This window comes from Cryptomeria japonica, chromosome 6 (genome assembly GCF_030272615.1).
Source record: "Cryptomeria japonica chromosome 6, Sugi_1.0, whole genome shotgun sequence".
Classification (NCBI taxonomy): Eukaryota; Viridiplantae; Streptophyta; class Pinopsida; order Cupressales; family Cupressaceae; genus Cryptomeria; species Cryptomeria japonica.
This window is the reverse complement of record NC_081410.1, coordinates 569025676-569097764: the sequence shown is the minus strand read 5'-3', so window position 1 is coordinate 569097764 and position 72089 is coordinate 569025676. Positions and strand designations below refer to the sequence as shown.

Sequence of the window (72089 nt, the reverse complement as noted above, 5' to 3'; positions counted from 1 at the left end):
TAGAGGATTTACATATAAGACTGTTAAGTCCACTCGGTTAAGAGATTTTCTGCTACTTCTCAAAATAACAATAATAAAAATATGTCTGCAACTTCACATCTAAAAATGCTAAAGCAGATTCTTATTTGTTCAATACCATCAATTCATAGGACTTATCTTGTCCCTCTGTTGGGCTCTATACTCTATTATCAAAACAGGTCTTCAATCTTTTGTGCTTGGTAATCACTATGTAGCATCCCTGTGCATACACTTTCCCGCATGCATTGTTTATCAACAATTTCCTATTTATAAACAATCTTCTAACCACTTAATCTCATTGATCACATTTCCCATGATCAATCATAGCCATCAGATCTTCAATCTTGTCCAAGTTCAATGTATCCTTCGATCTGAAAATGTTTTACCCTGCCTTGGAACTTGCATATTTACCTTGGAACTTGTGTTAGGGTATTGCGGTTCAATCTGAACTGTAGATCTTCCTGCCGATCTTTCTTTACCATAGATTCTTTAACAATCTTCATGCATGGCTTACCAATCATTTAATTCACTCCAGCTCATCAGCTTCCTTCATTAAATATCACATGCAAACATTTAATGCATTCTGTTATAGCTTGGTTGTAACTCAGTAAATACTAAACTTCACTCGGTAGACATTTTGCCTTCATTAACTGATAGCGATAACCTTAGGGTTTACTGACTAGGTTCCTTAGGGTTTACCGACTAGGTTCTTTGCTCGGTAACATAGTATAGTATTAACCTTTCAAACAATAGCATATGTAGGATATCAAAACAATCTAAACATCATGATCTCATCATTGTCTGACTTGGTAATAGTTGCCCATTGAATAAATTATCCCCTTATTCATCATATTCTTTTTGTTTCTTTTACCGACATCTTTAAATCGTACTTCTTAAGATATGGCAACATCATACTGAATTAGAAAATCAATTTCTTGACATCAATGACAAAATAATAATATTAAGACAGTAAGACATCTTTAATCAGTTATGTCCATGGTCATCAACAACCTTCTCAATATCCTTATTGAAATGCCAACAATCTTTCATTGTTTGTTATAATGTAATATTGCCAACACATAAACTACATCTTCACTCGATCTCTTCTTCCTCGAACCTCTATCCCATAAAAAATTTCTCAAAACTTCCCTTTATACCAACCACAAGAAATAACAACTCGATCAAGTCGGCCAAAGGCCAACTGGTTCACGATGTAATGTGTACAAACAATAACATGTCAGCCCAAATCATGAAGAACACCTTCAAAATGCATAAAACTTCACTCAGACCTCTAAAAACATTGACCAAGGCCCAAAAGAACATCGCTCAATGATGTGTAAGTTACTGAAACCACCTGCAACTTGATTCATCTTTTCTTTACTCATTGCAAGACCAACCAGTAAGAAAATAACAACACTGGGCCAATACAAGAATCAATATCTCACTGGAATCAAACCCAAATGCCATGAATCTCGAATATGATAAAGAAAATGATCTCAAGGTGATAAATCCAAATCTATAATGCTAAACTCTCAAACATGAAAAAATGCAATGATCTCCAAGCAACTCCAATGTAAACCGCTCCAGCCGGTTTGAACCAATCCGGTGCTCCTACTCCAACCAGATGAACTACTCTGGTGCTCCTGCATCACATTAACAAACATATCTTAAATAAATTCAAATTGATAAGAGAGGGAATATCATCTAACTATCTAGCCTCTACTAAACTTAGGAGGGTACTTCTTAGGCATGCGCATGGAAATGGATGAACAAAAGAGTGTAAAAAGTGACCATATTTTTTTAGAATCAATATAAAATATTTTTGTATGATAAATTGAAGATAACCATATTAAAATTTTGAATATGTAATGAGAACAATAGTAACTATTGTAGCATCCTAAATTGTACATGCCTACAATTTTGTCCTTACTTGGACTTCACATTGACACTTCAACTTCTGAGGCTTGACTAAAGTGTTGATTCTACTCACATAACCTATTAGACATGGTTTTTCACTATCTCCATAATCCCCCCAAAACTTAAAGCCCTAATTTCCAAGACCATGGCTTTAGGCACCTTGATCCTAAATCAAACCATGGTGCCCAACACCATGTCATCTCAAAAAGGGCCCAATTTGGGACCTCATAACGGTCACATAATGTAGATAGTGACCTAGATCTTGTGTTGGCTTGTGTTGGAAACTATAAAAAAAAATTGACAAGCAAGTATTAAAGGGGGTCTACCCATCTCATTTTAAAACCTAACCTGTTCAACATCTCAATTACACTCTAGCAAATTCAAGTGATAAAGCGACCAGTCTTTCATCAAGCATTGGAGAAAAAGTGAAATCAAGTGTCAGATATTGAAGATGACATCCATGATGAATATTTTATGAAGATAACATACATGAAACACCACTTCCTTTGTGAAGGTTACACAAAAATTCATTGAGGTATATCATTAGTGTTTCAATCATTTTTAGCCTCTCCCTTGATAGGAAAGTATTTTACTGGAATCTTTCATTACATTTGTTAATTCAATTTCATGGTTAATTCCAAAATCGGGGTTTGACATGTAAGGCAAACCCTATTGCCAACAATTTTCCATTTCTCTCTATGTGCAGGAATAGGTACAAAGCTATACTCAGGATGATCGATAGAGTTCATAGTGATGAATAGTTTCAACTTTCGAGGAAAAAAAATTTGAGGGCCATGGCGAATTGATACTACTTGGTCCTAGAAAATTAGGCCTAACTTCTAAGAGAAGATTCAAAACATCTTATTTTTCCTAGACATAAATCAGTGGCTATGTGGGACATCTGTAGGTTACTGTCTCTATCAGAATACTTCGATTATCACCTATTTTTCCCTTATCATCAAAAACTAAAACTATTTAATTTCAAGAAGGAGATAGGCCTTATCCAAAGAGCCTAGAATTGGATCAGAGTCTCATTCTTTTTAGGCTAGATCTATTATATTTCTTCTCCTTCCAAATGTAGTAGTTAATTAGGTCATTTAGTGGTTTTGATATTTTAATTTAACCCTAACCATAATTTCAGACCATTACAACTATGCTTAAAATCTAGTCTTGAAAATATTTTTTATTTTCAAAGGTAGATCGAGACATTTAAATATGGGGCCAAACAAGGTGATCCAATTTTTGTCAAAAAAATATAACATAGTGTCTGATGTGCTCATGTTAAAATGTTTACTTTTTGGATATTTCGGAAAATACTTTAATGAAAAATTATCTTACATCATATAGTTTATGCCTAGTTTTATTTCTATTTTTTTAATGATTACATGATTTTTTACCAAAGTTTGAAGAAGTCACACCATGAAAAATGAAAGGCTGAGCATGCTCACGCTACTATATTTGGAAATCGTTCAAATCTTTTTTTTTTCAATGTGTATAGAATAGTGTGTATAATATAAAAAAAATAATATGTTTTAAATTTAGATGAATGGATATAATAAATTTAAAATCAAAACCCTAACACATTCAAAATATATAAAGAAATTACACAGTCAGAATGGTATGAGAGAGATTGACATTATTGTGGTACTTTTCACATCAATATAGAGAAATGTGTAAAATTGATAGAAAGAACACTTGGCATTTAGTTTTTATCATTCTACAATTTATACAAAACACATTCTTGGACATTGACATGAAATTATAACCATTTAGGTTAGATGCCCAAGGAAAATACAATCCTAAGGGTTGGTATTTTTCAAATTAGGTTAAAACATAATTTTTTTATTATGTTCTCACATTTTATAAACTTTTTCTTTTATACAAGAAAAATATATTGCATTATAAGAAAAAATGACCGAAAAGTAGTTTAGGCCTCGTTATGGTCCCCCATTTTTGTGCACATAGCCTCCTTAAGGTCCTATTAAGAAAATTGAAGGGAAATATAATAAATTATAACTTGGGATTTGATTAACCATGCCCCTATTATAAATCTAAATAGAAAAATTTCACCTCATATTCTCATTAGTTAAATTTTGGAAAGGACCCTAACCTATCATAGTAGAAACAACCTTAAAGAGAAGAAAAGTGAATAGATCGCCAATGTGAGACTAAGAGAAACAGACAAAGACAAAGAATATTTTTATCAAAGCTAAGAATCAACATGAAATAAGCATCCGAAACCTAAATATAAGACATCGCTTTCTTAATATAATAAAGAGTATGGGGAGTAGTAAAAGGGTCTTTCATCTTACAAACAATAGTCCAAGTTGTGCTATCAAGCATGACACCACTACAAGGGGGAAAATGAAGAGACCCCTATAGTGGGACCAACCAGGGAGACAACTTGATTGTAGGGCAAAAGGTAAAAATTAATTGTGATAAAAAAAAGTTAAATAAATTAATATATTATTAAATGAACGGTGGGGAATATAAATAAAGGAGATTAGGTTAATAGTAATTGAATAACAAATGAAACTATATAATAATAATAATAAGTAATGGTTTAATATTATAGTACTATTAGTTATGCTAACAATCCCCCTTATTACATTGTTCCTACAAATAATCATGAAACCTCAGGTTTCACCTAGCTAAGAGACCCCCCTTTAAGTCTTACATTAGAAAATTTGTTGATTAGATATAATAGATATTTTTGAGAAAATGTATTTTTGGTAACACTCCTTTACACAGGTCTTTGCAAGGAAAAGATAGAGGCCCTCTATAGGAAAGTCTTCAAGGCAAGATTTTTGGCGTACTTGAGTAGGGTAATGAGAAATATTGATGAGAATTTGACAATTCCTCTTCCAATGAACTACATGGTAATCATAACAAATGGGAAACCTCCTCATCATTTTCCCATTCTCTATATTGAGTATGAGAAGCCATTCTGGACAAGAAAATTTGGGACTAAGGGAAATTCAAACTTCCTATGGAATCTTGTATGTCATACTAAGATTAATGATAGAGGATGGGTTAAGAAACACCTAGAAGAGGATGGCATTCCTTTAACCATCTCTAAAGAAAATATCAATTCTTGGGTGGCTAAGCTTGAAGATATAGTGGAAGAATTAGGTCCAGAGCCTCTTGAAGTGTCCATCTACGTCTCTTGTGGTCCTCCCATCTAGTTTATGAAAGAGGTTCCCTCCATTTGTAGTTGGGCTCCTTCGGGACAAGGAAAGGAGTCTCCTTCCTTAGGTTCAAGCCATGGAAATTTTAATCCCTCCTCACCTCCTGCTCCATAATCCTAGTGTTTCATGTTCTGTAATATTTATTCTAGCATTTTACGATGGTGGTTAGGGCTTTCAAGATTTTTCTAAAAAGTCAAAAAAGTCTCTCTAAAACTACTCATCTAATTTTTGTTTTCCCCTGGCATGGATTGGCATTCAACTGAGAAGCCCAAAGGATCGACTTGGTTTAGTCTCTAGCTTTAGTTTCAAAATTCGCAGAATTTCTAATGTTTTTAATAATTTTTTTTTTAAATATTAATATAAAATACATCGGCTATGGCCCTTTACAGATCAAATATATATACATAGATTGCTATTAAATTATACATAAAAAAATAATTGGTGTAGTTATCACAATATGATAACAGTATTAACAAAACCATTTTCATTTCCCTATTCACTCTAATTTTATTTCATATTAATTTTTTATTGATACATAATATCCCTTCCAATCCCTTTCACCATGATTTCTTCAATAGCAATATAAATGAAATGCCATAAAATTTCAAAATATTGCTTCTCATAAATCTAAAATACCAAATTAATTTCTAAATGCATCTACTAAGTACCTCATGCATTCCATTATCAGAATTGTCTATAAGGACAATGAGTACTAGTTTTCAAATTTAGGGAGACTTCATCCATAAAATTTATTTTTCTCAAGAAAGACTATGAATATTGTGATTCAAAGTATATAAACTTTGACTCTAAAACTTATACACTCAATTTCTTTATTAGAGCTTCAATAATATAAGGACAATGAGTACTAGTTTGAGAATTCACTAGTGGTCAGCTAGAATGGTATATTGAACATTCAAATACTAGAATGATGGGAGAATGGTACTCACTTGATGGAAAACCAGCTATGAAAAAACTAAAGCATAATTATCACTGTAGATATTCTATGTGTCTTGAGTTGTTGAATTTCTTTAAGACTCAATACTTGAACTCTAAGACTCTACCAAACTCTATCATCCTTCTCATTTTGCATTGATAAGGTTCAAACTCTATCCACTAGTAGTCAGCTAGAATGGTCTATAGTGCTAGTTGTAAATGTTCTAGACCGGTAGCCATAAATCTTCATCCTTTTATTTGAAAATTCCTGTATCAAAACAACAAACCATGTTGTGTTAGAAGCATCAATATATAGAATTAGTAGATTACCCGGAGCTAGAATCTGAAGACTAGGTAGGCTTAGGCATTTGGTCTTGTTTGTTGAACTACTTTTGTAGTTTGCGAATTCACTAGTAGTCAACTAGACTGGTATATTGAATATTTAGATACAAGAATTATAGGAGAATGGTATTCAATTGATGGACAACCAATTGTGAAGAAACTCAAGCATAATTATCACTACAAATATTTTGTGGGTCTTGATTTGTTGAACTTCTTTAAGACTCAATACTTGAACTCTAAGACTCTATCAAACTCTATCATCCATAAAATTTCAAAATACTGTTACTCATAAATCCAAAGTACCAAATTAATTTCTAAATGCATCTATTAAGTACCTCATGCATTCCATTATCAGAATTGTCTATAAGGACAATGAGTACTAGTTTTCAAATCTAGGGAGACTTCATCCATACAATTTATTTTTCTCAAGAAATACTATGAGTATTGTGATTCAAAGTACATACCCTTTGACTCTAAAACTGGTACTCTCAATTTCTTTATTAGAGCTTCATTTCTCTCATATAGAGATTCAAAGTATATAACCTTTGAATTCATCCATGACCCATTCTAATGTTGTAATCATTGTTTCGGTATCTAAAATAAACAGTTCTTAACACCAAAGAGCATTATTAGTGAGTTTTAAAATGGTAGATATTTATAATCCTTTTTTTTTGTTAATCTTTCCATTAATCACAACTATTAATGCTCAAACACCAACGACTATGGTTGAGGACCATCTCTTCTAACAATGGCTCTTTGAAGGATTCTAATGAGATTATAGCTTCTAGTGTGGCCATGTTGGGCTCCCATGAGGTTCCTATAACTATGTAGTCTGCTCCAATGGAGTATGTTTTCTCCTCTCCACTTCTCTATTCTTGTAATATTGATGTTAGCCAAGCTAATGGTATTAGATTTTTGAACTAACACTTATGATTATGGTACACAATTTCAACTATCATTCAGTTATCGTTAACTAAATCTCCTTTATTTATATTCTCCTATGTTTATTAAATAATATATCAAAGTATTTACCTTATTTTTGACATATAGTATCACAGTAGTGTAGGAATTGTTATGTTTAAGGGAATGTAGGGGTGTCTACTATATTTCAAAAATGACATAAATTTGAGACAAAGATTTCTAAAGAGGCCACATAGACCTATGAAAATTGGGAAGTGTTTACAATATTATGGGCATGGGATAAAAGGTTGTGTATACAACTCATCATCCAAACATAGACATATTCATGATGATACGGATGCTAGAGTACTCTTCTATTGGAACTAAGCATCAACTTGGAGTTGATTTTGCATAAATATATCACATTTTCTATCTATATGAGAGAAATGAAGCTCTAATAAAGAAATTGAGTGTACTAGTTATAGAGTCAAAGGTTATATACTTTGATTCACAATATTCATAGTCTTTCTTGAGAAAAATAAATTTTATGGATAAAGTCTCCCTAAATTTGAAGACTAGTAATCATTATCCTTATAGAAAATTCTAATAATGGAATGCATGAGGTACTTAATAAATGCATTTAGAAATTAATTTTCTATTTTGGATTTATGAGAAGTATACTATTTTTGAAATTTTATGGCATGTCATTTATATTGATACTGGAGAAATCATGGTGAAAGGGATTGGAAGGGATATTATATATCAATAGAAAATTAATATGAAATAAAGTTTGAGTGAATAGGGAAATGAAAATCGTTTTTTAATGTTGTTATCGCATGGTGATAACTACACCAATTAAATGTTTGTGTATAATTTAATAGCAAACTATGTATATATATTTGATCTGTAAAGGGCCATAGCTTATATATTTTATATTAATATTTAAAAAAAATTATTAAAAACATTAGAAAAGTTTGAGAATTTTGAAACTAAAGCTAGCAACTAAACCAAGCTGATCCTTTTGGCTTCTTAGTCGAATGGCAATCTATGCCAGAGGAAAAAAAAATTAGATGAGCAGTTTTAGAGACACTTTTTTGAGTTTTTACAAAAATCTTGAAAGCCCTAACCACCATCCTAAAATGCTAGAGAAAATATTCTAAAACTTGAAACACTTGGATTATGGAGCATGAGGTAAGGAGCAATTAAAATGCCCATGGCTTAAACCTGAGGAAGGAGGCTCCTTTCCTTGTCCTGAAGGAGCCCAACTACAAATGGTCGGAACCTCTTTTATTTACTAGATGGGAGGACCATGAGAGAAGCAGATGGAAACTTCAAGAGGCTCTGGACCTGATTCTTCCACTATATCTTCAAGCTTAGCTACCCAAGAACTAATCTTTTCTTCAGAGATAGTTAAAAAAATGCAATAATCTTCCAGGTGTTTCTTAACCCATCCTTTATCATTAATCTTAATAAAACATAAAAGATTCCATAGGAAGTTTGCATTTTTCTTAATCTCAAATTTTCTTGTCCAAAATGGCTTCTCATACTCAATATAGAGAATGGGAAAATGATGAGGAGGTTTCCCAATTTTTATCATTACCATGTATTTCATTTGAATAGGAATTGTCAAATTATCATCAATATGTCGCATTACCCTGCTCAAGTCCCCCAAAAGTCTTGCCTTGAAGACTTTCCTACAGAGGGCCTCTATGTTTTCCTTGGAGAGACCTGTGTGAAGGAGTGTTACCAAAAAGATATTTTCTCTAAAATATCTATTATATGTAATCAACAAATTTTCTAATGTAAGAATTAAAGGGGTGTCTCTTGGCTAGGTGAAACCTAAGGTTTCAATGCTATATTTCTAGGAACAATGTAATAAGGGGGATTGTTAGCATAGCTAATAGTACTATAATATTAATACATTACTTTTTATTATTTCTATATAGTTTCATCTGTTAATCAATTACTATTAATCGAATATTCTTTATTTATATTCCCCTCTGTTCATTTAATAATATATTAAATTATTTACCTTGTTTTTTCATAATTAATTCTTACCTTTTGCCATACAGTCAAGTTGTCTCCCTTGTTGGTCCCACTATAGGGGTCTCTTATTTTTTCCCCTTGTAGTGGTGTCATACTTGATAGCACAACTTGGACTAATGTTCATAAGATAAAATGCCCTTTTTCTATTCTCCATACTCTTTATTATATTAAGAAAGAGATGTCTTAAATTTAGGGTTGGGACCCTTATTTCATGTTGATTATTTGCTTTGATAAAAATATTCCATCTTTGTGTGTTTCTCTTAGTCTTACATTGGCGATCTATTCACTTTTCTTTTCTTTAAGATTGTTTCTAATATGGCGGGTTAGGGTCCTTTCCTAAATTTAACCAATGAAAATATAAGGTGAATTATTTCAATTTATAGTTATAATAGAGAATGGTTAATCAAACCCCAAGTAATAATTTATTATATTTCCCTTCAATTTTCTTAATAGGACCTTAAGGAGGCTATGTACACAAAAATGGGGGACCATAAAGAGGCCTAAACCACTTTTTGATCATATTTTCTTGTATAAAAGAAAAAAAAATTAAAATGGGAGAATATAATAAAAAAAATTATGTCTTAACGTAATTTGGAAAATACCAACCCTTAAGATTGTATTTCCTTGGGAATACATCCTAAATGGTTATACTTTCATGTCAATGTCCCAAACTGTGTTTTCTATAAAGTGTAGAATGATAAATCCTAAATGCCAAGTGTTCTTTCTATCAATTTTACACATTTCTTTATGTTGATGTGAAAAGTACCACAATAATGTCAATCTCTCTCATACCATTTTGACCATGTAATTGCTTTATATATTTAGAATGTGTCAGGGTTTTGATTTTAAATGTATTATATCCATTCATATAAATTTAAAACAGATTAGATTTTTGTATTATACACTCATTCTATACACATTGAAAAAATAAAAAAATTACTCAAAAGATTAACAAAAAAAGGTTATAAATATCTACTATTTTAAATTTCTCTAATTATGCTCTTTGGTGTTAGGAATTGTTTATTTTAAATATTGAAACAATGATTAAAACATTAGAATGGGTCATAGATGAATTCACTTGCAATCCATAGAGATTAAACCATTGCCTTTGAGAACTTGATGAAGTCATCGGCTGGAAAAAAAGTGGAATAATTTGACTTGGATCTTCTTTACCTTATCTCCATGTAGCAGTGAAATAAATATTTTGATAATGCATGTTGGCTCCTATGTTTCTCCCTAACAAAGATTGAAGTCCCTCCATGATTAGAGGATTTCTCATACCCAAGTAAAACTAGATGATGTTGAATGCATGGGCCACTAAGAGGGAGACTTTTAATTTGGTAAAATTCTTTAGAATGTATACCTGATTTTCTTTTAGAGGGCAAGAATAGAAACATAGGATATGGAGGACAAAACTTTGAGCTAATTTCATTTGGAGTAGGTAGAAAGAATTTTTCCAAGGCTTCCACTAGAAAGTTGTAGTCTTCATTTAGTTTTGGATTCTTTATTTGATTAATTTGAGTGGAAAATTCTAGATGGGATGAGTTGTGAGAAGATGGACATGAGTGATGAGTTTGGAATTACTTTAATGAAGGTGGTAGACTTAAAAGAAATCCCCACATCACATATACTAGGATCCAATATATATATATATATATATATATATATATATATATATATATATATATATAACTTCCATCAAAAAATAGACAAGAATGCCTGGCCATGAACCATGGGTTTTAGAAAGGACCTGAAACCATCTGAACTTATGGGCGTCCCAATCCCAAAACTCAAAGGCTATAGAAGACATAAACAGAAAAAAAATAAAAAATAATAATAACCAACCAACCACCAACGAAGCATCAAATGTAAAACAATACAAACCAAGATGGTTGAGCCAAATGGTCTAAGTTAGGAAATAATAGACCTTAGAAGATAGAGAATGAGGGTTTATCAGGCACCCTCAACCAACAAGAAAGGATTTCCTAGGCTCCCATAACCTATAATAAAATCTCCAGGACACAAACAAAGCCTGAACATAACCAAAACCAATAACTGGCCAAACTGAACCCTTGAAAACTGCCAGCATCTAGCCTATCCTTGAGAGAAACAAGAGACATAGGGTTTTTTGAGGCTCCCTCAACTCGAAGATTGGGTTTTTCAAGGCTCCCACAACTTGAAAGAGAGGGTTTTACAAGGCTTCCACAACCAGTCAATGCCCAGACAATAGAAACTGATCCTAAAGGCACCATCTCGGATATAGGGTTTTGAAAAGGCACCCAAAACCTCTTACACAGAAAACCAAGAGGGTTTTGATGAGCTCCCACAATTGTTAGGTCTCGGAGACAACTGAGAGAGGGGGTGAATCAGTTGTCAAATAAATTCAAACCAAAAACCACTTAACCAAACTTAATGCTTAATACAGGTAAACCAAACTTTATGTCGGTAGACAGTTTATCACTTAATTGCAGTACCGGTAAAGATTAATGCATGAAACAGAAAGATAATATCATCCACAATAGATAAAACCAATGTTTGTACATGGAAACCCTGTAAGGGGAAAAACCACGGTGGGAAACCTTACCCACAATTAGATGATAGTACTGCAGATAGCATGTGTATACAAATGGGGTCTGCACATGCAGTAAGGCTAAGTGCCTAGAGCTCACTGTTCAATCACAAATAGGAGTCACACTAACTATAATTGGATGGTTAAATCCAATAATAATGTACTGCTCAAAATAAAATCTTCTTATGCTGGATTCAGTACTGGTGTAGTTCTGATATGTCTTCAAAAAAACCTTGCTTCACCTTCAAATGATGTCTACGTGTATAGCTTTGCTTATTCTCGCATATACCTTCTTTACAATTCCTTTTCCCAATCACATACCAATCTTACAAATAGGATCTTACATATATACCATAACCTAAGACCAATTTTAGTAGGTCGGCTCTAAAAGATACTAAAATAAAATCAATTACAAGTAAATCAATAAATGATGCAATAACTGATTCAACATGTCGGCTTAATGCATTTACAACATTGATAAATCATCTCTAGAGTGTGTCCTGCAGATCTGGAATAGATAAGCTTGTCGGTGCTTATTCTGGACCTATTTGCCGGTAACAGCAAATATGCAAATACAAATATACCAATGAACAAATCTCCAAGACAAAGTGTCCAAACGATGTCTTCAACATAACCAAGTGTTTTTGATGTTAGTCCAAGTGTCGGTGAACATTATATCCTATCGGTGAACCAGATACTAGTGACTGTGCATAAGTCACTTGCTTGCCAGTGAATATTGCTAATCCTCCAAAGTGCCAGAGTTGATAAGTGTTAGTAGGTGTTGACATCAATGACAAAACCATATCCAAAATACCAACAATCTCCCCCTTTGGCATTGATGGCAACACAAGATGGAAAAACCATCCAAGTGCCAAAACAGAAATGCCAAATACCAAAGACCAACAATCTCCCAAAAGAGATCATAACCAGAAATCAAAATTCAGATACAGAGAGTAATCAATCTCTCCCAAAAGTAACAATCACTCCCCAAGTCTTTCCTTGTGTTTTTCCATATCAATCTCTCCCCCTTGGACATCAAATGCCAAAGTTACTACAAAACCAAAAATACAAAATACCAACCAATTCAGTATACCAACTAGTCCCCCTGAGAAGTAGCTCTCATCATCAAAGTTGGAATAAAAGATTTCTCTGCTAATTCTATTGGTTGATGAAAAACATCAACTATCTAAGTCTCTACTGGTGTGGGTATGCCCCCAAGCTGATCTCTGAGATATTCAAAAGTCTCCTTAGACAAAGGCTTAATGAAAATATTTGCAATCCTCTCTTTAGTATGCACATAAACTAGTTTTACATCTTTTGACAAAGGCTTAGTGAAAATATCTGCAATCTTCTCTTTAGTATGCACATAAACTAGTTTTACATCTTTTGCCTCAACATTCTCCTTCAGAAAATTCAGTTTGATAGAAACATGTTTGGTTTTAGAATGTAGTACCGGATTCTTAGATATATCAATTGTTGCAGTGTTATCACAATAGATAGTTATAGGTTTCTTACATTTTACCTTTATGTCCGTCAACATTTGCTTAAGCCATAATACTTGTGTACAGTTATTTGCTGCTGCAACATATTCTGATTCTGCCATTGATAAAGATGTGCAATGTTGTTTCTTACTCAACCAAGAAATTAATCTATTTCCAAGAAAAAATGCTCCGTCGGTGGTGCTTTTTCTATCATCCACATCTCCTGCCCTGTTGTTCACCAAAACTGATAACCCAAGACACCTACAAATCTATCTATGAGATAGCCGATCTCAATCAATGAAACACCTCAAGGCTTGGACAACATAACATAGGATCCTAATGATCCTCCTGCACTTCAGGTTCTGCTAGACCTAGGGGGGGACACCCTTTTGATGCACTAAATACAACAATTACAGACACATAACTGCATCAACACTAAGCAAACAAACCATTCCACAAGCTCACCAAATTAGGTAACATGTACAGATGGGCTGGATCTTTTACAAATAATAGGTGAAATAGAGCTTTGGAAGGATAAAACATTAACCCCTAAACATAAAGGGAAATAGATTTGTCTTTTAAAATGTTGATCTGAAACCATCCCCAAATCTGTCAAAGACCAGTGCCTTGTTCATTGGGCAACAGAGTCACACAAAATAGAACTACAAAATGTTAATCATAGCTGCAAATTGGTTTTCCTTACAACATATCCCTGCATTAATACCTTGTGCTAATGCATTACTCAATCCATTCATAAAATTATCAGTTCTGGGACACATTCCATTGTTTATGACTGATTATAGAATTTAAACTCTTCATTGAAGAATGCCTACAAACAATCATACAATCTCCTTGAGATGACAAATTATAAGCCTCCTTGAGGATTCAATTCATAAAAATTAAATGCATACACAGAGATAATATCATGGGAAATTTACTCATGCCTGACACAAGTAAGACATGCAACTAGAAAACAATCTGTCATCTTGCAATGTAGCCTCTATACCTTGAATAGATCCATAGACCTTTACAAGTTTGGGTCAAGAATTTTAGAAAATGGAAGCCATGAAAATTGGAGCACTTCCTCACAGAATTCTGGAACCCTTACAACTAAGAATAATTGGGAATTAAAAGAGGAGGGAAGAAAATCAAATCTGCAACTGAAATTATCAAATATCTTCTCTCTAACTGAATTTTACTCCTGGCCAAACTGCTTCCACAATATCCCACATTTGTCAAAATTAACCCCATAATCGGATTCCTCACTCCGAGAGCTTTCCGAAAACATATAACACTTTATATTTTGGCCAAAATTTAGACTCTGGGCGAATTAATTCCCCAATGTGCTCAATCATTTAAATTTTTCAAAATTTAATATAGTTTAGACTATATCATTTACTCATTTTAAATTTGATTTTTGCCTCCATTTGGTCCTGATGCTTTGCCACGTGGTGGGATCTGATTGGCTGATGGGGTCCATTGGGTGCCACCTGGGATGACACCTCATCATCGCCACGTCATCTACTTTGTCACTGCCACTTGGCTGCCACGTGTGCACCACCTCAGTGCCACCTCATCGCCACCTCACTGGGACCCGCCTACTGGACATCTGACTGTACCTACCACGTGTCTTCCACCTGGCTTTCGCAACTTCGCAGGGTTTAACTCGCGTGCATCTTCCTTTCACGAAACAGCGTGAGCTGTTGATCTCCTTGGACTTGCTCACTCATTAACCTAGCCTTTCTCTGTAAAATTCTGCCTGTCTGTCTCAGGAAGTGTGCCCGTGTGGGGTCCACCTAGTCACCATCCAGTCAACTCCTCTATTGTCTCGAGATCCGTGCTCGCACATGGGCCCACCTTGGGTGCCCATAGGAACCATCCGTCAAAAGCTTTTATGGCTTAGACATATTATTACTATGTGTATTTGGTTATAAACATTTAAAAAAATCACTTCCTAGCCAAGGTGGGATTAAGCGATTTGCCTGTAGCTGCACTTTTGGAGCTCTTTCCCTGGGTTTTAATGGTGCCAAATGCATATACTGAAACTTAATTTTGTTGCCTCCTTCACTATGCAATCTGCCATTTACATTTGTTAAAATCTCACGTGGAGGGAGGATGTGATTGTTGTTCACATTTGTTTTAAATTACTCCAGGTCCATTCAAAACCACATAGGGGAGGGGGAGACTGCCTTTGCTTTGAGACATGTTCCAATGCCCAACACACAGAGGATCACTGCTACTAATTTTCTATTTAAACAATCACCTTATCCACCATGCACAGGGAAGACTTGGCAATTGGTTTGCTTGAAACATTTTTTAACGCTGCCATTTGTATTTGCTGAGTGTTGTTTGCTTCTCCTTGGAATTTGTTGCTGCTGCTGGAGGGATAAAAAAGGGGGGGGGGCATGATTGATGGAGGAGTTATTAGATCTTCAAACACCACACGCACCCTTTTGAACTGCAGGCTGCCATTAAAATTGCAAAAAGTTCAACACGGTAACCACGCCACATTCCATCTCATGCACCATGTCACTAGCAAAAAAGGGAAATTTACTCTATTTGACATGCAATCCATAGGCCCCTTTATACCACGCTATCTAGCAAATTTGCATTTGCTATGAAAAAACATTATGCTATTGTTTACAACAAAGTCACACCGGTTTGCATTTGCCATTAAAATTGGCTGTATTACTTGTTGTTTACCACGCAAGGGAAAGCAACGTGGGGGAGGAGTTCAGCTTTTACACCTGCCAATGTGCATTTGCCATTTGCTGTTAATAAATCAGCACTTGCCTCCAAAAAGCCACATAGAGGGAGAATTGCCAATAATTTTAATTTGTTGTTGGAGTTCATTGCCTTCTCCATACTCCACCTTTTGTTCCACGTAGGGAGGAGGCAACTTGGTTTGCATTAGCTGAAAGTTTATTTGATTTATTGCCATCTTCCAAAACCACATTGCATTTTCTGTTGGTGGTTTCTTTGCTGCCCCCTTCTTCACCACATGAGCTTGGAGATGTGGAGGTATGTGAGGGAGGAGAGCATGGTAGTTGAAGACTGTTTGGAGCATTTACCTTGCATTTTCCTACAGATTTTCATTAACCACATGAGCATTAGCTTCCATTTGGTTGGTCTTCTACACTCCTTCTCCATCACCATGTGAGAGAGGTCCTTGGCTAGCACTTGTTTTCTTCTAGCAGCCTTCTTCAACTCCTTTTACACAGCCACTTGCATAGAATAGATTAAAATCTATCATATTAGAATTTAACTTGGAAGATTACAATTTAAAGATAATCTGATGACAACCACTCATAAACCAGGAAGGATTCTATCACATAATTATTGAGGCATAATCCTTTCTCTTGCAATACTCCATTTATTATCATACTACTGCAACAATGCCCAATAATATCTTTATTCTGTCACATACTTGCCTGGGAGTATCTACGGTCTCTTTTGTTAACTACCAATTTGCAATTTGGTTTAGTAAATGTGCCTCTTTATTGCGACTGCACGAGAGATGAATTTTATCATCATCACTCTTATAACATGTCTCATAATCAAAATCCACACTTAGATATTCTGAAAAGTCTTTTATTTAACAAAGTCGCCAATAAAATCAATCCGCGGGCATGAGCCAGGTCGGGCCCCAAAGTGGGTTTGACTAAAAAAGATTTCATTTTCAAGCGACTGGCCTTCGAAATGCTTCAGACACCTTAAACACACCTCTGGAAATGATCAGCATCATTTTTGGATCATTAATCCGCATTTTACAACCTTCAGGCGACTACGCCACAATTTTCGCATTTAATCATGAAGATGTAATTTTCAAACCTATCAAAACACCTTTCTGGAGCTCGCCATCTGACAAGAGTGTACTCTGATATACAAGGATGAATTCTACCAAATGGTTTCTCAAGACGAGTCCCGATCGAAGAGATATTAATTTCCAAAAATGCCTAACTGGCTTTGTCGACACTGCGAACTTAATGAAGTCAATGTCCTAGCAACACATAACGCCTTTTTCAAAAATATCAAACGACCTCCCTAGGCCCTCAAATTTGGAACACAGGTACCTTTAAGTACATATTAAATCTTTGAATCCTTAGTTTGATCACCAGACTGACAGGATACAAATGGTGCACTCACAAAAATGGCCACATTAACTGATATATCACTGAAAGTGCGGATAACTGAAAATGATAGCTAAATGAATCCTTTTGAAAACCGATCAAACGGATTGATAAAGGCTTGAAATTTGAAACATAGCTCATCATTTATACCAACATTATCCTGGAACAAACATTATGGCATGACGCTGATTGAGGCAACTTTTACACTTATGCGAAATAGGGTTCCGACTAGCTGTCGAAACAGAGACTAGTCAAACTACACAAACTGCAAACGGATTTGGCTATGAAAACTAAGTAAATGGATTCATCAAGACCTGAAATTTTGCAGACTAACTCACATTTATGCATAGAATTGAATCCACTTTGAATTTATTCATGACGATCAATAGGGCAAAAGATACAAACACTCAAAGTAGGCTACTCCATAAAATCTGCATTTGTGCCTAAAATGCACTTTCAGCTCACCCCTCAAACTAGGTACCTCATAAACTCATCCAAATTGAATTCTGAAAGTTACACATCACTGAATAGGCCAAATGAAAGGTGTAGGACATGAATCCCGAGCCTTACCCTCTGAAAATCAACTGGCTCCATTTTACCCCCTTGCTAACTAAGCCATTCAAACTAACTCATTTAGGTACTTTTTCTGACATGGAGAGAAATTTTTTGAAATGGGCCTATAAACGTTACCCAATTTTAAATAGTCCCAACATGCCCAATTTGTATCTGTGTATGCACATAATTCCAAGTTTTCATCTCAAGGATACCATAAACCAAGATTTGTAGTGCCTTGTAACTACCGGAAAATCCTTTTTACTACTAATTCATGATTTTCTTTAGGATTACTCTGAAATCTTGAAATAATACATACCGCATTCATAATATCAGGTCTTGTTTATGTCAAATACAGTAGGCCTCCTATCATAGATTTGTACCTAGTCAGATTAACAGGTGTAGATTCATCCCTTAGTGATAATTTGTCATTTGTAGTCATAGGTGTGCTTACCGGTTTAGAGTTTTCCATTCCAAATTTCTTTAGTAACTCCTTCAAGTACTTGGATTGACTCAAGAATATAACTTTATCAGTCTGTGAAATCCGCAATCCTAAAAATAATTTTATCTCTCCAATCATAGACATTTCAAATTCTTGCTGTATTTCAATAGAAAAGTCGTTACATAATCCATCTTCTCCTCCAAAGATTATATCACCAATAAAAACTTCTATAACCAAGATGCCATCATTAGTCACTTTATACTATAAGTTGTTGTTAGCATTACCTTTAGAAAATCCAATGTTCAAAAGATATTTATCCAATCTAGCATACCAAGCTCTTGGAGCTTGCTTCAACCCATACAAAGATTTCCTTAACCTATAAACCATATCTTTATTATTTGTCAAAGAAAATCCATCAGGTTGCTCAATTTAAACTTCTTCTTCAAGATCTCCATTCAGAAATGCACATTTAATATCCATTTGATATACTTTGTAGTTCTTGCGTGCTGCAAAACCCAAGAATAATCTGACTGCTTCAATTCTAGGTACTAGGTGCAAAGGTTTTATTATAATCAATTCCTCTTTCTGTGAATATCCCTTACACACTAGTCTTGCTTTATATCTGATTACCTTACCATCTTCATTAAGTTTGTTTCTGAATATCCATTTTGTTCCAATCATATTTTTGTTTTTAGGCCCGGGAAATAATGTCCATGTGTTGTTCTTCTCAATTTGTTCTAGTTCCTCTTCCATAGCTTTAATCCAGTGCTTATCTTCACATGCCTCATTAATTGATGATGGTTCAATTTGAGAAATAAGACATATCTCTTCATTTTCCAGTCTTCCTCTTGTCATAACTCCTTGATGCTTGATACCAATTATCTAATTTTTAGAGTAATTTAGTCTTACATATCGGGGTGTCTTCGTTTGCTATTGTTCCTTAGTTACAGTGAAATTTTCAGATGATACTGGTGTAACTGGATCTTCATTCTGTACCGATGGGTTCAATGTAGGTTCATTTGTTAGTATCTCTGTTGTTAGTTCAGAGTCTATATACCTTGAAGTTCCTCTAAACTGTTCATAAATCTTCACATTTGTACTCTCAACAATTTTTTGCAGTCTCTTGTTAAAACATCTATATGCTTTGCTCTTAGATGAGTAACCAAGAAATATTCCTTCATCACTTCTAGGACCAAATTTTCTAATATACTCATCTCTTCTAATATAGCATTTACTTCCAAATATTCTTAAATATTTAAGAGTAGGAGTAATACCAAACCATAGTTTGTGAGGGGTCTTACCAGTTTCACCTTTGATGTGAACTTTGTTGAATGTATACACCGTTGTACTCACTGCTTCTCTCCAATATACATGTGGTAGATTTGCTTCTGATAGCATACTTCTAGCTGCATCGAAGATAGTTCTGTTTTTCCTTTCTACAACTCCATTCTATTGTGGTGTCTGGGGTGCTAATAATTGTCTTCTGATTCAATTCACTTCACAAAATGTATTAAATTCCTTAAATGTAAACTCACCTCGTTTATCTGATCTCAAACATTTGATTTTCTTACCGGTTTCACTTTCTACCATTACCTTGAATAGTTTGAACTTCCCAAGTGCTTCTAATTTTTCTCTAAGAAAAGTAACCGAACACATTCTAGAATAGTCATCAATTATTAGCATGAAATATCTATCACCTAGTCAGCTTTTAGTTCTAGTTGGACCACATAAATCAGTGTGAATTAAATCAAGAGCATTATTGGATTTTTTTGAAATACTTTTAAAAGATGCTCTAACTTGTTTTCCAAATTGACATTCCTTACATACCGGATTGTGAGGTTTGACAATCTTAGGCAAAACTCTAACTGCCTTAGTAGTACTGATTTTCACCATGCAATCAAAATTTACATGACAGAGTCTCTTATGTCATAGCCAACTTTCATCAATATGTGCAATCAAGCATGTCTTTTCACTGTTATTCAAATGAAAGATATTACCTGTAGTTTGATTACCGGTTGCAATTTCCAAACCAGTTCTGTTCATAATTTTGCCTTTTCCATTCTTGAATTGTAACTAAAATCCTTTTTCAACTAATTGACCAACACTCAAAAGAATATGCTTTAAACCTTCTACATAGTAAACATTTGTTGGTGTAAATAAATATTCACTTTGGATATTATTACATTTACTTAAGTTAACTTAGGATAATGCATCTCTTCATAGTTTGGATTTGAGACACTTAGGGAAGTGTGCACATAGGGATAGAGCTTGTAGGAGAAATTCCACCTTTTGTGGTCTTATTTTGTTGTTACACTCCACATTCAGTGGGTCATCCACCTCTTGTGGAATATTATATTATTTCTCCTACCTACCCCTAGTATTTCTTACCTACCCTTGTTTCTCATTGAGCCACATGTCATATTTGTGTGCTCATACATCCATATGGCCTTGCCTATACAAGCAGGCCTATATTCATTGTATTGGTTAATCCAGTTGATCATTTTGCATATTGATGAGAATACAGTTTGTTCTTGTCATTCTATTGTCTCTTTTATGCTTTTCATTGTGCCCTTGATCTTGGCAAAATCCTACATGGTATCACAGCCATGTCCAAGCTAGGAGCTCCAAGCACACGAGAGATGTGGCTTAAGGAGGGGTGTTGGTGTTAGTGTTGGAAATAAGCCACACCCAGACCGACGATGGACTTGTCCAAGAGGGGCTAGTAGCTCAGTGGTAGAGCACTCCAACAGCGTATGGAAGGTCCTAGGTTCGAGTCCTAGCTGGTCCATGTCTCAACATGGTATCAGAGCTATTGGGGCTTCATTTATTGGTTTTTGGAGACATCGTGGAAGGCTTCTATTTTCGGATTTGGGGATCTTCATTTTTTGGGGATGTCATACAGCGATTTGGACATCACCGTTGAATATGGGAGGCCATTTCCATAAATTTCGACTATAAAGTTGACCTATTTTGGTGAGAAATTTTTTTTCCCCATTTTGGCTATTATCGTACGGATTTCGAAATTTTTTTTTTAAATTTATTTTTCAAAAAAACAAAAAAAATTCAAAAATCTGAAAAATACCAATAAAAGTTTTTTAAAAAAAAGGTTTTTTTGGCGCTGTTTTTGGGGGGTCCGCAGACCCCCCCAGTGCAGTTTGTACCTGCGTGTCGCAGGTGTTGCAAGCCCGTACCTGCCGCTGACGCGTCCTCCCGCCGCCGCTGCAGTGTACCTCTCATGCAGATGTCGCCCACCACCACCTCCACTGGCCGATCACCTCTCCCACTGGTCGCCTCAGCTCCGAGCCCGCAGCTGGTCCCCTTGGCACCGGGCCCGCCGGTCTCTCCCGCCCCCGGCGACACCATCCTCCATCGGTGACCACTAAAATAGGTGGCCCCATGTCTGCCACGTGGCAGGTGGCCACTGGTCCATGGGCAAAACCGTACACTCTGTCTGCCATGTCAGAATCCATACGAACTCCAGTTCGTACGCACAGTCATCTACCCAATCAGCAGTCCGTACAGTACGAACGCCCAGTCAGCAGGGAGGCGAAGTTTTCACGACGGTCATACAGTCGTCAAATTTAACATAGTGAATTGCTGACACCAGCGCCACATCAGCATTTTTTGAAAAAATTTTGACCCCTCTCCATTGAGCTTTTCAGTTTTGCAGTCCAAATTTGAAAGGCCATATGTTGCTCATTTTTGCTCCTTTTTTGGTGCAATTATTTTTGAAATGGACTAAAATTTCGTGATCTTCGTAGTGGTGTGGTTATTTTTTGATTTTGGTGTACATGTTTTTCGGAATTTTTGGATTCTCTCAGCTGTACCTGTCCAATCCTCAATTCTGCAACTTCAAAGGCCTCATTTGAGCTCATACGACCTCCTTTTCAGGTGTTTTTTTTTTTAAGTGCATATTTTTTCGTCTACTTTCATAATCTATGATCAAATTTCAAAGATTTTGAGTGGAAATTGTACTTTCAGATATTAGTCTTATTTGGCCTATTAGGTACTTGTAAATTGCTTGGATCTTAGTTAGATCTCTTGCATTATCAGTTTGAGTCTCTTTTGGCCTTATTGAGGCAGTTGTAAAATTGTAAATCAAAAGTCCACTTTGCCATTTTTTGCAAGTGGCCCATTGTATACGCACTACTTATAAAGTGCCAAATCATAACATTTGGGGGGGGTTCTTTGATTGAGTGAATTTGGGGGGGTGTCTTGTGTGATTGTGCCTCTCTTTGTGCTCTTTCCATTTTTGTTGCAATGAGTCCTAATAAATTTCCACCTTTAACTCCACATAATTATGCATCATGGAAAATTAAAGTATGGAGTAAATTAATGGAAAAGGGTCTCACACACTACATAGATGGAACAATAATAGCACCACCTAATCCTAAGGCTGATCCAAATGCTCAATTAGAATGGCTCACAAAGAATTGCATGGCTCTTGGAACCTTACGCAAGTATGTATCAAATGACCTCATTTTTCACATTGAGAAGTGTAAAACAATCAAAGAGGCTTGGGATATGTTTCAGAAATTGTATGGACAAGTTGATGAAATCAGAGGCTATCAGATTGACAATGAGCTCACCAACTTGGATCCCAAGAGTTTTGATACAATCCAAGATTATGTCACCAAAGAAAATGAGCTAAGAGCAAAGCTTAAGGATTGTGGAATTGACAAAAAGGATGCTCAGTTGATATTAAACTTGTTGGACAAGCTTGCACCAAAATATGCAACATTTATATATAGCTTCCAAACTCATCATTTGATAGTGGGGAGTTCTTATGTTATGCCTTCATTTGATGCTTTCACAGAAATGTTAATATTGGAACAATCTAAGTTGTTGAACATGGGGTTTCTCAAGTCTTCAAAGTCCAAGGCTTTGGTAGCTAATCAAGGGAATCAAGGAAGTCAAGGCAAAGATTCCAACAAGAAGAAGAAGCAATCTAAGTCCAAGCCACACTAGGAAAAAGGACAATCATCCTCTCCATCACAAGGCAATTTTTCATCCTCTTCCAAGAAGGGGACACCACCTAAGAAGGATAAACCAACTTGTGCATATTGCAAGAAGTATGGTCATGATGAGCATCGATGCTACGCAAAGCAAGTTGATGAGTTAACTAATCTTCTTAAGAAAAACAACATCAACTTGCCATCCGCCTACACAAAGAAGGATTCATCTCCTTCCTCTTCCTCACAGTCTAAGGGAAAAGGGCAAGCATTTGTGGCTACAACAGGTTCTTCACAGCAATGGATACTTGACTCGGGTGCCTCATATCACATGGGTTCTACAAGGGAGCAGTTTTCTTCATTGGAGCCATCTAAGGTACCTCACATTTACATAGGTGATGATATAGAAGTAGAGGTTGAAGGGAAAGGTTCAGTTGACATGGATGATGGAACATTTGAGAATGTTCTCTATGTTCCTAACTTGTCTACCAACCTTCTCTCCATCTACCAAATCACTCACTATGGGAATGGGAAAAAGGTTGAGTTTACACCAGATTCAGTTGTGGTAAAGGAACTTGATGATGATGCCTTGGTAGCAGTGGGACAAGTCAATGACAACTCAAGGCTTTATTCATTCTCCCACTTTGTGCCAAGTTCACCTTCTAGGGCCTTGCTTACTCATTTAAATTCAGAAAGTAAGCTATGGCATCAGCAGTTTGGTCACGTCAACTACCGCTATCTTCAGCAGCTAAGTACTAAAGACATGGTCACAGGTCTACCTCGAATCAGTTTTTCAGAGGGTGTATGTTCAGGTTGTTCCATGGGCAAGCATCCCAAAGAGAAGTTTGATAAAGGGAAAGCTTGGAGAGCTTTGGAAGTTCTTCAACTTGTTCACAGCGATGTAGTAGGTCCATTTCCAGCACCTTCATTTAGTAAGGCCCACTATGTTCTTACCTTCATTGATGACTACTCCTGCTTCACTTGGGTCTACTTTCTCATTCATAAGAGTGAAGTATTTGATAGATTTCAGGACTTCAAGACTCGTGTGGAGAAACAATCAGGGAAAGTGGTCAAGATTCTTCACACAGATAATGGAAGGGAATATGTGAACAAAAGACTTGAGGATTTTTGTACATTTGAGGGAATTGATCTTCAGCATTTTGTAGCATACACTCCACAATAGAACGGGGTTGCAGAACGCAAGAATAGAACTCTCAAAGAAATGGCTAGCTGTATGATACATGCACGTTCTCTTGATCCTGCCTTTTGGGCAGAGGCTATCAGTTGTGCCACACACATCTAGAATCGGGTTCCTCACAAAGCTTTGCAAGGTATTACTTCTTTTGAAGCTTGGGCTGGTAGGAAACCGATTGTGAGACATTTCAAAGTCTTTGGGTGTCCAGCATGGGCTCGCATACCTCTGCAAAAACGCAAGGCATTGGAACCTCAGAGTCGGCCTTGCATATTTGTTGGATATCCTGAGGGTGTTAAGGCATACAGATTGATGGATCCAGAGACACATGAGGTGTTCATTGAGAAGAATGTTCACTTTGAGGAAAGCTCTCCTTGCTTAGCCTCTCTACCTCCTCCACCTTCCTCCATTGTGGATAGTGATGTTAGTGATTCAGATGATGAGACTCCTTCAACTCCCACTCGCAGGGTAACACCTCCGTAGGGTCCACTTGTAGTTGAGGAGCCTTGTTCTCCACCTCCACCTAGACCTCGTTGGGCTCGACAAACACTTGAGTCTGCGAGATCTCTAGTTGGGGATCCTTCAAATACACGGAGAACTCAATCACAACATCAGGATCTTCCACATGCATTCATTGCTACCGCTTCCGATCCACAGACATTTAGGGAAGCATTAGGGGTTTCTGAATGGGACCAAGCTATGGAGGACGAGTATAGTTCCTTGATGAGGAAAAACACATGGGATTTAGTCCATCTCCCTAAGGGGAGAAAGATGGTTCGATGTAAGTGGATCTATCAGACCAAGTTTGCAGCAGATGGTAGTGTGGATAAGTATAAGGCTCGGCTTGTTGCAAAAGGTTTTTCTCAGGTTGCAGGTGTTGACTATACTGAGACCTTTGCACCCGTAGCCAAGATGAACTCCATTCGTTTGACACTTACTATTGTTGTAGCTCATGGTTGGGTTGTACATTAGATGGATGTGAAGAGTGCTTTTCTTCCTGGTGATCTTGATGAGGAGATTTATATGGAGCCACCACAGGGTTTCATCCAGGATACTTCCTTGGTTTGTAGACTACGAAAATCTCTCTATGGCCTTAAGAAGGCCCCCAGGGCTTGGTACGCCAAGATGGATTCCTTTCTTGTCTCCGTAGGGTTCACCAGGTGTCATTCTGTTCCGAATGTCTACATTTTGCAACAGGATGACTCTCACTTGATACTTGTGCTCTATGTTGATGACTTGATCATTATAGGGAGTACTTCATCCATCATTAGCAGGGTCAAATCTGCTTTGCATGACAGATTTGCTATGACTGACTTGGGTCTTTTGCACTACTTTCTTGGGATAGAGATTTCACAGTCACCTTCCGGGATTACACTATCCTAGCCCAAGTATGCTCTTGATCTACTTGCACGCTTTCATATGGCTGATTGTAAGCCTACCTCGACTCCCTTTCTTTCAGGAGTCAAGCTTGAGGCTCAGTGTTCTTCTTCACCAGTTGATGCCACTTTGTATCGTCAGCTTGTGGGTAGTCTCATCTACTTGACTCATACACGCCCTGATATTTCATTTGTCATTGGTATGGTTTCCCACTTCATGCAGGAACCACATGAGCTTCATTGGAAAGCCGCCAAACATATCCTTCATTACATCCAGGGTACACATCACTATGGGATTCACTATGCAACAGGCACAAGACTTCGCTTGGTTGGTTACACAGACTCCGATTGGGCTGGCGATCTAGTTGATCGTAAGTCTACTTCTGGTTACAGTTTTCACCTTGGTTTGGGCCCCATTTGTTGGTAGAGCAAGAAGCAACATGCTATTGCTCTCTCTTCGACTGAGGCTGAGTATCGAGGCGCTATTAATGTAGCGACTGAGATCATTGGCTCCAACAGATTCTCACCGAGTTTGGATTCACCACTCCACGATCGACAGTTCTACATTGCAACAATCAGAGTGCTATTGCAATCTCAAAGAACCCGGTCTAGCACCAGTGGACCAAACACATCAAGATTCATATGCACTATATCTGAGAGCTCATCCAGGAGCAGGTCATTGATTATCAGTATTGTCCTACAGCAGAGCAGGTTGCTGACATATTCACCAAACCTTTCACCGAGAGTAAGTTCCAGCAGTTGCGAGCTCTCTTGGGGGTGCAGGATGTGTCATTAGGGGGGGTCAGCTGACCTCTCCTTCCTCTCTTATGGGGGGGACTTTTTCCTCTTTGAGGTTTTGTCCTTCTTCTTTGAGAGTCTTTTGTACATTCATCTCTCTTTTGGGGGGGAGTTTTTTCCCACTGGGTTTTCTCCCTTTCTCCATTTGTGAGAGATTGCATTGCATAGTTTTGCTTGCATTTGCATATTGTACATGGGTACCTATCATGGCCTAGTAGTCGGGACCCATCTTGCATTGTTGACTTGAGTCTTCATTCTCCTAAGTTGCACTTAAGGGGGGGTGTTGGTGTAAATAAATATTCATTTTGGATATTATTACACTTACTTAAGTTAACTTAGGATAATGCATCTCTTCGTAGTTTGAATTTGAGACACTTAGGGAAGTGTGTACATAGGGATAGAGCTTGTAGGAGAAATTCCACCTTTTGTGGTCTTATTTTGCTGTTACACTCCACATTCGGTGGGTCATCCACCTCTTGTGGAATATTATATTATTTCTCCTACCTACCCCTAGTAATTCTTACTTACCCTTGTTTCTCATTGAGCCACATGTCATATTTGTGTGCTCATACATCCATATGGCCTTGCCTATATAAGCAGGCCTATATTCATTGTATTGGTTAATCCAGTTGATCATTTTGCATATTGAGGAGAATACAATTTGTTCTTGTCATTCTATTGTCTCTTTTATGCTTTTCATTGTGCCCTTGATCTTGGCAAAATCCTACAACATTGTCAGTATTATGCTTACCATCAAGAGATATAGTACCTTTTCCTTTGGTCAAACAACCTTTATCATCTCCAAATCTTACTAGACCTCCATTATATTCCTAAAAGGTCAAGAATTTACCTTTATCACTAGTCATATGATGTGAACATCCTGAATCAATGATCCATTCATCCTTAACTTTGACTTTACCTACCAGGGACTATTATACCGGTTGAACAGTAGGTGTTGGTTGATCTTCTGTTATAGCAACAAAAACCCATCCATTGCCTGTTGGATCCTCATCAGTGACTCCTTCATTAACAAGATAGCAAGGTTTGTCTTTATTCTTCTAAAATCTGTATCTTTGATATTCAGGGTTAGGCTTGTATGTTCTTCTAGCTTCTTCTCTTAGTCTAGCATGTCTATCAGGGCATCTTGAAGCCATATGACCAATCTTATTACAGTTAAAATATTTAAAGGGTGCTTTACCTTCATACTTACTTCCAACTGGACCTTTAGGCATTTTTCTTGCAAATAGTGCTTCAAGCTCTTCAAGTTCTTCATTTTCTCTCCTGCTTTCCATAAGTTCTCTTGCATAAAAGGCTTTCCAATCAGATTTGTCAAATTATGATGCAGATGTTGATGCCTTAAAAGCTAAATCTGTCTTTATAGTAGCAACAAGACCAAATTCCACAATTTCAAAAGATGAAATTTTTCCAATCAATGTGTCCCTAGTTACTGATGTATTAGGCATAGTTCTTAACTCATTTATAGCATTAACTTTCAGCTTGTATGCCGGTAGAAATCCTCATAAAATTTTGAAACAATTTCATCTTCATTTAAGGTTCCTCCACAACATTTAATACCCAAAACAATTTCATTAACTCTTTCGATAAAAGAAAAAATCCTTTCATCTTCTTCCATTTTCAGATTTTCATACCTGACCTTGAAGCTTTCAAGTTTTGCAATTTTGACTGTGGAATCTCCTTCATTCAATGTTTCCAAATGATCCCAAATAGATTTAGCAGTAGACCTATCTGATAATCCCATGATTTGTTGATCTGATAATGCACTCAAAAGTGCTTCCATTGCTTTGCAATCATTTTCTTCATCTTTTCCTTAGATAGGTGGATTAGGATGACCGAGAGTAGGAGCAGTATAGCCATTCTTTGTCACTTCCCAGATGTCCTTTCCAATGCAATTTAGATATGTCTCCATTCTGATCTTTCATATGCCATAGTTGGTTCCATCAAGTTTAGGACTGTCCTTCCTGAAATAGTTAGTAGACATTGGATCTCCTCAAGTTGTTAAGCTTTTGCAAAAGAGGACTAGGCTCTGATACCAATTGTTAGGTCCTGGAGACAACTGAGAGGGGGAGGGCTGAATTAGTTGTAAAATAAATTCAAACTGAAAACAAATTAACCAAACTTAATGCTTAATACTGGTAAACCAAACTTTATGCCGGTAGACATTTTATCAGTTAATTGCAGTACTGGTAAAGATTAATGCCTGAAATAGAAAGACAATAACATCCACAACACATAACACCAATGTTTGTACGTGGAAACTCTGTAAGGGGAAAAACCACGATGGTAAACCTTACCCACAATCAAATGATACTACTGCAGATAGTATGTGTATACAAATGGGGTCTACACATGCAAAAAGGCCAAGCGCCTAGAGCTCACAGCTCAATCACAAATAGGAGTCAAACTGACTACAATTGGATGGTTAAATCCAATAATGATGTACTGCTCAAAATAGGATCTTCTTATGCTGGATTCTGTATCACTGTAGTTCTGATATGTCTTCACAAAAACCTTGCTTCACCTTCAAATGATGTCTACGTGTATAGCTTTTCTTATTGTCGCATATACCTTCTTTACAATTCCTTTTCCCAATTGCATACCGATCTTACAAATAAGATCTTACATATATACCATAACCTAAGACCAATTTTAGTAGGTCGGCTCTAAAAGATGTTCAATAAAATTAGTTACAAGTAATTCAATAACCGATGCAATAACTGATTCAACATGTCGGCTTAATGCATTTACAACATTGATAAATCATCTCCAAAGTGTGTCCTACAGATCTGGAATAGATAAGCCTGTAGGTGCTTATTCTCGACCTATTTGTCGGTAACAACAAATATGCAAATAATAATATAACAATGAACAAATCTCCAAGACAAAGTGTCCAAACGATGTCTTCAACATAACCAAGTGTTTTCCATGTTATTCCAAGTGTCAGTGAATATTATATCCTGTCGATGAACCAGATACTAGTGACTGTGCATAAGTCACTTGCTTGCCGGTGAATATTGTCAATCCTCCAAAGTGCCAGAGTTGATAAGTGTTAGTAGGTGTTGACATCAATGACAAAACCATATCAACATATCCAAAATACCCACAATCTCCCCCTTTGGCATTGATGGCAATACAAGATGGAAAAACCATCAAAGTGCCAAAACAGAAATACCAAATACCAAACACCAACAATCTCCCAAAAGAGATCATAACCAGAAATCAAAATTCAGATACAAAGAGTAATCAATCTCTCCCAAAAGTAGCAATCACTCCCCAAGTCTTTCTTTGTGTTTTTCTATATCAATCTCTCCCCCTTTGACATCAAATGCCAAAGTTACTACAAAACCAAAATTACAAAATACCAACCAATTCACTATACCAACTACTCCCCCTGAGAAGTAGCTCTCATCATCAAAGCCGGAATAAAAGATTTCTCTGTTAATTCTGGCGGCTGATGACAAACATCAACTGTCTAAGTCTCTACCGGTGGGGGTATGACCCCAATCTGATGTCTGAGATATTCAAAAGTCTCCTTAGACAGAGGCTTAGTGAAAATATCTGTAATCTTCTCTTTAGTATTCACATAAACTAGTTTTACTTCTTTTGTTTCAACATTCTCCTTTAGAAATTCAATTTGATAGAAACGTGTTTGGTTTTAGAATGTAGTACTGGATTCTTAGATATATCAATTGCTGTAGTGTTATCACAATAGATAGTTATAGGTTCCTTGCATTTTACCTTTATGTCCTTTAACATTTTCGTAAGCCATAATACTTGTGTACAGTTAGTTGCTGCTACAACATATTCTGATTCTGCTTATGATAAAGATGTGCAACTTTGTTTCTTACTCAACCAAGAAATTAATCTATTTCCAAGGAAAAATGCTCCATTGGTGGTGCTTTTTCTGTCATCCACATCTCCTGCCCAATTTACATCTATGTATGAACATAATTCAAAGTTATCTCTAGGATACCATAAACCAAGATTTGTAGTGCCTTGTAAGTACTGAAAAATCCTTTTTACTGCTGATTCATGATTTTCTTTAGGATTACTCTGCAATATTGGAACAATACATACTACATTCATAATATCAAGTCTTATTTGTGTCAAATACAGTAGACCTCCAATCATAGATTTGTACCTATTCGGATTAACATGTGTAGATTCATCCCTTCATGATAATTTGTCATTTGTAGTCATAGGTGTTCTTGTCGGTTTAGAGTTTTCCATTCCAAATTTCTTTAGTACCTCCTTCAAGTACTTGTATTGACTCAAGAATATACCTTTATCAGTCTGTGAAATCTGCAATCCTAAAAATAATTTCATCTCTCCAATCATAGACATTTCAAATTTTTGATGCATTTCAATAGAAAAGTCTTTACATAATCCATCTTCTCCTCCAAAGATTATATCATCAACAAAAACTTCTATAACCAAGATTTCATCATTAGTCACTTTATAGTATACGTTGTTGTTAGCATTACCTTTAGAAAATCCAATCTTTAAAAGATATTTATCCAATCTAGCATACCAAGCTCATGGAGCTTACTTCAACCCATACAAAGGTTTCCTTAACCTGCAAACCATATCTTTTTTATCTGTCAAAGAAAATCCATCAGGTTGCTCAATGTAAACTTCTTCTTCAAGATCTCCATTCAGAAATGCGCATTTAATACCCATTTGATAGACTTTGTAGTTTTTGTGTGTTGCAAAAGCCAAGAATAATCTGACTGTTTCAATTCTAGCGACAGGTGCAAAGGTTTCATTATTATCAATTCCTTTTTTCTTTGAATATCCCTTAACTAGTCTTGCTTTATTTCTGATTACCTTAACATCTTCATTAGGTTTGTTTCTGAATATACCGGGGTGTCTTCATTTGTTGTTGTTCCTCAGTTACAGTGGAATTTTCAGAGTGATTCAATCTTATATACCGGGGTGTCTTCATTTGTTGTTGCTCCTCAGTTATAGTGGAATTTTCAGATGATACCGGTGTAACTGGATCTTCATTCTGTATTGGTGGCTTTAATGTATGTTCATTTGTCAGTGTCTTTGTTTCCAGTTCAGAGTCTATATACCTTGAAGTTCATCTAAACTTTTCATCAATCTTCACATTTGTACTCTCAACAATTTTCTGCAGTCTCTTTTTAAAACCTCTATATGCTTTTCTCTTAGATGAATAACCAAGAAATATTCCTTCATCACTTCTAGGATCAAATTTTCAAATATATTCATCTCTTCTAATATAGTATTTACTTCAAAATATTTTGAAATATTTAAGAGTAGGAGTAATACCAAACCATAGTTCATGAGGGGTCTTACCGGGTTCACCTTTGATGTGAACTTTGTTGAATGTATAGACCATTGTACTCAATGCTTCTCTCCAATATATATGTGGTAGATTTGCTTCTGATAGCATACTTCTAGCTACATCCAAGATAGTTTTGTTTTTCCTTTCTACAACTCCATTCTGTTGTGGTGTCTGGGGTGTTGATAACTGTCTTCTGATTCCATTCACTTCACAGAATGCATTAAATTCCGTAGATGTAACTTCACCTCCTTGATCTGATCTCAGACATTTGATTTTCTTACCGGTTTTATTTTCTAGCATTACCTTGAACAGTTTGAACTTCCCAAGTGCTTCTAATTTTTCTCTAAGAAAAGTAACCAAACACATTCAAGAATAGTCATCAATGATTAGCATGAAATATCTATCACCTTGTAAGCTTTTAGTTCTAGCTTGACCACATAAATCGGTTTGAATTAAGTCAAGATCATTATTCGATTTTTCTAGAATACTTTTAAAAGATGCTCTAACTTGTTTTCCAAATTGACATTCCTTACATACCAGATTGTGAGGTTTGACAATCTTAGGCAAATCTCTAACTGCCTTAGTAGTACTGGTTTTCACCATGCAATTAAAATTTACATGACAAAGTCTCTTATGCCATAGACAACTTTCATCAATATGTGTAATCAGGGATGTCTTTTCACTATTATTAAAATGAAAGATATTACCTCTAGTTTGATTACCGGTTGCAATTTCCAAACCATTTTTTTTCATAATTTTGCATTTTCCATTCTTGAATTGTAACTGAAATCCCTTTTCAACTAATTGACCAACACTCAAAAGATTATGCTTTAAACCTTCTACATAGTAAACATTGTTAGTATTATGCTTACCATCAAGAGATATAGTTCCTATTCCTTTGATCAAACAAGCTTTATCGTCTCCAAATCTTACTAGACCTCCATTATATTCCTAAAAGGTCAAGAATTTACCTTTCTCACCAATCATATGATGTGAACATCCTGGATGAATGATCCATTCATCCTTAACTTCGACTTTAGCTACCAGGGCTTGCTCTACCGGTTGAATAGTAGGTGCTGGTTGATCTTCTGTTATAGAAACAAAAACCCATCCATTGTCTATCAGATCCTTATTAGAATCATCAGTGACTCCTTCATCAGCAAGATAACAAGATTTGTCTTTATTTTTCTTAAATCTATATCTCTGATATTCAAGGTTAGTCTTGTATGTTCTTCTAGTTTCTTCTCTTAGTCTAGCATGTCTATCAGGGCATCTTGAAGCCATATGACCAATCTTATTATAGTTAAAACATTTAAAGGGTGTTTTACCTTCATACTTACTTCCAACTGGACCTTTAGGCATTTTTCTTGCAAATAGTGCTACAAGTTCTTCAAGTTCTTCATTTTCTCTCCTGCTTTCTTCAAGTTCTCTTGCATAAAAGGCTTTCCAACCAGATTTGTCAAATGATGGTGCAGATGTTGATGCCTTAAAAGCTAAATCTGTCTTTATAGTAGCAATAGGACCAAATTCCTCAATTTCAAAAGATGAAAGTTTTTCAATCAATGTGTCCCTAGTTACTAATGTATTACTCATAGTTCTTAACTCATTTATAGGAGTAACTTTCATTTTGTATGCTGGTGGCAATCCTCTTAAAATTTTTGAAACAATTTCATCTTTACTTAAGATTCCCCCACAACATTTAATACCCAAAACAATTTCATTAACTCATTTATAGCATTAACTTTCAGCTTGTATGCCGGTAGCAATCCTCATAAAATTTTGAAACAATTTCATCTTCATTTAAGGTTCCTCCACAACATTTAATACCCAAAACAATTTCATTAACTCTTTCGATAAAAGCAAAAATCCTTTCATCTTCTTCCATTTTCAGATTTTCATACCTGACCCGGAAGCTTTCAAGTTTTGCAATTTTGACTTTGAAATCTCCTTCACTCAATGTTTCCAAATGATCCCAAATAGCTTTAGTAGTAGACCTATCTGATAATCCCATGATTTTCTGATCTGATAATGTGCTCAAAAGTGCTTCCCTTGCTTTGCAATCATTTTCTTCATCTTTTCCTAAGGTAGGTGGATTAGGATGACTGGGAGTAGGAGCAGTATAGCCATTCTTTGTAACTTCCCAGATGTCCTTTCCAATGAAATTTAGATGTGTCTACATCTCGATCTTCCATATGCCATAGTTGGTCTCATCAAGTTTAGGACTGTCCTTCCTAAAATAGTTAGTAGACATTGGATCTCCTCAAGCTGTTAAGCTTCTCCAAAAGAGGACTAGGCTCTGATACCAATTGTTAGGTCCCAGAGACAACTGATAGGGGGGGTGAATTATTTGTCAAATAAATTCAAACCAAAAACAACTTAACCAAACTTAATGCTTAATATCAGTAAACCAAACTTTATGTCGGTAGAGTTTATCAGTTAATTGCAGTACCAGGAAAGATTAATGCATGAAACAGAAAGACAATAACATCCACAACACATAACACCAATGTTTGTATGTGGAAACCCTGTAAGAGGAAAAACCATGGTGGGAAACCTTACCCACAATCTTCTCATCAACACCCACAAAGATAAAACATGATAGAGCCCAAAGTAGATGAAATAAACAAAGCTAGTGCGAAAAAGAATGGGAGGCACAAATGATGAAAATCCACAAACACCCACACAACAAGAGAAATACACACAAGAAATGAAGGAAAAGAAGGTTGCAAAGAAGCCAACACTAGAAATGACACCTAAGAAATCCACAACCAAGCAAAAAATGGCCACCATTGGTTCAAACCGGAAGCCAAAACCCTGAGAGGAAACTGTAAAAAACCCACATAACTTCACAAACCAACCACAAGAATGCCCTTCACAACACACAAAGAGGGTAGCCATAGTCAATAAAAATGGAACGAGCCATGAGAGAGAGAAAAATAGGAAGGAACTGCCACCACAAACACACCCCTGTACAGGGCACACCAAACAAACCAAAAAAAGCCCAACTCGCTAGCCAGGATAGGGACATGGGGCCAATGAAAATCCCCCACCAACCATCCTTGTCACCATCTTGGTTATCTTCGGCTTCATCATCACTCCATCTTACAAAATCCCTAATTGTTGTATATATCTTATTTAGTTAACTTAAAAGGCTAAGAGATTGGTGATGAGATTATTTCATTGCTTGTTTTCTTGTGTATTTAGCTATACGTAATTTCTCAATTATGATGAAACTGAAATAACTTAATTGTATATATTTCTAATATGTTGAATTGACATTTATTAATGATCTCACATACACACATGATATATTGACATGATTCAAATCTAGGATGGCGTAGAATTAGCAAAGTCAATAATTCACAAGTATAATTATTGAAAATTGGATACCAACTAATATGACTTATTATGATGATCCACCTATACTTGTGGTTTTCTAAAATAGGAGAGAGGGTGCACAAATAGAGGGAAGAAGAGAGAATAATACCCAACCAAATATTGCATGAATAAGTTGCAAGAGTAACCTATTTTCCATAGATGGGAATGGAGACATATATTTATCATTTACTAAAAGGTCTTATACTCAGGGTTAAGTTTAAGTGTGTTGAGAGGGAATATAATTTTAATTCATGTGGTGAGAGAGGGGTTAATGTTTGGAAACCATCCGATTAGGTAAAACCTCATAGGGATATTTGTATGGGTCCTCAAAAGGTGTTTCTCGGTAGATTTTATGGATCCTTTGTTCGCTTGCTGATGAATGTAATGTATTCATCACTTGTTGTCATTGATGAAACACTCTCACAGACACATATGATTATACTAACTACCGGTGTAACTTCAATTGTTTACATAGTAAACTAGTATGTTAGAGGTTAATCCCTAACTGGTACTTTGTGTCAACCGGTATGTGCATAAGGAACAACCTATGGTTATACTAAGTTGGCAACAAGATGAAGATAAAGATGGAGATCAAGCGGAGATTCAAGAACAATGGTTCATATGTTTTATTCAAACCGGTATTGATTGTTCCAACCAGTGTTTGATTATTTATGTGATGAGTTACCAACACTGATTACTTGGCGGTCATTTCTGTGATGAGTAATAATCACTTGTCTAGAGACACTGCACCTAGGAAATTGTGTAATGATTTCCTTGGACTGACATAAGATTTGAATGTCTATTTAAAGACATCTTAGTAAATCATTTGAGATATGTTATGTCATATTATGATGGTATGCATGAAGAGAGAAATTTTTTATTGAAGAGCGATAAGTGTTAAGATGAAGAGTGTGTTGAAGAGCAGTGTTGAATTTACTTAGAAGGATCTGATCAAGCAAGTATTGTGCTACTCAGAATAGATCAAAGAATTCTTGTTGTTTTCTAACCATTACAACATAATCAAATCCCTTAATTGGGTAAGCTATAACAAGCTTTAATGTATAAATCCTCTAACAAGGTGATCGATTAGTTTGGATTCTAAAATCATCCACCGAGGTTACTCCTAACAGGGTACTACTCTTAACAGGGTATAGGCTTCTAATCAAGCTTTGTGATCTCTAACAAGATTTTCTCCTAGCAGAGCACTTTATAGACCTTAATTGGTCAGTTATCTATTACTGTAGATAGTTTACTAGTGAGTTCCATCTCGCCATGGTTTTTACCTATTTGGTTTTTCCATGTATAAACACTTATGTTATGGTGGATGCTTTAGTTTTTATGGATTTTGTTATATCATTCTAGATTACATGCATTGTGTGTAAAAGCTTTGTTAAGTTCATCTATTGGTTAGTGTTTAAAGTAGTTTAGTTTTAGGTGTCACTGATTCACACCCCACCGCCCCTCTCAGTGATTTTCAAGTCCATTAATTGGTATCAGAGCCTAACTTATTTAAAGCCTAACCAATTATAAGGGAGCCTTGAAACCACCATGGGGGACAGGAGCTACTTCAAGATGGCTAGAGAGCTAGAAGCTAGCAGAAATAAGCTTGAAAACCTAAGGGTCAAACTGAAAGCTTCTCAAGTCAAAAGGAGAGAGCTAACTAAATAACTATTAGAGATATCTAATAATAGTTCTTCAAATGAAGCCAAAATTGATGCTTTAGCAGAAAAAGTTGAAAAGTTAAATAGTGAGAAACTGAATCTAAGGAGAGAGCTAGAAGGTCTCACTGCATGAGTCAGGAACTAGAAGCTAGAAGAGCTCCTGAAGATCTTATCAAGGAAAGAGATCAAGAGATTACAAAGATCAAATAGGAAAATACCACTATGCATGAGCATTTGGTTGTTGAAAGAGAAGAAAAGGAGAACCTGCAGCTAGGTCTTGAACTTGCATCATCTCTAAAAGAGAACCTATCAAAGCATAATGAAGATGTCACGAAATATCTTACTGAAGCCAATGAGAAATTGGAGAATTTCATCAAGAGTTCTACCATGCTGGAAGAACAAATTCAATCACAAAGAATGAAGGGTGATGTCTCTAGACTTGGTTTTCATACAACTGAAAAAGGTGAATCCTCTGGTACAAAGAGCAACAATCTTAAGAATAAATATGCTCCTAAGATCAATAAACCTACCGGTAAGAAGGTCTTTAAACCTATTTTCTTTTTTTGCCATAAACTTGGTCAAACTGCAAATGTTTGTAGAGACAAACCTAACTGAAATACAAGTTACAATACTAATACTGGGTATGTGTCCAAGAAGTTTGAAGGTCATTGCTTCACATGTGGAATGTATGGACATAGATCTGTTCAGTGCATATATGGAGAAAAGAATCCTATACAACACATGCATCTAAGACCAAATGGTGACCGGATGAGGAACTTTAACAGCCGGGTAAACCTGAACTGGCAAAGATCCTACGGAAACTGGTTTAGTCCATTTGAGATGGAAAAGGTAACAAATGTTATTTGCACCATCTGTAGTAACTTTGGTCATGTGGCTATGAACTATGGAAGAAGAATGAGAAGAGGAAATGCAGGACCTTGGAGATCATCTGTTATGTCCTATTATCACTATAACAAACCGGGGCACTTAGCAAAATTCTGTAGATCCAAAAACAACAAACCGGTCAACTCTTCTAAAGATTAGAAGGGAAAGCCGAAAGTTAATGTTGAAGAAACCAATGAGGAAATGAATCGAATTTGAAAGAATAAAAGTGATGAGTCACCTGAAGAAGAAATTGTTCCTTCACCTAGTGAAGAGAACTCTACATTTGTGACTTAAGCCTTTTTAATATGGCTAAGGGGAGCTTAACGGTAAAACATCTTCGAACCCCTTGTCAAAAAAAAATGAGCAGCAAAAGAATTTTGAAACATGAAATTTTGGTAACTTTTTTGTTAACATGTTATCAACCGATTTTTCCACTTGAGTGGTGAAATTAGGGTTTGTAACTCTAACGGGTGAGCATTTATTGTAGTAGGTAAAAAGGATAAAAGCAAGTTTTACTTTTTCATTTTAACCCTAATGCATTTGAGAAAGAAACTTGGAGGGCTTGCTGAGCTGAGTAAGATTGTCTTGCGATAAATTGCCAAATTCTTTTGTGATTTGTGAAATTAAGTTGAATTGAAGGTTGCAGAAGGTCGAACTGGTGTGCACTTGGGCATTTCAACCAGTAAACGGGGCAACGTGCATGAAACAAGGTATTTCTTTGAACATACAACTTCGAATCTTGTTCATCTAGAATGGCATCTACTTCAAAGTCTGTAGAGAGGTTGATGATCACTTCTGAGCCTATGGAAGCTCAAAAGGCAGATAAGATTGTGTCATATAATGCATTATCGCAAGTTTCGAGCGGAGTTTTGGTCAAAGGTGATTTGTCCAGTTATATTGACTGCAAGTTAGAATACTTAGGGTCTCTATACATCTACACCCAGTTAAAATCACTTTGCGATAAGAATGGCAAGATTAAGACACAATATGCTAGGATTTTTGAAAAGGGTTTTCATAATGGCTCTTATTTTCTTGATGATTTTGAAGAAGCACATATCAGAATAATTTTGAGTAGAGATCATGGAGAAAACATGTACTTAGAAAGGACTCACACAATTAAAAAGAAATCCATTCAGGCTATGACTGGCTATTTCTCAACTGGTGAAGTACTTGAGCTAATGAAAATTCTAAAGGATACTGTCTTCAAATTAACCGGTTCTACATCTGATGAGCGTGATTTTTCTGTCAACAATATTAAGGACCCTGCAATAAAAGTAGCAGCAATGGTGATAGGCTACTGAGTATTTTACTCTAGTAGACTTAACAGTATTCCATCTACAGTAGTTCACATAGCTCACAGAATGATTGTTGATAATGTAGACTATGATCTATGTGAAGCTATCAGGAAACAATTATTTTTGAATTTGCAAACTATCAAGAAGGATAGTAGTCTGAAATTCAAGTATGGCCAACTATTAATCAGTCTATTCTTTTACTTTCAAAACTTTCTACCAGGGATTGGAGACATTGAGTGGTCAAAGGACTCACCGGTCTTGGCTAAAATCAAGAAAAACATCAAGGCTGTAAAGAACACTTTCCATGCTGCCTTGAATAGGTATTTCAATGAGTTCCAAAAGAAGATGAGCATGAGAATGAGGCTACTGGAAGATGTGGTAAAACATTTTGAGGACATAATCTTCACTGTTACCACTGACTTTTGCTTAATGCAAGCAATTGAGCCAAGAGAAGAAGAAATGGAAGACATGAGTTATGAGGTTAACCATGATCCACTGGTTGGTTATGCTAATACCCTATTACCATCACCTGTAGATAAGAAACACCCAAAATTGAACATTGTGGCAGTCCAAGAAGCATCTGAGCAAACTAGTACTGCACCTGTCAAAAGTACAAAAGGAAAGAATAAAAATTTTGATGAAGCATCTACAACAACAAAGAGTACTAGGGTTATAAGGAGTGTCCTAACCAAAAAGGAATCGAAACCCAAAGTATATACTAAAAAGGAGACAAAGAAGAGAGGTAGGAAATTGATTTTGCAACCACAGTCCAAGGGAACATATTCTGATGAAGAACCAAAGAAAGAAAAACCAACTAGTAGAATATCCAAGAAGATAAAGGTAGTGCCAAAGGCAACTACACCTATTGATATAGTTGCTTACAAACTAGATACCCATTTTGAAAGAACAATGAAGACACTAGGGAGGAATAGGTTTGACAATGTCAAAAAATATTTTGACTCCTTCACAGAAGATGAGAAAGAGAAAGTGATTCAACAGGTAATCACTCATTTATGTCATTACAGTAGGTTTCCACATGATCTAGAAAAGGTTATTTCAATCTCTTTGTATAATATTCTTTTAGATAAATGGGAGGATGCTATAAAATTGGGAAAAGAAATTATTGATGAAATATTTGTACAATATTTTCCCAATTTATCTACGGATGGAATTAGTGCTTTAGTTGATTAGTACAAAGCACATTTTTCTTTTAAAGCAAGAAGATTGAAGCTTCTTAATGGTAAAAGGGCAATTGTTGAAACTGAGACACATCAGATAGCCTGTGGAATCAAAAAGATGGAAGAACTCAACCATTATCCTAAGAATAAGGATACAAAAGAGATAGTTGATGATGTTATTAGACCGAAAATGGATGAAGAGGAGATTATTCAACCTGATGAGGTCTAGCCTCTCATGAAGAAGGATGATTTCATTATTCTTGTTGATAATGATGTTGAGAACATAGTGGACCTATCTGGAGACAACATTGCACCAGATATGGAGCCCCCAGCAATCACTAATGTATAGGTTACCTTAGTTGAGCAACCGGCTACTCAACCAAAAGTGAACAATCCATCAGCAACAGAATAACTGGAGAAACTTTAATCTCCACCAGTCATTCAAGAAATTCAGAAGGAACCTACTAAAACTATTGTCACACAATAGGAAATGGAGAAGAATACATAGAAAGCCATCATTAAGGTTATATCCCCTGAACCGGCAAAGCAGAAACAACTTGAAGATGATGATGATGATGATTCTCTAAGCATCTCAGGACCAGTCGATATGAACAATCTAAGCGCATCAGAAATGATGAAGATTGCTAATGTTATGCAATCTAGGGCGCACAAGAAGAGATAGAAAGAGCAAAGGGTTGAAGCAGAGACAGTTCAGACTGCACTAGAAATTTTGTCTAGCTTACTACCAGAAACATCTATAGTACATCTTTCTACACCCATTAGAAACTTGGTCACTTAGTTGCAGATGCATCTAATCAAATTAAATCACTCAAAGATGCTACTCAACTATATGTTGAAAATAACCACAAGAAGAAATATGGAGATAAACTGGCAAAGGATATTGATAGTAGAAAAATGGCTCTATCTCACAATAAAAGTCTGTTGAGTAAAGCTATTGAAATAGGAGGAAAGTATCTTGCTTCTACCTCCAATGTTACTTTCTTTTATTCTGACATTTCAAAAAGTCAAGTTGAAACAAAGCAAGAAATGGAACGGATATGCAAGGCATATGTCCCACTCCAGGATTCCATACATGCCTTTAGCAAGTTTGTAGATGATTTACATAGCAGACTAGATAGTTATGATAATGAGAAGGAAAAGAGACTTTGATCTCTTAAAGACCTCAAAAGTCTTCTCACATCACAAGTAGACATTCTTCAGAGAGCCTGCTCCAATGCAGAAGCTATTCTTGCAACCCCTGAAACCTGCACACTGGACTTAATGGAAGAATTTCATTCCCAGCTCACGTCTACATTTGAGTATATTGCAAACATACTGCAATCATGGGAAAACCCTTTGTCACAGATGAAGAAGAGCTTCAATGATATTTTTATGAGATTAGCTAATGCATGAACTTTTTAAAGTTATTGTTATATATGTTGAACACTTTGATACAAATTTTCTATATATGTATATATTTTATCTTTTCAATTTGGCATTATTTTCAAAGGGGGAGTAGAAATATGTATGTGTGTTTTTTTGAAAATTTTGTATTTATGCATGCATTAAGGGGGAGTATGAGTAAATTTGTTGTGTATGCACACTTAGCGGTATTACTATAAAATTTTATAAGTGTTGTCATCAATGCCAAAGGGGGAGATTGTTGGCTTGATGATGATTGTAATTGTAGACACCTAAAATTAATATTTAATTAATTTAAGCCTATCAACATAATTAATTAACTTTAATTGGGTTATCCTTATTCCTCTCAGAATCAATTAAATCTAATTTAATTAATCCTGTCACTATTGTCCAATAATTAATTTATCAAATAAATTAATTATTCCTCTATTCCTCTAAAGTCCCTTCCAATAATTATTTCCTCTAAACCCACTCAGTTGATTAATTCTAATTAATTAACCTAGTCATGTGATTCCTACAAATCACTTTTCCTAATCTTATTAGATTGATTAATCCTTCTAGAATCTCTCATAATCATGCTTATCATTATCCATCAATTTTTAATTCCCACTCATGTCACATCAACATTGAGTCCCTCAATGCATCCTTATTTTGGAATTTTTAATTCCTCATATTTGAAATTCAAATTTCTCACCCCTTTTTTTCCAAGGAATTTTATTTTCCTATTTATTTTCCCAAGGCACCTTTGATCCATGCCTTCTATCTAAAATCAATCTCAACCCTCCATAATCAAATCAATATTGGCCCTCCATTGGCCTTCTTCAATCTATAAATTGGAGCCTATTCTCCCCACAAATCTTCCACTTCTCATGCATTGTCATGCTGCTCTTTTCTCCTCTTATTTCTCCAATCTTTCAATTCAAATTCATCCAAAATCCATCCAATAATCCTATCAAATCCATTATTCTTGTTGAGAAAAGGAGATCAATCCACATCCAAATCAAGAAAGAAGCGCATCAAGTGGAGCATCAAGGGTGCATCCTCATCATCTACTTCATCAAACTCAATCCAAGGGAGAGGTAAAAATAGCAAGGTATAAGATTTTCTCTTCATGTTTTTATGTTGTTTTATGCATGTTTCATGTTTTAATATCTTTTAGTATTTTTTTTGTGCACTAACCACCTAAATCCACCTTGGTGGCTTTTCCCCTCTTCAGAAATGTATTCATCACTTGTTGTCATTGATGAAACACTCCACACACACACATGATTATATTGACTACCGGTGTAACTTCAATTGTTTACATAGTAAACCAGTATGTTAGAGGTTAATCCCTAACTGGTACTTTGTGTCAACCAATATGTGCATAAGGAACAACCTATGGTTATACTAAGTCGGCATCAAGATGAAGATAAAGATGGAGATCAAGCAGAGATTCAAGGACAACGGTTCATATGTTTTATTCAAACCGGTATTGATTGTTCGAACCGGTATTTGGTTATTTATGTGATGAGTTAGCAACACTGGTTACTTGGCAGTCATTTTTGTGATGAGTTATGATCACTTGTCTAGATACATTGCACCTAGGAAATTGAGTAATGATTTCCTTGGACCGACATAAGATTTGAATTTCTATTTAAAGACATCTTAGTAAATCATTTGAGATATGTTATGTCATATTACGATGGTATGCATGAAGAGAGAAAGTTTTTATTGAAGAGCGATAAGTGTTAAGATGAAAAGTGTGTTGAAGAGCAGTGCTGAATGTACTTAGAAGGATCTGATCAAGGAAGTACTGTGCTAATCATAACAGATCAAAGCATTCTTGTTGTTTTCTAACCATTACAACAGAATCAAATCCCTTAACCAGGTAAGCTCTAACAAGCTTCAATGTATAAATCCTCTAACAAGGTGATCCATTAGTTTGGATTTTAAAATCATCCACTGAGGTTACTCCTAACAGGGTACTACTCTTAACGGGGTATAAGCTTCTAATCAAGCTTTGGGATCTCTAACAAGATTCACTCTTAGCAGAGCACTTTGTAGACCTTAACCAGTCAGTTATCTATTATTGTAGATAGTTAAATTGTGAGTTATATCTCACCATGGTTTTAACCTATTTGGGTTTTCCATGTATAAGCACTTGTGTTATGGTGGATGCTTTACTTGTTGTGGATGTTATATAATTTTTGAGTACATGCATTATGTATAAAAGATTTGTTAAGTTCATCTACCAATTAGTGTTTAAATTAGTTTTTGGTGTCACTGATTCACCCCCCCCCCCCCCCCTCTCAATGCTTTTCAAGTCCATCATCCTTGTGCAAAAATAGGTCCCTAGGGTCAATGTCTTGGGGATGTGGGCCTTTAAAAAATGTGATATTGTCCTTTAGGTGCTATGTGACCCTTCAAAAGCCTATTTTTGGATGTCAGAAGATATAAGCCTTGAAGAAAGTGTTTTAGGGTTGAGATCCCTATATATTGTACAAAGATTGAAGGTAAGCTCATTACCCACTTCTCCTTGTGGAGGTCTTTTACTTTTTTAAGTAAAGGGGATAGTTAGAGAAGAAGAGATGGGGAGATCTTTCTTATGGATATGAAGGTCAAGATAGAGCTTGTCAAGAGATAAGTCATTTCTACCTCCACAAGATTAGTTTTTTTGTGGGTTGCTCATTCATAAATTGATCCTCAATGATGTTTGCAAGTACATAAATGCTACGAATGTTTGTTGTACTAGGAGTAAATGTGATAGGTTATTAAGTTACCATCATAGATTTTCATGGTGATCAATATGTCTTATTTCTTGAGGGTATGGATAGGACTTGTGATGTCTTATGATGTCATTAAGGATGGTAGGAGAGCAATCTTATTTTATATTTTTTTGTCATCTTGTACGATTATTTTTAAAACATGATTAAAGAGATCTTTTAATATATTTTTTAAAGAGTGTTATTGTGTGATAAAATCGAGATATATTTTCTATATTTTTAACTTAGACATTCAATTTCCAAGGGAGTTAAGGGAAAGCCTTACTTTGGTGTTTTCCTAATGTCCTATATGATTGTTTTGATATGATAGTTTAAGGGTTCTTTCTTTGTGTTGGTTAAAAGTGTTGTGAAATAAATGATCAGGTTTTGTTCCATGTTTCTCCATTGTAATTCTCATAATATAGATTAAATAATTGTTAGTAACATGGTAGTTCAATAAACACCTTATTTTGTGGAAATGATTTGTTGTGTATGGAAAGATAAATAAATTGTTGATTATTTCCAATTTTGACATTACTAATAAGGGTTTATAATGGTTTAGACAAGGTAGTTTAGGAAATACTTTATTATGTTTTAGGTTGAACTCTTTTGTAGAGAAAGATCCTTTAGCATTCTATTTCTTGTTATAATGCCAATAAAGATTTCATGATTGTTTGAAGTGACAATTTAAGATATCAATCATTACATTTTATTTTAGGTCCATTATATAATAGGGGAGTAAGAAATGTAAATTTTCATGTTATGTTTAAAAGGTTACACAAAATTTTACATTAGGTGTTAAGAGAGAACCTTCGTTTATTATTTTTACTTCTATTGAAAATCATCTTACCATAGAGACTAACCGAGGAGTAAGGATAGGTTATGTTGATTTGGAGCATCCTCTAGTTGATAGTGAAGTAAGTTGTAATTAATACAAGGCTGCAATAAAAAGGTGAGCCAGACTTAGCATATGAAAGATAATAGCATTGTGTTTGTATAGCAAGAGAATGGTCATTTTGTGAATTTAGTTTTCACCTCTTACATGCACATAAAAGATATCTCCCTTTGTTTTTGTTACTTATTTCATATGAAAATTTTAATTATAATTAAGGCATTCTACTGAGTTTATTGGTTGAAATATGCATAGGAGAAAATATTTAGATTGTGAGTTATATAGTTGCTTAATCTTAAATGCTCCCATACAGTGACATAGGATTAAACTAAGTAGTAAAAATGCCTCTAAGAAGATGCATTGATCAAGAGAGTTTTATATATATATATCAGAGACTTATATTTATTTTTACAAAAATAGCTTCACAAAGATAGATTGAAGTATATCTTGTTGGAAGTGAAGTCCAACGGACTCCTTCTCTTTTGCCCCCAAATCCTTTGGCTCTTCAACTTCTGATGTAAAGCTCTTTAAAGGGCTGGTTGAATATCATTTTCTATGTGTGTTCTGAAGCTGCTTGCAGCTGTGTATGTAAAACCAGAATTGGTCATCAATAAAATTGATTCCCCTGCTTTGAGTGTGGATGTAGGCAATCTGTCGAACCACGATTAAAATGCATGTTTCTTTTTGTCCTTATCCGTGAATTCTCTGTTTAATTTCTGTACTCCATATTCGCATTCAATCCTAACATATCTTTCTTCCGATCTAAGAAAATTGTGTAAATTAAATAAATGATAGTAAATAAAATAGATAATCAAAATGCTCCCTTTTGTTCTTTTATACATAATTCAAAAAATATATAAAACAATTCAAAATATTATATTGCATGAACCTTTTGAAACTGATATAATATAAAAGTAAAACAGAAGAAATTAACATACGTATATTTAAAAATTTAGAAAGCTATTTCCAATTGAGTTTGTTATTTATTATTCAAGTAGAGTAGACGTTCAACTCAACAAAAGCGCACCTGTCCTTACTAAAAGGCAGACATGACAATAATTCAGAGACACTATTCATGTAATTTAGGCAATGAAAGTGATATCTCTTATGTCTTTTTGTACAGATAGATCAAGAATTCAAACTAGTGCACTCCAAAAACGTGTTGTAAAGCTTCAAACTAGTGCACTCCAAAAGCTTGTTGATTCAAACTAGTGCACTCAAAAAGTGTGCAACACTGGTATAAAAGTCTAGACAAACAAAAACGTGCTGCGACCTGCAATCAAGTGCTGGTACGGATTCTGCCTATAAAATATGGATATTCCACTGTTTTCTTGGTATTCTATGCTTCTTACTGCTGCTTTACTGATATTGTTCTTCTTCTTTCTATGGAGAAGAGAGCGGAGTCTTTCTCTGCCCCCTGGGCCTAGTGGTTGGCCTATACTGGGAAATCTGCTTCAGCTGAGGAATAAGCCTCACGAGTCTCTCTATGCCCTCTCTCTGAAATACGGTCCACTGATGACTCTCCGTCTGGGCATGAGAACAGTAGTGGTGGTCTCCTCTCCTGCCATGGCCAAGGAGGTCTTTAAAACGCACGACAACATCTTGGCGGGGCGGATGGTGACAGAGGCACACAAATCTCTTTCACATGACAAGTCCTCCCTAATTTGCGCTGATTACGGTCCTTACTGGCGCCATCTCCGTCCCATTTCAACTGTTGAGCTCTTCAGCCCCAAAAGACTCGAAGCTCTGCAACATCTCAGAAGAGATCAAGTATTTAGCACCATTCGACTCATTTTCGAGGACAAAGGAAAGGTTGTGAATATCGCTCATACGGTGTTCTGCACGTCTCTGAATTTGTTAGGCAACATGATTTTCAGCACAAGTGTCTTTGATCCTCACAATCCAGCTTCTGCGGGGCTCAAAGATACCATCTGTGAATTGATGGTGGTCGCCAGAAAGCCCAATTTGGTGGACTTTTTCCCGTTTCTCCGATTCCTCGACCCCCAGCGAGTGTCCCGTGAGATGGACAGGCTTTTCAAGGAATTGTATGACTTCTCTGATACATTCATATAGAAAAGGCTCAGCCAAAGCGTTCAGCGTAAGGACTCGGACAAGGATTTTCTCGATGTTCTGCTGGATTCCAGAACTGAAGATTTCACTCTTCTTGTGTTCGAGCATTAATAGCTACGAGTACTGAAAAGATTAAAAGCAAATTAATTAGGGTATATAAATATATCTCTGCTATTTTCCAGACCTCTGATTGTGCTCTATGGTTTCAGGAATTGTTTATTGCAGGTACTGAGACGACCACTACAACAATAGAATGGGCCATGGCAGAATTGATTCGCAATCCACAGAAATTAAACCGAGCCCGTCAAGAACTGGATGAAGTAGTTGGTTGCAACCGGAAAGTGGAACTGACTTGGATCGTCTTCCGTATCTCCATGCAGCCGTGAAAGAAGTACTCCGATTGCGCACGACGGGTCCTCTGCTTCTCCCCCACAAAGCCACAAGCAGCTGCGAGATTGGAGGATTTGTTATACCCAAGGACACCCAGGTGATGGTGAACGTGTGGGCTATGGGAAGGGACCCTGCAATTTGGAAGAATCCTTTGGAATTTACGCCCGAAAGGTTTTTAGAGGGTGAGAATAGCAAGATAGATTACAGGGGACAAGACTTCGAGCTGATTCCATTCGGAGCGGGACGAAGAATGTGTCCGGGGCTTCCATTGGCAAGTTGTATTGTTCATTTCGTTTTGGCTTCTTTAATTCACTCATTTGAGTGGAAACTTCCGGATGGGATGAGCTGTGAGCAGATGGACATGAGCGATGATTTTGGAATTACATTAAAGAAGGCTGCAGACTTGAGAGCAATCCCGACGCCACGTCTCCCACATCCCATATACTAAGGGCGCTCCCCACATATATTGCATATGGTTTTAGAGTTAAATCTAAGGTGGTAGCATGGAACCAGCGAAGTTACTGCTCGTCTCATCCGGAATGGAACTGCAAAATTAATCCTGTAAGCTAATCATATATGATACATATATTTGTGTTATGAATCTATTAATAAGGATCCTTTTCTCTTTTTGGATTTGAGGGGAGAAATTTTTTAGGTCTTGATTTTCTTTCTTTTTTTCTTTTTTTAATGATGGATTGTTGAGTGTAATTAAGTCAGTTTTTAAAGTATATTGTGAATTCAAATGAAATTCATGAAATCATTTTTAAAATTATACAATAATTATTAGTATGGAAATGAAGTCAGGTTTAAACAATATACTTTAAGTTTTGATTTAAGATAAAATCATATTACTAAGAAGATTCTTTTGAAGACATTAATATGATTTAAGATAAATTATATGTAAACAGATCAAAAGCTTAAAATATGTTATTTGAGACAAAATAATACTTACATAAAATGTAGTAACTGTGCCTGTAGAATCTCCACTTGCTAACTTCATACGCATATCAAATTTCCCAAACAGAAACTCCTGCTTTGACTGGATTCCCGAACCTATTCACAAGAAAAACCATTGAAATCATAAACATATTAAGGTCTATAGTGGTAAGACAAATCATAGAAATCGTAAACATATTAACATATATAGTGATGCATTGAGTTAAACCGTACAAAATATATGGTGGGTTTAACAACACATTTTAAATTTTGATTTGTGCAAATGATTTATCAATTTTTAAAAAATTCTATAATCCATGATAATGGCAAACAACTTCTGGATTTGATTGTGTGTCAGTTTTTTGAACATCAACGTTTTGGATCACACTCAGTAATCCATCATCAGGATTATGCATCATGGAGTGTGATCCCAAACGTTGATATTCAAAAAACTGACACACAATCAAATCCAGAAATCATTTATCAAATGATTTATCTTATTAACTCACATTAATAAATAGATCTTATTGACTAAACATCTATGAGTTCAAATGAACCATTTAAACAAATCAAAACTTAAAATATGCTATTTAAACTGAACCGAATTATACCAGAAGGTTAATCGAGAGTAAGCTGTAAGTCCTGGCCATTGTTGAGTATGTAGACATGATCTTCACCCCAGAACACATCTATATCCTGATAGAAGTTGTTGTAAACCATGGGAGCCACAGCACAAATGAGAAGAAACACAATTTAGGTATTTCATTTAACGTCCTATGCAGGCAAATGCATGACATTGTGCTCTTTATTTTGCTCGCTGGAGTTAACTGATTTTCAAAACAACCAAAAAAAATGTCTTTATGCACTTATGCACAGTACCAAGAATCTATTTGTCTATTTTTTCTATTGGCTCGTGTCCATCTTATAAGCAAAGAATTATAGAACTCTTGCTGCCAGAACACTAGCACAAGGATTAAAGGTGAATGTTTTTGCCCTATTTTTGTTAAAAAAAAAAAGAATTCCCTTGTTTGGTTGTACAAGTAATGAAATTGCTTGGCCACCTCTTTGGTAAATAAATATAGGCAAATTTTGTCCTAAAATTGCTTTAAAATGTCACATTCTGATTCCAAACTGAAGCTAATAAGAGGGTTTCCTTTCTTGTTTGAATGGCAAATGAAGATGATTATGTTTCAACAGGGACTGATTCCAAACTGAAGCTAATAAGAGGGTTTCCTTTCTTGTTTTGAATGGCAAATGATGATGATTATGTTTCAACAGGGAGACCCTACTTATATTGTGGTGAAGAGTGATGGACAATTAGCTACAAACAATAATACACACAACTAAAATTTAGGGATTAGAAGGATATTGTAGTGATCATGAATAGTATGTGGATGATATATTTAAAAATGATTTTATTGCATTGGTATTTTTCAGTACAATACTTGCTTAATACAAAGTAAACCTTTCTCAAAATCAATGGCCTGCCCCAACAGAAGGAAATTTATTTGGAATACAAATAGTCTTGGTTAAGACACAACCATTGGTATTACTGTTATATGCAGACCAATCTAATGTAGATGACTAGCACATTAAATACACTATGTTGCCTTCTCATGTTGTTCTAGGTAATATTAATCTGACAAAACCACGTATCTAAATAGAGATTTCTTAATCAAATTAATCAAGTATTACTATAGTGGTGAAATCTTATGTGATTGTGTTTCTTAGGTGAATCAACTATCGTGCTCTTCATTTCCTAATTCCCATTTCTTTTTCTTTTGCATCGTCTTGGATTACATTAATTTTCATGATTAAATTAGGACTTCATGAAAATGCATTTCTACATTTGGCTACTAGTTCTAGGCGTACTTTACTTTACATTCTTGAATTAGAATCATGTGTTCTAATTTAATCCATGTATTGTTGTAGGCACATGCAGGAAGCTAAACTTTTTGGGAGATGGTGAATAAGGTCATGGGTACTGTTGTTACTTCATTATGGCCAACAAAAAGGAATATATCTCTTCATGGTTGTCATACAACTCTAATTCACTCTTTAATATTTGACACTAGGCCTGATACTAATGTAAAAACAGGAATAGTTAGGGTCATTGCCCTGTATAGAGAAATGAATCAGTTTAAAGACCTACAAGTCTAAAATGATGCAGTTGCGGTTATTATACTTACTTTATGCATCTTTTACGTAGCCAGGTTACTACATATGACCACAGATCTCATAACCAAGCCACCAAAGAAATTGTCTTGCCAAGTATGTAATGCTTAACTCACGTTATACAATTTTACTCTAGTCTATAATAGTTTCTTCAAAAAGTATTAATGGTAAAAAAGATTCAATGTGCATGGAAAGCCCTATTTGTGATTCCCGGTGTATCGTGTGTGCCATTACCAGTAACAGTAAGAATTTCATTGAGCAAAAACGTCAAAACCCATTAGCTATAGCGAAAATTGCCCATATCATTATTTTCTTCATGTAGAGTAATTAACAACAAAAAATACCATAAAACTTCCTAGCTGGTGTGTGGTTTACCGAAAATGTATGCGAATAAATCCTTAAACCCTTGATTTGCAAAAACCCAAATAATACAAAAACATAAATACCTAATGTGTGGCTTGTTCAGTAGGCCCAAAATTCTCATAGCAGTCACTTTGATTCTTCTCCTCCTATTTCTTCAATCAATAATGTGGCACGAGTTAAACCCTAAATGTGCAAACCAGGCAAACAAAACACTAAATATGAGAAAAAAACAAAGCCATTCATGCTTTTTACCCATGCTACCGAGGGCATCAGAGCCTCTATACAAAGTTGCAGAGACTGTCTTCCATCCATCTCCTTCTCGGCCATATAATTCTAGTGTCTGTTATGATGACTATTAACCCTAAACAACACCACCATAGATACAAGATAGGGTAAATACATATAGGAATCCAAAACATAAAAGAGATTATGCAGAAAAGATTTAGACATAGGTAGCTGCATTTTTTTGATGTATACGCTGAAAATGTTTGTAAACCGTCCAGGAACAATTTCTTCACAAACCCTAACATGACAATTAGTTCAACATTGTGTCCGTTGACAGGATCTAGTAAAATGAACTAAACTTCAGAAACCTATAGAACAAACAGTTTATTTGCCTAAGCAAATCACATTTATGAGAAATGGATTTTGACAAAAGGTTAGTTGTCCATATGAGGAGGTGACATGGAAGAAGCAAAGCATGCTAGACCTGTCAAGTTACGTGGACTGTTTGCACGGTACATGCAAAAAATATTTTTGTACCAGAAAAATATAAGTGGTTTTGAATGCAATGTAGAGAGAGGTGGACAATAATGGCAATAGGGTCTGGGGCAGCATCAGCGATGGCACAATATGCAATGCCATGTCCAGAAATGAATACCCCAAGACTTCTATTTTCTCACCCTCCCTTTGGTAGTCGTGCGTTCTCTCGTATAGAAAACTGTGAACATCTCTGGAAAACTGTCACTCCTCTGCAATGCCAATCATGGGCGGCCAAAACATTTTCTATTTAAAATGCTCATAAAAAATATGCAACTTCACTAATAGAAATAGCATATGGAAAGGAAATATTTAGAAAAGATTGTTCCTGATTGGTTGTTGCAGCTTAGTTTAATCACTAGTTAATTTCAACTCCTCCGCTATAGTTTCCTGCAGGAAGGAACTAACAAGAGCTGCAAGCAACGTAGTTCCTGCCAAGCACTGGTAGGGAGGAAATGTGATTGGATGTTTTGCAAAGCAGTAACAAGATGAAATCTATTATTATTATTATTTTGATTTAATCAAAAGCAGATTTAGATAATTTTAGATAATTATAAATGCAACTATCAAAGTCATTGGGAAAGAAGAGATATATTATTATATGCAATATCCATCTAATAAGTATATAGAACACTGCAATACAAAGTGGAAGAAAGTATATATATATATATATTTTTGTGTGTGTGTCTGCTTGCATTATTTTATGATCATATTGTCAACTGATTTAACATTAACACAAGAATACAAAGTGGAAGGAGGAGATATATATTGATATATGTTTGTCAAATGATTATTAACCATGCTATGCATTTTCAAAACAAAACTTGCAAAAATAGTACAGCGGTAATCAATTGTATTGTTTCATTTTTGATTCAGTAGGCTTTCTTGGTGTTTTGAGCTTTTATCTGGACTTGCTAGTTGTTCTCAGCTTTTGTATTCTAGACTTGCTGCAAAATTAACAATATGAAGATTAGAAATCAGTTATTCGACTTCCATGACATGAGAATGTACAAAAGCTTATCATTTTCAACAATAGTAAAGGTAATCAAAATCATGATAGATTACAAGTTACTAGGGAAGACATATAATGTGCAATTTTTTTGTAGGAAAATAGTGGATATATTTTTCAAGCTTTCTTGAGAAGAGTTCAAAGAGTTGATTGGGCTCTGGGCTAAATAGAAAATTATGGGTGTTAGATTACATTAATTCAATGGAGTTAGTCAAGAAGAAAAAGGCACTTTTGAAAACAAGGACTGTCAATATAGTAATAGATGCATAGAGATTGTTAAGGAGGCATGTGGTTGTTATGGATTGAAAAGATATGAGAGTATTGTAAGGTGACAATACTTCATGTGGTTGGATTTTTTCTTGATCAAACAGTCCAATGGACAATTGTCTCACTATGGGTAATGCAGAGACTAACTGGTGATAATACAAGGTGACAGACTTAATAAGATGATGGTAATACAAAGTGACTAACCTAATAAGATTAGACGAAGGGTACTGTAAAAAACCAAGGAGGGATAGTCCATAGCATGGAAGTGTAGTGATATCAGGATTGTGACAGGACCATAATGCATATAGTGGCTAAATCATGATGGTCAATCTTCATGATATTACCATACATATATGACTAGTCTAATGTATAACACATCAGTGGAAAAATAATTTAACATTAACAAAAAACAGATTAGCTACATATTTTGAAATGCATTGCAGATAATTTGAATGAATTCTCCTCGACATTACTCCAATCTAGAAGTCTATGAAGTGATTATTATAATAAATATACATAAAAGGTTTCATTTGTCACTTGTCAGTAATATTCTCCAAAATCATACAAAATATGTTCAGTTTTCAAACAATATCATTACTATTGTGTTAGAAATGCTATTACAAATTGATGAGTTGTGTTCTTAAAACACATGGCACTTGTGCTGGAAAGCACACTTTTAGTAACATTCTAAAAAATGAAGGGGAATATGTACCAACATAAGCATATGGATTTAAAGTAATCTTAGTGAATTTTTACATTAGCAATTAGAAGAGAAATTATGATGATGGTAAAGAATGCCCAGTCACTAAGAAAAATCGTATGACATAGGACCAAGGCAAAGCTCCACATTATTTGGCTTACAAGTTCATGTTTCCATACTTTGTCTAACATTAACTATGATATTAAAATGAAAATAGAAAAAACTATTATGACTAATGATATATAATAAACTATTTTGGAGATGGAATAGAACAAAGAGGAAGATGTGCTATCATATCTGTTCGGTGTGGAGCTTGATCAATCTCCAAGTGGGAGATTGTTGAAAAAATTTTTTGCTGTTTTTGTTTATGAAAACCGACATTGTAATAAAACTCTAAAAAAGGCCGACTTTGTTTGTTGCCCTAAAAATGCATGTTATAAGTGGCTGGGATACTTAAGGCATAGTGATGTTGATGTACTAGCTTTGCTAAATAATAAGAAAGATTGGACAGTTGTGTATGGTGGACGTAACCCATTCTAGGTGAACCATGTTAAATCTCTCTGTTATCTGTGTCCTATTTTATTTCTTTATCTTTTGTATTTAAATCTACATATAATTGTTAGTTCATATTTGCTTCGAATCTGCTTGAAACCCTAACAATATCTTGGTAGGCACATTCATATTTTTTAGACAACTGAACCACCCCATCAAGCACAAGTACTTTTCCAAGCACAGACATAATTTTGAATATAGCTTTTCTACAAGCTATGTAATAATTTTATTAAGATCTCAATTGGACATTTTATCAAATAAACAACCGAAATGATTTCGACAATAACTATATACATTAGCTTTTTTAGAAGGAAACTGTCATTAGAATTCTACTTGATTTTTAACCCTGCTAGATAGCCAAACATAATAATTATAGGTGCAAAAATCTAGTGGAATATTAATTATGGTCTATCTACAAGTTGTATAGTCTATTTTTAATTTATCTAGATAATATTTCAATACAAGTCAAGATATTCAATACTTTTAAAGCATACAACTGTCATTCTAACCCAGTAAAAAAATGACTGAAACAAAACCTACAGTTGCAGTCTACATTCAATCCATGTAAATTTTGAAAATCTACAGTGCATTCTTATACTATGGGACTTCCATCAAAATTCTACTTGAATGTTCACCTCAATTATAGAACAAATTTCATACAAAGTAGAAACTTGGTTACTACTTATAATGTGGTAATTGTAGGTGGAGATGTTGAAGGGACCTCTGTTCCTCTCTATTTCAGCATTTACCCAACATAGTATAGAAGCAAACAAGTAGCAAAGATGAACTAGCTACATGCCTACCATGGTACTTACTACTTATGCAATTTTGGATAGTAAAGACATAATAAATTCTTTGTTGATCTTGGCCAAGGGCTATTTTAGGAACAATCTTCTTTCATAATGCATTGCGACCTACATAATAGTTGATATTGATTGTTTTTAGGCATTTCTCTAATGTCACTTATGGTGAGGGTAGGTCATTTATCCCATACTTGAAGCAATCTGAATTTAGAGTTTGTAGAAGTTCATACTTTTATTCAAGATGTACAAATCTATGTTTAGCTGGTTGATATCTAGCAGATTGCAACACACATGAAGTAAAAGAAGATAAACACATTAATCACAATAACACTACCTGTTGTCTTAATACCATTAGCACTGCCCAATCTGTGCCCAAAACTATTTACTCTCTCATCATCACCAAGGAGATGAGGATTTATGGACAGATAGCCATCAGGTTTTTCAGTCACTGTCTCGGGCTTCTCCAAAGGAGTCTACTCATTCCCTTTCAAACATGAGGGCCTAAAGAACTGTGGTTTCTGAGGTTGAAAATGATTCAAATCGGGTTCAATAACATTATTCAAACAAATTTTGGATTGTTCTTGCGAAGAGAGATGATGTAATTTTTCCAACTTTTCTTTTCAATCCAGCTGATTGTCTTTTGTTTGTTGAACTACAATTTCATACCATGCTACCAATATTCATATGAACTATTTTGTAACTTCTGAAAGCAAAACCATTGAGACTTTGAATCATATATTAGTCTTAAGTACTCACCATATGCATTTCCTGCTTTGTTAATTTTCCCTCAAATGATAAACTTGGATTACTACGTAGATTTTCAGAAGAAACTATCTGGAGAATACACCGCATCAGCTAATTAAGCTTGAATATTTCAACAACATCGCAGGGAAATGCCACTAAGAAGTTAGATCCTATAACTCCACATACACATAAAACTAGTATAAGATACAAACGGCCCATAAGGTGGCTAGCACATGAAAACTAAAAATGCATCCTTCTGCTTCAGAATTGGTGAATTTTTTTATGGGTAATGTCAGAGTTCAAACATATAATGAATGAGAGTAATTGAGTGTTCAAAAGATTGTTTGCACAAGCAATCCTTTGAATATTACATGGACTGAGGAAAAATAAAGTAATGGAGTACTATTGAAGTAAAAAGGAATATTGGATACATATGATGATTCTACAAAAGATATAATAAGGATTATGTGAACCAAGTGAAGGAATGCCTATCTCTCCTGATTGCCTGCCTGCCTGTGCCAAAATGGGGACTTCAGGAACATGAAGGAATGCCTATCTCTCCCGACTGCCTCCCTGTGCCAAAAGGATGCAACATTGGTAGATATATCTGCTATAGAGGTTTCGAATCGAGATGTAGCTTGTTGAGTTTTTGACCCAGTCACATCGGGACCTACACACTGCAATTTTTACCAACATCTTCCACGTTCCAGAAATAAGCAAAAGAATTCAAGCCCTAATCGCCAAATAATTGTCGACTTTTTGTCCCACCTATACCTTACCATGATCCCCAGAAGTTTTTGCACACCTGAAATTTTGCAGGCCCAAGCATCCCAAGACCAATTTTACAAGCCCTGTTCTTGGAAGGCATGCATTCTCTCGTCTTGGTATATGGAAAAGTAGCTGACAACCATCTGCAACGCAAATAAGGTACTACCACAATAGCTTTCAGCAAAAATTCGCTTAAATAAAAAGCAACTTCTTGATAATACATAGTCAAAAAGAGAAATATACAAAAGTTTCTAGCAAGCTGATTGGCTGAGAGGGAAAAGTTTAATAACTGTTTAAAACAACTGCGTCCACTATAGTTTCCTACAGGCGGGAACTAATAAGTCTCATATAGTGAAAGAGTACTTGTATAAGTCGTGAATACATATTTATGGAAGTATAACTAGCATTTGTATTTTTATAGGAGGTTCACGGGATTCTCAAATATAATAGTAAAATATAGTTATTTTTTTATATTATATAATTAGTTATATTATAGATTTGCTTTATCTTTAGTTATATTATGCATTTTCTTTATCTTTTAGTAGTATAGATTGTAATGGTTTGATTAAAGATATTAGAGAATGGATTAAAATGGTATGAATGAATACATTCAGCATGTAGAACATCCAACAAATTAAAGTGTTGGGTTGTTTAAAGCTTTTCATCTAGAATTTCTTCCTTTGGCAAATAAATTCATCTAATTATGAATCAATGAGGTCACAAGCGGGGATTTCATAGCCTTTAAACATTCAAGAATAACAAAACCACAACTTAACCATAACAATATGCTAATGTTGACTTTAAGTTAGTTTATGATTTTATTTTGAAAGAGTTATTTAATTTATGAAGGTTAATTTATTAAAGTAATGAAATTTAATAAAATTAATTATTAAAGATATTTAATTTATGAAAGTTAAGTTAATAAAATTACTTACAATTTAGATCCAGAATAATTCCTTGATGCAAGGGTAGGATATTTTTAGTTTTAGCAACGATCATTGATTGGGAGATGGATGATTAAATTATTAATGTTCAAATATTAATATTCAATTATTAAAGTTATTATCTACAAATATGAATGTTTGGTTATTATGAATAGAGAGCTAACTTTACAAAAAACTTGTAGGGTATTTCACTACATGATATAAATAAGAGTCCAATGCTTTGAGAATTACTTTCATTGTGTTAAATTTAAAAACATCTAGGTCTTTATGTTCTATATTGGTGAGATTGCATTAGAAAGGAAATAGATGTCCTATTTAAGAGATGTAATAAAACTTAAATATTTTGAAGTCGATGTTAATGCATACATCAATCTATGTTTCTTCATCGAGAGTAGTTGAATGAAATTTTAAGGATGTACATCATTTTGATGGTCTTTTGAGCCAAAAAGAAATGACCCAAAATGACTTCCAATTATTAAGCTATAAACTATACGATTCCAAAGTGCAACATTGTTTACTCTACATGGGCTACATGAGTGTGCTTCATTAGATGTATGGAGTTACTATTTTGATGAAAATTTGGCGACAAGAAGCAGGAAAATTGACCATGGTAAACTAGAAGAAGTAATAGTTTGACCATGGTAAACTAGAAGAAGTAATAGTTTGACAAATATCATTGGTTCCCAATAACCTCAAAATAGTTTAACAACACAAGACAATAATATAGGGGTGTGAGACAGGATATCCTAAAAATGTGGAATAGAAATTTCACAATAAAAGCATGTCGGCTAATAAATAGATAATTAAAATATTATATATATTTGAAAAAAAAGAATTTAGAATGTAAAGTATGTGTAATAAAGAAAAAAGGATCATAGAATAAAGTTTAATTTTAGAATACATTGTATAATTTTATTAATATAAGCTTCAAAATTAGATTTAAACTTGCATGATCATGAAAATTGTATCATTACATAAATTTAATGATCCTGCATTATTACTAGTTGTTGATGGTATACAATATTTATATTCCAATATTAAATGAGAACTTGTATGTGGACACAATTTTATTAATAATTAATTTTATTTTCTTGTAAGTTGGATAGTTGAGTTTATAGAAGACCTTTCACAAATGACATTAAACAATATCATGTGCATAGATAAAATAAATTTAATATGTTTTTATTTCAAATCAATAGTCATTCTCCCATTGATTGCTCTTAGCTTGTGACAAACATTTTATATTAATATAATTCACATGTGCCAACACTATTCAGCTATTGTATCAACTCATTGCCTTCTATTATTTATTCTATTTATTAACCATTTCTTTAACATTAAACAACACTTGCACAATAAAATTATTAACAAAATTATAAAAAATTCAAGAAACTACATAAGAAGTTTAATATAAATATTTTTCTCCATTAAATATCTAATAAATGAAAGTCACATAAGTTTATTTAAAATTATTTAACCTCTCCTAAAATCTATCTTTTGAAAGTTATTTCATCTTTAAAAATTTCATACATATTTCTAATCTTCATATTTACATGGATTACCTCTACATGTTTCTTTCATATTAACATAAAGTAAACAAGATAGATGAGGAATCCATGTCATAGAAAGGAGCTTTTCATTTTAACATTACAATCATTTAGTTTACAGTATTTCATTTATTGATAAAAGAGAAAAATAAATCCATTTGATTATATTTATGTTTATTAATTTTTGGGATATATAAGTTGTTTAATTTTGATTGAATTAATGCATCTACAATTTTCTTTAGGACTTTTTATTTTCTTATTTTTCACACATGTTTACATTTTAATTCAAACTTTTGCTAGATGCTTTGCATAGCTAATAAAGGACAACACACAAACAAGCACTCTTAATAATATTTTATTGAATGCAATCTAATTTTGTAGCTATTTATCATTTTGATGTGCCTAAATATTTTCCTTTGTTTTGTGAAGGCTTCCATTGTGTCCAAATACAATAATGGCATTTATATATTAATTTATTTGATGGATACTTCATAAGTGAACATTGATGAAAGAAAATAAGAATTTCCTTTGTTTCATGAAGGCTTCCATAATGTCCAAATCTAATATTGGCATTTATATATTAATTTATTTGATGAATACTTCATAAGTGAACATTGATGAAAGAAAATAAAGATTCCTTTATGAGATGAAATTTCATTGTGTTTCATTTATTTGAGGATAAAATAAAGTTTAATTATGATTTTTAATCTTAGGGTTAGGACATGCCAATTTCAAATACATAAAACATTTACATCTATTTTTTGATGATTTAGGTGGAAATTATAATTAAAATCCAATTAGTTAAAATTAAATTGTTCACAAAGGCAATCTAGATTCCCCATCCTAGGGTAGTTCAATCCAATCACTACGTCCTTAAAATTGTTACAAAAATTTTGTTCTCTCTTTGAACTATTATTTCATTCCCCCTAATTTGGCATTTGATATCAAGGTAGGAAAATAGGTAAATACTATAAACAAGTGAGACTCATTAACAAACACAAATTAACTACACTTCAATTGATAGGAGAGGGAACACCATCTTATGATTTAGCCTCTACTAAACTTAGGAGGGTACTTCTTAGGCACATGCATGGAAATGGATGAACAAAAGAGTGTCAAAAGTGATGATATTTTTTGAGAATTAGTATAAAATAGTTTTGTATGATGAATTGAAGATAACTATATTAAAATTTTGAAGATGTAGTAATAACAATATTAACTATTGTAGCATCCAAAATTGTACTTGCCTACAACTTTTTCCTCACTTTGGTGCTTCAACTTTTGACGCTTGACTGAAGTTTTGATTCTTCTCACATAACCTATCAGACACGCTTTTTCACTATCTCCACAATCTCCCCCAAACCTAGAGCCCTGATTTCCAAGAACACAGTGTTGGGGACCCTGATCCTAAATCTAACCATGGTGCCCAGCACCATGGTCATCTCAAAAAGGGCCCAATTTGGAACCTCATAATAGTCACATAAATTAGGTAGAGACCTAGATCTCGTGTCGGCTTGTGTTGTAAATTTTTTTTTTCAACAAGAAAGTATAAAAGGGGGTCTACTTATCTCATTTTAAAATATAGCCTCATGGTACAACCATGATCTGGTGCGTCCTCAAAGAGGATTGACCAGGTCATGCAATAAGAGTAACACAACGAAAGCAATAGTAAAACATTGAAAGATTGAATAATCATATCATATTATCATCTTAGAACCTCGGGTAACCAATCGGTTATCATTATACACTCATCATAGAATATCCAGTAATCAACTGGTTACATGCAGGCTAACATGCCAGATTACGATCCATCTGGAACTCTCAGTCTCTTCCAGATCTCTAATCATGAATACATAGAATCTCATACTGATCCACTACCTAAAAATGATCACATAAAACCATATATATACCCTTCAGAATATATCCAGGTCAACCACAAAAGATTACATTTACCAAGATAGGAAAATGAAATGTGCAAATAGGTTGGCCCCGAGAAAGAAAGGAAATCCCTCTGGAAAAGAACAACCAAGAAGTGCAAATCAACAAGAAGGTCAGCCAAGGACTTAGGAACATCGGGCAAGACCCCAAATAGATCCATATGCCAAGAAACCACTCCGAAAAATAAGAAATCTCCAACCGGTAAGCCCAAAACTACTCTAGAACCCAGAAATAGCCATACCAAAAGCAATATCTTGCTGAAAAAGAACCCAAATGGACTTAGAATATGGAATTAAGCACATGAACCAACCTGGAAACCAAAAATATGATCTGCAATGAAAATCAAGCAACTACCGGAACATACCGGTAGGAACATAGAAAACTGCACACTGAATTGAACAAGAACTAAGCTAAAAGGAAATATTTTTCGTTGAAACAAGATAGTTCATAGACTGAGGACGCTCCTGCATCACCTCATTCACTTGATCTCAATTACACTCTAGAAAATTCAAGTGAGAAAGTGATTATTTTTTCATCAAGCATTGGAGCAAAAGTGAAAGAAAGTTTCAGATATTGAAGATGAAATCCATGATCTATGTTTTAAGAAGACAAAATACATGAAACCCTAATTCCTTTGTGAAGGTCAAACAAAAATTCATTGAGGCATATCATTAGTGTTTCAATTATTTTTATCCTTTCCCTTGAAAGGAAAGTATTTTACTACAATCTTTCATTTCATTTATCAATTCAATTTCATTATTAATTCCAAAAACGAGATTTGATAGGTAAGGTAAACCCCTATTGCCAACAATTTTTCATTTCTCTCTGTGTGCAGGATTAGATACAAAGATATACTTAGGAGGATTGACAGAGTTCACAATGATGAATAGGTTCATCTTTTGAGGACATAAAATTTAGGGGACCATGTCAAATTGATACTACCTGATCCTAGACAATTAGGCTGAAATTCTAAACAAAGATTCCAAACATTTTATTTTTCCTAGATCCAGGTTAGTGGCTCTGTGGGACATCTATAGCTTATTGTTTCTATTAGAATACTTCCATTATCACCTATTTTTCTCTAATCATGAACAATCAAATCTATTTAATTTTAGGAAGGAGATAGGCGTTACCCAAAGAGCCTAGAATTTGATTAGAATCTCATTATTTTGAGGCTAGATATATTATATTTCTTCTCCTTCCAAGTGTAGTGGTTAATTAGGTCATTAGTGGTTTTATTATCTTAATTCAACCCTAACCCTAATATCAGACCATTACAACCATGCTTAAAATCTAGTGTTGAAAATATTTACTTTTTTAAAGGTAGATTAGGACATTTAAATAAGGGGTCACACAGGGTGCTCCAATTTTTGTCAAAAAAATATAACATAGTGTCTGATATGCTCATCTTAAAATTTTAAATTTTTAGATATTTCAAAAAATACTTTAATGGAAAATTGTCTAACATCATATAGTTTATGCCTAGTTTTATTTCTATTTTTTTAAATCAATATATCATTTTTTACCAAAGCTTAAAGTTACACCATGAAAATGAAAGGTCAAGCATGCTTGCACTATTATCTTTGGAATTGTTCAATTTTAGTTTTATTTTTTTTCAATGTGTATAGAATAGAGTGTATAATATAAAAATATAATCTATTTTAAATTTTGATGAATGGATATAATAAATTTAAATCAAAGCCCTAACACATTCAAAATATAAAAAATAAATTATATGGTTAGAATAATATGAGAGAGATTGACATTATTGTGGTAGTGTTCACATCAACATAAAGAAATGTTTAAAATTGATAGAAAGAACACTTGACATTTAGTTTTTATCGTTCTACACTTTATAGAAAACACATTTTTGGACATTGACGTGAATGTTTAACCATTTAGGTTGGGTTCTTAAGGAAATTACAATCCTAAGGGTTGGGATTTTCCAAATTAGGTTGAAACATAATTTTATTATAATGTTCTCACATTTAAAAGAAAAATTGTTTTATACAAGAAAAATATATTGCATTATAAGAAAAAGTGACAAAAAAGTGGCTTTAAAGGCCTCTTTATGGTCCCCCATTTTTTTTGCACATAGCCTCCTTAAGGTCCTATGAAGAAAATAAAGTGAAATATAGCAAATTATAACTTGTTGTTTGATTAACCATGACCTAGGACAACTCTAAATAGGACAATTTCACCTCATATTTTCATTAGTTAAATTTGCGAAAGGACCCTAACCTATCATAGTAGAAACAACCTTAAAGACAAGAAAAGTGAATAGATCACCAATGTGAGACTAAGAGAAACACACAAAGACGCAGAATATTTTTATCAAAGAAAAGAATCAACATGAAACAAAGCTCCCAACCCCAAAATTAAGACATCTCTTTCTTAATATAACAAAGAGTATGGTGAGTAGTAGAAGGGTCCTTCCTCTTATAAACAATAGTCCAAGTTGTACTATAAAGAATGACACCATTACAAGGGGAAACAAGAAGAGACTTCTATAGTGGGACCAACAAGGGAGACAACTTGACTATAGGACAAAAGGTGAGAATCAATTGTGAAAAAACAAGATAAATAATTTGATATATTATTAAATGAACAAAGAAAAATATAAATAAAGGAGATTTGATTAATACTAATTTAATAACAAATGAAACTATATAACCATAAAATAAGTAATGGTTTAATATTATAGTACTATTAGCTATGCTAACAATCCTCTTATAACATTGTTCCTAGAAATATAGCATTGAAACCTCAAGTTTCACCTAGCCAAAAGAACCCCTTTAAGTCTTACATTAGAAAATCTATTGATTACATATAATACATATTTTTGAGAAAATCTCTTTTGGTAACACTCCTTCACACAGGTCTCTCCAAGGAAAAGATAGAGGCCCTCTGTAGGAAAGTTTCCCATAGGTGAACAAAAGATACCAAACATATTTTGAATCTTTCCTCTCCTCGATATCTTCTTGAAATCAGAAGTCTTACCAGAATGTGAATGCCTCATTCTGTAAAACGCCCACAATTAAAATATTCACTTCCTCAGCTGCCTCTTTCTAGTTGATTTGCATCAGATGTGGGGGTTCAATCCGTAAATCATTCTATGTGAGAGTGTGTGCCTTCTTGTATCCCTTATCTCATATACCTGCAAGTCGATGGTGCTCCATTCCTAGTTCACAATTATCGTCGTTGAGCAGGCGGTAGGAGAATTAGCAGTGATTGTGGAGTCTGTGTTTACCCCTGATACATGCGAAATCATCGCTTCTTATTCTATGGGCTCGATCCATGGTTCCACACTGTTTTAAGACTCTCAACTTGTGTCTACATCTGCAACCATGAGATCATATTATCTGCAACTCTACATTGATAACCAAGCTCATACCCGTGAACAGAAAGGATTACATTTTATAGAATGATGCATCTTGAAGAGGCCTGGGCGATTTCAATGGTTTCACATCTTGTGTTCATGGTTATGCCAATCAACCAAAGATTCATTATAAGGGAGCTTGAGTTTCAAATGAATTGCATCTGTTGGGGAAGCCAAGGGATTCCAGAACCTTGTGGGATGTCTGATCACCCTTATTGTCGGCAAGTTGGAAAAAATCCCAAACTCCCGAACCCAGATCATGTTGGTTCTATAGTTACTAAAAAGTGTCGACCTGCCGACTATGACATTCGACTTCAAATTCAATCATGTGCTCTTCTAAATTTCTTATCGGGTCCATGTTTAAAGTTATTTCCTTCATGGCTTTATTATCTTTGAGCACGTCCACCAAGGTACAAAGATATGGAATTGTGATTGTCTTATGAGCACGTGTCATTTCCTTTCATGACGATCCAAACTAATTTAAGTATAGAAAACACAGTGACATCCCCGACTACAAGTAAACTTGAAAATTCACATTCATGTATACAAGAACATGCGTCACAATATAGCTTGATTCTTGAGAAGCAAAATTTTAAAATTTTAAAATTTGGTCAAGCTTGAAAAGCTGGGTAACATTTCCAAAAGAAACTCTTCCCCCACCTTTTCTTAAATTTTTTTAAGATAAATAGTACATGGTGACATCCCCGATTACAAAGTAAACTTCAAAATTCACATTCATGTATACAAGAACATGTGTCGCGATATAGCTTGACTCTTGAAATACAAAATTTTAAAATTTCAAAATTTGACCAAGCTTCAAAAGGTGGGTAACAACAAGCTTTGATTGGGGACAAGGACTACAAGGGACAAAGACAATCTAGAGTCCTAGATGAAGACCGGTGCTAAAATCCATTGGGCTACAGAGTCAAGACAAGTAGAGAATAGGGAGCTGCTTGCAGGAGGGTGGAGGGGAATAGGGAAGGAACTAAAAACCAACAAGCCAAGACTGGAAAGCCAAAACTAGAAAACTAGGCCACCAAAAACCTACAACACACCAAAACTTTATTTACAAATGTATACAAGGGTGAGAACCCCCTTAACTTAGTAAATGCACCAAGCAAATTAAGTAAAACCATTAACACGCTAGGAGAAAAATGAGACTTTGCAGAAAAGTGGACTGTGGCCATGTTGTGTAACGAAAAACAACTACCACCTAGTGACAACTTCACCACTAAATCTCAGATAAATGGAATGCAATAATTTCATATGTGTGCATTCATGTTCAAAAAGCCATTCTTAATCATAAACTTCCAGGCCATCATCAACTTCCTCTTTGGCTTCATGTATGACCTCTGTGAAATAATCTGGCTCACCAGATTGGCCATGAATTCGTTAATATTATCAGAACATGAAAAAGAAATATCAAGAACCAAGCCTTCTTCCTCCAAATTGCATTATGAATCAACCTCAACACATACAACTGTTGGTTGTGGCTTCTGAATGTTATTTTTTTCCAGCATGGGATCTAATTTGACAAAGGTGACCTCTTCTCTTTTTACAAAGATAAAATCATCACTAAGAATACAATGAGTTTTACCCACACTTTCATAAAACTTCATTAGCAAACCATCATATTCTTCAATTCCATTCTTATCAATTGAATCATTAGCATGTATATCAAGAAACGGAAATGAAGTTTTTTGAATCTGCATCACAGCTTCAAGAAAAGAGTTTTTTCAAGATTAGAAAAGCATGTTACCTCCTTTTGGAACTCTTTTTCTCCATCTTCTTGATCAAGAAATTTAAAAGATGAATATTCAGGATGCACTGTGTGAAAATCTGATTGACTGGTTCCTTCCATATTTATTACGATCAACATCATTGAAAATGAAAACCTCCATTTCTTGACTATAATCTAAAGATTCTTTTGCAGCCTCATGCAAAATATTATCCTTTTCTTGATCCTTTTCATCAACACTAAAAGAAAAAGTTTCTAATTCAGGTGGAAATGAAGACTCAGGTATAATATAATTCATACCTCTCTTTATATCACCGAGACTGCAAATAAATGAATCTATATCAACTTTAGTGATATGACCAGCTTTATCCTCTATTCCACACCGAAAATTGTTATTTCAACTCTTCAAGAACCAATTAGGAATAAAGACACTCTTATGCTCCTTTGGTAATGTTTCTCTCTCAAGAGAGATGGGTGGTTGTCCAATATTTTCCATCTGCATGCATGTCGAAGAAGATTTGGGCCCTTTACTTTCATCTTGATGCAGATTCCATGGCACAATGTCTCCTTCATCCATGGAAGAAATATTACCAAAGATGAGGATATGAAGAAATACAACACTCATCATTTCCAAGCTCCTCTTTAAGAAGCTTTAACCTCTCTACTGTTTCCTGCAACTGATGAGTTTCTCGCTTGAGGTCCTTGAGTAAATAATACCTGTGATGTATCTTTTTAACAACAGTGCAGATTTGTGGCCTTCATATGGATATAACTTTCTCCTCTCATCTTCACTGATGCTTTCTCTAAAAGCATTCCAAAATAAATGAAGCACCTCATCATCTTCGGCCAATATTATTGGAAAGATGGTGTAGGTTGCCTTCTGAGTCGAGGCTGATTTATTTGCTTGGTCTGGCCTTGAACCATTTTTTTGAGATATTTAAAATTATACAAAGTTTCTAGCCTTCATTTTTGCGAAGATGCCATTAGATATGTAAAACAAGAAAAGCATAGGTCTTCTCCGGTCCCCAACAGAGTCACCAAAAAAGTTTCTTGGTTCTGTTGTGCCCATTTTTAGTTTTTCCCCCTTCTCCTCCTCTTCATGCACTCTGTTTTTCTCCGGCTTTGTTACCCAATGGATAGGGCACTGGTTTTTATTTAAAGTTCTGGATTCTCTTCATCCCTATGTCCTCATCCCCAATCAGAGCCAGTTGTTAACCCCTATTATTTTCCAAAAATACATGCCCTTTTTAAAATTGGTCACCCTTATTAGATCCCACTTATCGGTTAAGACCTTGTTGGGAAAACATTAGCATATTGGAACTATGTTTAAAGTTCCCCAAGTTCTTTCTACTTTCACCCAATATCGCGATCTCAAGGAGAAACCAATGTGTATCGGGTGGTAACCAATAGAATTTGCATTTTCCACTTCTTATTCATCCCCGATACCCGATGCTCCCTCACAGACCGATATCGGAGTGTCAGAATTTTCCAAGATTTCTTTATGTCACTTTCTAGGTAAGTTTTTATCCATGCATAATTTCCAAGAAATAGATTAAAGGGAGATTTTCTAGTACCATCATTAATGATAGATTAAATAGCTCAAGAACGTAAAGGAGCGACACGAGTTGCATATTTGATGTTGTCCTCTTTCACATGCAAAAATTTAATACACCACCATTAAGAGATGGTTAGAATAATGCATGCCATAATGAGTTTCATTTTTCCAGATGGTTCTTCCTCATGATGGTCAGTTGTCATTCGATAATCCAAACCTAAATTGGCTGACAAATGAGCAAGGGGATATTATCCTAGAATTGCAGTATCTTGCATGGAAACAACAAATCGACTAGCCCTGATATGGAAGTGTTATCATTCTATTGGACAAGATTGCAAAACAAGCCAAAAACCATGAACAATGTCTAGAAGAAGAAATTGTTGCTAGAAGAGGTCGTGATAATTAGTTTCCCAAACATGGCGCTTAAAGGAAAGGGACTTATGATTCAGCCAAATGTGGAGCACATGTAGGATGATATCCTATTTGACTTGACTGAACTTATATGGGAACTTATAGAAGATGAAGATGAATTTTTAGTAATCCTTTGGATACTTATAGAAGAGGAAAAAAAACTAGAGATGATCGATAATCAAAATGCTAGTCAAAATCCGATGCTTTAGCAAGAAGAAGTATAAAGTTGGTAATTGTTTATAGTGCTAATGATGAAACTTCCTGGTAATTTTTGTTTTTATTTAGAATCATGTTTAAAATAATTATTTCCGAGACCATTACTTTGAAAGGAACCATTTCTTGAAAACGGAAAGGGGGTTTAAGGTATAAATAGATAGGAGATAGTAGGAAAGTGGGGGGGGGAGAGTTTCCTTTGGAAAGACAGACTTGGTGTCATTTGTGCTACTTTAGATAAATTTCATTTCTCTTATTTGAATGCTCCCTGTTCAATTTCTATATTTCAAAGTATTAAATATTTGTTCTCCTCAAATATTCATTGTGGTATAATCTTTAGAGTAAGTGCGTCATGAACTAAGTTAATGTTTGCATGCATAAGTGCGTCATTTGTACAATTATTTCTGTCATTCTTTAGAGTTTTAGGATAAAAATTTTGCCTTTCCAGCTTCTAGTCAAAAGTATGCCCCAAAAACCTTAAAATTATATCATAAGAGGGAGTTGTAGCTCTAAAATTAAAAAGGAAAGTTGCAGAGACAATTGCAACTTATCCAACTGTTGATTGATGGTTTGTTCTCTTGTGTGGGCAAAGAGTCATATTGTTACATTTTTTACCAAATGCCTAGATTTCTAATATGTTGAATTGACAATTTTGAATAATATCATATACACACATGATATATTGACATGATTCAAATCTAGGATGACGTAGAATTGACAAGTAAATAATTCACGTATAATTATTGAAAATTGGCTAACAACTAATATGACTTATTATGATGATCTACCTATACTTGTGGTTCTATAAAATAGGAAAGAGGGTGTACAAATAGAGGGAAGAAAAGAGAACAATACCCAATCAAATATTGTATGAAGAAGTTGCAAGACTAACCTATTTTCTATAGATGGGAATGAAGACATATATTTATGATTTACTTAAAGGTTTTATACTCAAGGTTAAGTTTAAGTCTATTGAGAGGGAATATAATTTTAATTTATGTGGTGAAAGAGGGGTTAAGGTTTAGAAACCCTTTGATTAGGTAAAAACTCATATGGATTTTTGTATGGGTCCTCAAATGGTGTTGTTGGGTCAATTTTATGGATCCTTGTGTAAAAAAAGGTCCCTAGGGTCAATGTCTTAGGGATGGGGGCCTTTAAAACATGTGATATTGTCCTTTGGGTGTGATGTGACCCTTTAAAAGCCCATTTTTGTATGTGACGAGATAGAAGCCTTGGAGAAAGTGTTTCAGGGTTGATATCCCTATATATCCTACAGAGATTGAAGGTAAGGCCATTACTCACTTTTGCTTGTGTAAGTAAAGGGGATTGTTAGAGAAGAAGAGAAGAGGATATCTTGCATATGGAAATGAAGGTCAAGATAAAGCTTGCAGAGAGATGAGTCATTTCTAGCTCCACATGATTAGTTTTAGTGTGGATTTCTTGTTCATACATTGTTCCTCAATGATGTTTGTTTAGAGAGATTCTAGGAAAGTTTGTTGTACTCGGAGTAAATATGATAGGTTATTAAGCTACCATCATAGATTTTCATGGTGATCAATATGTTTTCTTTCTTGAGGGAATGGCTAGGACTTGTGGTGTCTTATGATGCCATCAAGGATGGTAGGAGAGCAAGCTTGTTTTTATGTTTTCCTATTATTTTGTACGATTATTTTTAAAACATGATTAAACAGATCTTTTAATATATTTTATAAAGAGTATTATTGTGTGATAAAAGACAAAGATTTAGTTTGTATATTTTTAACTTAGACATTCCATTTCCAAGGGAGTATAGCAAAAGCCTTTCTTTTGTGTTTTCCTAATGTTTTGTATGATTGTTTTGATATGATAGTTTAAGGGACCTTTCTTTGTGTTTGTTAAAAGTGTTGTGAAATAAATTTGCAAGTTGTGTTGCATTTTTTTCCATTGGAATACTCACTATATAGATTAAATAATTGTTAGTAACATGGTAGTTCAATAAATACCTTATTTCAGGGAAAGGATTTGTTGTGTATGGGAAGATAAATAAATTGTTGATTATTTCCAATTTTGATATTACTAATAAGGGGTTTATCATGGATTAGACAAAGTAGTTTAGGATATACTTTATTATGTTTTAGGTTGAACTCTTTTATAGAGAAAGATCCCTTGGCATTGTCTTTCTTGTTATGATGTCAATAAAGATTTCATGATTGTTTGAACTGATAATTTAAGTGATCAATCATTACATTTTATTTTAGGTCCATTGTATCATAGGGGAGTAAGAAAAAAAAAGATTCATGTTATATTTAAAAGGAAGTTACACAAAATTTTACATTAGGTGTTAAGAGAAAACCTTCATTTTATTATTTTTACTTCTATTTAAAATCATCTTATCATAGAGACTAACCAAGGAGTAAGGATAGGCTTATGTTGGTTTGAAGCATCCTCTAGTTTATAGTGAAGTACGTTGTAATTAATACAAGGCTACAATAAAAAGGTGAACCACACTTAGCATATGAAAGATAATAGCATTGTGTTTGTATAACAAGAGAATGGTCATTTTGTAAATTCACTTTTCACCTCTTACATGCACATAAAAGATTTCTCCCATTGTATCTTGTTATTTGTTTCATATGAAAAGTTTATTTATAATTAAGACATTCTACTGAGTTTATTGGTTCAAATATGTATAAGCGAAAATATGCAGTAAAAATGCCTTGAGAAGATGCATTGGTCAAAGGAGATAGATTGAAGTATATCTTTCTTCTGATCTATATATTTCCTTTTTAAAATGAAAAAAAAAATTGTTGATTAAATAAATATTAGTAAATAAAATACATAATCAAAATTATCTCTTATGTTCTCTTATACAAAATTTAATAAATAGATAGAACAATGAACCTTTTCAAATAAAGCATTGATCTGTTATAATATAAAAATCAAACAAAAGAAAATTAACATACTTATATTTAAAAATTTAGAGAGCTATTTTAAATTGAATTTGTTATTTATTATTAAGCACAGTAGACGTTCAACTCAACAAAGGTGCGCACCTTCCCTCACTCACTCTAATGACAGACACAAGAATTGAGTGACTATGAAAGTGATATCTCTTATGTCTTTTTGTACAGATACATACAAGAATTCAAAATAGTGCACTCCAAAAGCTTGCCGGTCATAAATAAATCACTGGTCTACTATAGTAAAAAACGTGTCTCAACATTTCAAACTG

At 34.7% G+C, this 72089-nt stretch overlaps 1 long non-coding RNA gene across 4 annotated transcripts; it reads right to left on the bottom strand.

Annotated features, from left to right (window-relative positions):
- Positions 1-46649: 46649 nt before the first annotated feature.
- Positions 46650-52365, bottom strand: LOC131856129 (uncharacterized). Of its 4 annotated transcripts, none has more exons than XR_009358267.1 (4): positions 51804-52353; positions 51635-51703; positions 49030-49130; positions 46650-48622 (listed from the first exon to the last, which is right to left on the bottom strand). It is a non-coding gene; the product is annotated as an uncharacterized LOC131856129 (long non-coding RNA). The 4 variants fall into 4 exon arrangements; XR_009358264.1 differs by having other exon boundaries at positions 51635-51912; positions 52029-52353; XR_009358266.1 differs by adding an exon at positions 49625-49709 and having other exon boundaries at positions 48497-48622; positions 51635-52353.
- Positions 52366-72089: the final 19724 nt, after the last annotated feature.